Source organism: Haemaphysalis longicornis, unplaced genomic scaffold (assembly GCF_048455015.1).
Source record: "Haemaphysalis longicornis isolate Haplotype H1 unplaced genomic scaffold, Haemaphysalis longicornis Haplotype H1 scaffold_11, whole genome shotgun sequence".
NCBI lineage: Eukaryota > Metazoa > Arthropoda > Arachnida > Ixodida > Ixodidae > Haemaphysalis > Haemaphysalis longicornis.
In genome coordinates, this window is record NW_027526214.1 from 25614981 (window position 1) to 25687069 (window position 72089).

Here is a 72089-nt window from a genome sequence, read left to right on the forward strand (position 1 = left end):
ATCTCGTTTCTGTAATGCATCCTTCAACCGAATTCAAAATATATGCAGACAAACCAAAATGCCTACTTTAGAAGAATGCCCAACCACCACAGCGTACTGAGGCCCCCCATACAATAAAATACCAACGAACAAGCTGTTTTATTTAAAAGTAATTGCATATTTTGATATGTAATGCCAGTGCGACGGTTTGGTTACTTTTAGATAGCGCAGTGCTGAAAGCGCCCTGCCAGCTCTCTAGATAAGAATTTTATAAAAACGTATACAAGTGTTGTTTATCACCTTTTCGAGAAGGTTCGGTAGGTCAGACACTTGCGCGAGACACCCAATCTGTTACTTTCTTAAGGAAAACTAGTTCTCGTGCTTCCTTCCAAGACATAGGAAACATTCCTTGAAGGAATATTTTGTTCAGTTAGAAAATTGGTTTTTTAGGAGTGCACGCGTTTAAGTTTTGTATCATTGAATGTCCAGTGTCTACGATGAGAAATGAGAGATTACATGTTCTTAGAGTAGCCCTGAGTTCATGAAGTTAAAACTAAATTATATTGGGTATTTTACATATTCTAGTCATACAGGCTTCTTTTCACAGGGTATTTTGTCCTGAATAAGTTTTTTCTGTGTTATGTGATGAAATGGGCACTTGTCGGAAATGTTGTGCAAGTGTTTTTGCCTGGTCTTCAAATATGTACCAGGCTGGACTTACTAGTATAGGTTCCTGTGTCTCTTCTCCTTTGAGTTTCTATGTTTGTGTATATTTTGTGAGTGTGCCTGTGCATGGGTTACGGAAAGTCATGAAGGCGCACCTACTCATCATTTTGCCTTACGGTCGACAAGCTTAATCAAGATCCTTCGCCCTATAAAAGATTCAATACTCTCCCATGCGGGGTATTGAGGAAGGTTAACACAAGCTTTACTATAGGTCGGTCGCGCGCACCGGCAGCCTCAATTTTGCCTGGTGCCTTGGGTTTCGCAAAGCACAAGGGGCGTCTGGAAGGGGCTTTCTGGCCACGACCATTACGTGCGCTGAGTTTTTGGGTTGTCTCGTCAAGGATATGACGTGTTACGGCTTAGTGGTGTAGTTTAGTTATTGTTTACGGTTTTTCGTTTGGCTCTAGCTTCGTTGACATTGTAGGAAAGACATTTGTAGGGACTGTTATCTATATATGTGATGTGGTAGAGAAGTAGTAACAGCTATACGGGTTTACCAAAGTTCAACTATAAAATACAGGGACAACAACAGAACCGAATGCGATATCCTGGTGAACGTGTTGTGCAATATTAGGTATGTAGGCTCTTTTACGTCAAACAGATAAGCTTCCAATAATATTTTAACGGCTCAATATACCATCCAGGTATATTTGTTAAATCATTGTAGCCTATACGGGCATTCAGGTCACATCCATAATAAATGTGCCGGGACGCGCATCGACAAGCCCTTGGGAATCGGTTCTTGACACGACGTACTCTGATGGTATGCAATAGCAACATATTGCTTTTACTCTAGTAATTACATTTTTCTTAATACAGCAGCCTGTAAGACAGTCTCGAATGGTGTGCGGTGGAACAAAATTTTCGGCGACAATAGTAACCCTCCCAGTAAAGTTTGTGCAGCATTTCCTGTCATTTCTCTCTAGCAAATACGTATAACAAAATTTGAATGTTTGAGGTTTTAATGTGCTTAAAGCAAGTTCATAACACTTGATTTATTAGAAATCTGGGCCTCTTTTAAGTCTTGTAGATGTTTTATAAGGACACGAAAGTATCATAAACAAACTTTTGTTTCAAGTTGTCTGGTTTTATGGGGGAGTGGAAGGTATGTTGGAATATTGTCTTCCGTTATCCTGCCTTGATTCTTTGGTTTTCCTGTCAGCATAAATGGCGCAGCCCGAAGCTTCAGCTGTGACGAAGGCAGTGACTGTGGGTAATCAATTTTTCGGAGTTCCCAAAGGATTCGACGGCAACTACCTCGCAACCTTTTGTGTATTTTTTGCTCTTTATTCCGCCCACAAGCACGTCACGGGTGCCATGGTTGCAAAATGACGTTGAAAAAAGAAAGAAAGCAAACTTTATTTTGCTATGCACCCTCAGTCCAGGCCGCCGTATTGGGAAGCTGTGGCCATAGCTTTCTCCGCTCTTGACGTCAGCAGGAGCAATTTAAAAGCGCTGTGGTAAACCAGACTTGCCTCCCAGGATGACAGACTTGGATGTTGGATGCGGGTCAACAGTTATTGGTGATCGTAATGAATGAAGGCAATTTTCAGAAGTTCTGTCTTGTTACTGACACCTCGGGCCTTCACGATACCAAGGCAATATTGTTTTGAGTGCTGCTCACCGGCAAATCACGCTTACTTTTCCTGGAATAATTTCTTGAAGAAAGTGTGGGTTGTTTTCTTAAGAATGGTTCAGTGATTGGGCAAATCGTGTCGTCGTAGGTCAGGTTTTGCTTTCCTTGTTTCATTACCAGGATTTTTTTGCCTTTATCACTGTTCCAGTCATATGGTGTTTTATTGATATACAGCTTCTCAAACGCCAAGTTTAATTTCTCCTACTTATTTCGGTTTCATTTGGCTATTGCCCAAAGCTTGTTTCGAATATCTTGGTTAGTATGTCTAAATTTGGACCTGTTTTTTAGTATTCGGGCTTTGTCTCTCCAATTAGCAACTTGAAAACGACAGGCCAAACTTAGCAAATTTTATGTCTGCCTATGCACTTAATACTCTCGATACCGACAGGTCGACATTCCATGAGGTCTTTAAGAATATGTTCAGTGACGGCACTTTCAATTGCTTAACTGTTTTATTATTCTCCTCAGGAAGACCATAGGCCACTAAATGGAAAGCCGTATTTTGGTTTACAGTTGATTGAGGTTAGTTTCCACAAACACTTGTTGTTTCGGCCAAGTCAGGCAGCTGGTGCTCGTGACAGGAGCAGCAGTTTTGGCCATAGGTAAGGCATCTGGCTCCTTCTTCTCAATATGACCGCCACATTTCTTTTTTCTGTAACGTCGACCACTATTTAGAAATATTATGCCAATCTTTACCAGGTTCGGGTGTTTGTCCATATCCATATCGCTACACACTGACAAAATCTTCCTTAATACAGCTTCAGCACGGCACACCAAACGCCCGAATCGTGTGCACGGTAGCACCAGAAAAAGGCAATCATCAGAGCCAACCCATTTTTTCTACTGCTTTCCTACCTGCACAATAAAGAGGAGTGAAATGAAAACAGTCTGCCTACTCATACAACCGCTGTGCAAATTGTCGAGATGATCGCAGGACGGAAACGTACACCCGCGCAGCATAGGGCCGGAGCTTCCGCCTGGCAGTGGCCCATGGCGCATGCTGTCTATGAATGACGACGAAGACCCTCCCAGGGCCCCGATTCTGGCAGTTTAGGCACGTGCTAACTTGAAGAATCGCAGTCACCCGCAGGAGGTGTAGTTCCTGAGCTCCCGGAGCACCCGGCCCAAAGTGCCTGCATTGGGCTGATAATATGTACAAAACAGGGCAGCATCGCCACTCCATCAATGACGGCGAGGGTGCGGAGTACGGGGTCTCAATATGACATCCAATTTGCGCCCCGAGTGACATCCGATTGGCGCCCCGACCACCATTCGATTTGAGCCGGGAGTTCCACCGTGATTATTCCCTATGTGATATTGGAACTCACGGCTCAAATAGAATGTGGCTTTGTTTCCCCTCGATGGTGGTGTGCACATAGATGGACGCGGACGGACCTTGGAAGGTCCTAAGATACTCCGCACGGTTCCAGGAGAGGGAGCAAGCCGTTTCACTCTCGGGTACTAACTCACAGTCATAGCCTAAATCGGACTGTGCTTTTGGTTGCGCCAGCGTTTGGTCACAGAATGTCGAGCTCCGCGCAAAGAGCGGCTTCAGCGGGCCTATCGGCCCGCGGTAAAGAAATTTTTTGCAGATGATTCAAAGACTACCAAGTACTTATGCCCCAGTTTGCTAGAAGGCTGTCGGTTCTAAACAAGGTGTTTCTGCATGCTGACATACAAGCCCATCCCGACCGTGCCGTGGATCTCCGCGACACGTTGACTCGTCCGCACTGCTCCCTGATGATTTGGCATTGGAGTCGTATCAGATGAGTCACGCCTGGGCAGTGACGTTCAAGTCAGCGGAAGGAATGAAGAAACTTTTGGCAGAAAACGACGTCATTGTATAAGGCAGACACTGCCTTGTTATCGACCCGAGCAAACCTTGAAGCGTGTTTGAAGTTAAATTGGCTTCTGCACAATGTGCCGCACGAGGCAGGGCGCGCTGCGCTGACAGCTTACGGGCGTGTGGTTGAGGAACGGAGCTAGCATTCGCGCATTGTCGGAATTCAATATTAAGGTTCGACGCTGTGGTCCGCGACTCTGAAACTGATGGCCAGAATAACCATGAATGACCTGGTGTACGAGCTACACGTGGCGGGTGACAAGGCCATCGTCGTATTCAGCCGGAGTGCCCCGCAGTGTTTGCGCTGCAACACAAATGCCCACGTTTGCCGGGAATTTAAGGTGCCAGGTTGTTCTTCGTGCCGTCGCTACAGGCGTGAAGCAGCAGCCAGCGTCAAGTCCTGCGCTAGTGACACCACGCCTGCAAAAGAGGAGGACCTCCGTGAAAACCTCATGGACGAGGCAAACGCGGATGAGACCGCAGCAGCAGTCACCGGCGTGGCAGCGAAGGAGGAACCGCCTGCGGAACGGCTCGAGGTAGAAGCTGGTCGTAGCGTTCCTAAAAAGAAGCCGCCCGTTCAGCCGAAGACGCCTCCCCAAGTCGCGACACTTAAGGGGCCAGGCTGCCTCGGAGCGGCAAGCTAGGGTAATACATAGGCGTCAGCTACCGTATCCGTCCGCGTGCAAATCGGCCTCAGTGGCGCCGCCGCAAAGCGGCATCACGAGGACAACGACACAGGACAAGGTGACGGACTTCCCGGAAGCAAGAAGCCGCCTACTAAGGCGTTTATAGTGAGACGATCTAGCTTCAAACCGAAGCCCACCATTCCCCGGACCGAAACCAGCCCCCGGGTACGCCCACCTAGTCAACACTATGCTTCGAAAGGTAGTCGTCAACTGTTTGTTCTATGCCAGGGGTTCACGTGCTCTACCGAATCACGGCCGAACTAAACTGAACTATGTAGTCGGGTCCTGGGTGAACTTTCGGAGTGTCTTCGGTTACTTTGTTGCCGGTAAAGTGTCTTTTGAGTTCAATGTTTTTTAGGGTGCGGAAGGGAGGAGGAGTAGGTAGAGCACGGTATTTAGTGCTGCCCATAAAGCTCTTTGCAGTTTAAGGCATGTATGCATTACCATAGGTGTGAGTGTTTTATTTTCGTTTTTGTTGTTGCAGTGGCGTTTTGGAATGCGCTTGAGTTCCTTAGCGTCTGCGGAGTGTTTTTAACTGTGAGTGTATGGACGTAAGTGCTACATGGTAAAGATCATCCCGTTCTTGGAATGGTTTACGTTAGCAATCCTATCCGCATATTCATGCCTAATGTCAGCGGGCTTGCAGATCTGAGACATCTAAGTCATATGTACCTCCTTCTGGCCGGTGAGAATATTGAAACTGTGGCCTTGCAAGAAACCAAGGTTCAGAGGGTGGATCAAACGTACCCTATGGTTGGTATTTCATGTCGCACTTTGACGTCAGTGTTTCTCACACAGTCGGGTTGTCGGAGGGTTCCGCTTTTTTTGTACGGCGCAGTCCATGACCACCCTCAATACCGTTACTACGTCTGATTACGGGAGCTTTTGTGCGATTTGGCATTTCTCTCTAATGAATGGTGTGGTAGTTGCGTGTATGGCCCCACCAAAGCCGCCGAAAGGAAGTTGTTCTTGAGGAAATTAGAAAGTCGTTTGAGACAGACCTGCTGGTAATTTTATTTCATCACTTTAACTGCGTGGGTTCCGCATTCGGCAAACGTAGCCCGTCACCTTTCAAGGATGCTAGTATGGCAGTACTAAGGGTTCTTGTCGCAGACTTCGCGCTAGAGGAAGTAAGTGATAGCGTGGGTAATACTGTCCCTGGAACTACACGCATTTCAAATCAATACCCATGCTGGTCTGGATACGGTGTACTTATTGCTTTATATCCTGCCAGAGGGTGAAGAATACCATGTGATTCCTGTCCCGTTCAGTGATCACTGTTTGGTATCTTTAAGGCTTGGTGGGAACGCGAAGTGGCGAAATGTCTTTTGTTTGGGCTTATGGGAAATCAACAATAGGTAAGTGGAAGATGAAACATTCGTGGGGCAGTAAACACATACGCAAGAAAGATTTTCGGCATTGATGAAGATGCGAACTTCACTTTTAAATGGTAAATCTTCAAACAAAAAGTACCAATAAAAGCCCTGGAAAGATTGGGGAATACAAAACAAAAACAAACGCAAAGAAGCCCTGCTACAAAGTAGCGTTGGTGCTACGTAGAAAAGAACAGCACAAGAAGGCGATACGAAGCGAGTAAAGACAACCTCCGTGCGTATCGCATTTTGGCTCTGTTTTTTTCTAAGTAGCATCATGCCCCAGCTAGCCCGTCTTAGTACATTTGTTTAGCTTTTTTGGGTTGATTAGAAAAGAATGTAAGTCTCCCATTAAGATCAAGGATGACATTCGAACACTGAAGGCACAGCTGGAAGAAACAGATAAGAAATAGTATCACGGCGCACTTCTAGGCGCAACGGCTGAATGGTTCCAGCTTCGTGAAGCGCCTATGAAAACAGCACTTAGGTCGTAGAAAAGATACGTGCGTATAAATACAATAGCGGAAATAGAGTACGATGGAGTAAAGTGTAGTGACCAGGCAAGCATCGAGAGTAGTTCCTGCGACCACTATAAGAAGTTGTTCGCGCGTCAGGCTATCGATGCTGCCCACTTCAAAAAGGAGCTGATGTGTTTCTTGCCGCACCTGAGCGAAGAAACAACAGCAAGTCTCGAACGTGATATCACACTAGATAAAATAAGGTGATTCATTGACGAGCTGAGCCCAGGAACAACCTAGGATTCGAATGGAGTGAGCTCAGGCTTTTACAAAACATTTAGGGATGACATAAGCCCTCTTATGCGTAATGTTTACACCAAATCTTACCAAACAGGAGGCTTACCTCCATCCTTTCTCGTGCCCACATTGTCTCTATACCGAAATTATAGGACGACAATAAACTGAGGAAATTACCTGCCTACAATCAGTTTACCAAAGTTGCTATATGATTCTTTTGAATGTATTAGCTACCCGTTTGCGGAGTGTAATAATAGACATTGTCTAGCAACATAGTACCGAACATTCACAGCACCAGAAGTGTTCTCGAATGTGGAAGAAGTATGCACAGTGCTGTAGCCATGCTTCAGATCGACCTTGTAAAAGCGTTTGACCAGGTATCCTATTACCGTCTTTTAAACATGTTACATGTAGACGAAGGTTCTGTTGTTCGTTAGGGAGTACGTATGGCGCACAATGGGTTTTGCGGTCACGTGGTAAACAAAATGACAAGCAAACCTATTAGGATCAACGAGCCGTGCGTCACGGCTGCCCATTTTCACCGTTGCTTCTTGTGTAGATATTGAATCGTTTTGCCTAAGTATCATAACAAGCGGGCGCTTCAACGGTTTTCAATTGAAGTCAGCTGAAGTTCTTGTCTTCGCCTACGCTAATGACATTGCCCTTTCTTGTTCTGATAAAAGAAGTATCAGCGTTGCTGCAAACGCTCTGAAACAGTATTGCAAATATAGTGCCAGTGGAGTGAACTGGCAAAAGTGTTTAGGATTTTGGCATGGAAACTGGGAAAGTGCGCCAACTGTGTTTGAATATATCAGCTGGAAAACGACGCCGGCTCAGTCAGTGGGAGTTCCCCTAAAAACTATGAACACAGTGACCCTTACTGGGGCAGACAGACCGCTGAAGTTCGCGAATAAGCGGCGAATTGTAAAGGCAGTGGATTTTCTATGTTTGCAAGAGTGCCAGTATGCAACATTTTTTATAAGAAAACTGTGGCACGTGCTTCAAGAACTGCACTGTTGGCGTTCTCATGTTTTAGCCCTGCACCGGGTGTTTGCAGTGCTGATATGAAATCGACATGAGAAGAACCGGTCGCACGAATCTATTTCGGCGCGTGCGTAGCGGGGGCTTGCTTTGTCCGATTTGTTTTTGCGGGAAATGGCCAATTGTTTTATGTTCTTTTTGATGTGAACGATCTTTTCCAGCGCACTGTGTGTCAGCTTAAGTTATCAAAAGGATTACTTGATTTTTTTACGTCCGCATAAGTTTGTGTCGGAGTAATGAAGGGCTACTTCCGTCAACTTGTTCAAGTGACCCAGTTTTGCATGCAAGTTTCAGTACAGAGCACTTATGTAGCGTTATGTTGCAAAAGCTGTAACGTAATTTATTACGTTACAGCTTTTTGGTGGTACTATGAGATTGATGATTTACGTGTGAGGCTCCACCTGACCCTGAAGAGTAGCCGTCCGTGATGGAAACGCTAATAGGCCTCAAGCAATTTTAGATGCCTTCTGCTAGCAAGAGTTTTGGCTAGCAGTGTTTATCCTGATTTTGTTTTTGTTTGGATGGTTCATGGGCTGTGTAAAAATATGGCAATAAAGAAAAAAGCGGTCGTAGCCCAATGTGTAAGACGATTAACACCAGCTCTGTCTGCTCTACGCGACACAAGATCGCATCATGCTGGTGCCTGTGTGATTTTTTGTTTGGCAAATGCTATGCCTGCGGACACGGATACCATTGTGGGGCCCTAAGGTACAGGAACAGGAACGGATTACACATGGTCTCAAGCTGTAACAGCCGTCGTGCCTAATATTGTTACGACTAGTCCCGATTAGTCATAGCTGGTACTGTATGTTTGCTGGAGTGCTGTTCGACATTAACTGAAAACTTCAAATATGGAGGTTGACGGAATAGTAAAAACTAATTTTATCCGGACGTATAAAGTAAATATATTTTTTATTCTTAGCTATTTTTTCTAAATCAGCGCGTCCTAGTGGCAACCTGTCCAAAATGGTAACCTTCTTAACATTACCAATTACCAGTCGGTGAGGTCACTCCTAAAACCGTAGGGGTGGACGGGTAGAAAATCATACTGAGCCAAAAAGAGATCCACCTAAGTGGCTTCCCTAAGAGCCACTCTGTCTACTTTTTCAGACAGTGCTGGTATGGGCGGCATTGGATGTGATCTCGTTCAAACTACAGACCTTGGATCTCTGAATGTTTATCTGGAGTACACTGCCCGATGCCTGGCGTGAGGCGTCAGTCCCATAGCATGAGGTCCGGCGAGTAGCGCCAGTAGGAAACCCACCGGGTTCACGGAGGCCTGAATAAATGTTGGTTCTCTCTCTGTGTCGAATTATTGAGTGTCTTCTTTCAAACTCATGGATTTCGCCCTCTCCGTGTTAGCACAGTTTAAAATACATTTAAACGTCAATCGAGAGTTTTCGTTTTCCCGCAGCATATCACAAAGATTCTTTATGAGTTAAAAATTGCAACTCCCGTATATATGCAAAGAAGGTAACACACATAAAAAAAATGCTGTTTTCTTCTCTCTAACACAATTTCTACGATTTGACTCAACAGTGGGCTTAAAACTTTTGAGCGTTGGGCAAGTTCACGTTTTTGTAACGTTACGGACTGTTTCCGTAACAGCCTACTCTAAGCATACCATTCTCGTGCCCAAAACGTTTCTCCGGATGCGATATTTTGTTGTATATACTTACCATTGAATTCTTAGCAAGCGAAATCGTTTTTTGTTCAGCCTGCATGGCTGCACATCCATCGTTGTGAGACAAATAAACCCGTGTTTGTGTAACGAAAGCTGTATTGCAAAATTGTACACCATGAAGAGAAAGACCAATTTTTTGCGAGACCCGGATGTTCAGGAGTTTATGGTAGTGGTTTATTTCTAGTGTTTGTTTAGATACGATTTCGTTGTATGCAGCGAAATTACTGTTGTAAATGTCTCTGTGGGTTTGAACGCGTGATAAGGAGTCTATTTTTTGCTGGTATTTTAACACAGACGCTATCAGAACATTACATATCCGACACCTTTCTTTATCATATTACCTCAGTGCGCCAAACTTTTCATTGTGTCGGCACATGGTCATGCTCTCGTCATCTCACCGATTGGGTATGCGCCATGGTACTCCATATTCAGGGTAGATGAAAATGAGCTGAATGCATGAGGTCAAAGTTTATCTTAGCTTTCAGGTAGCTGTTTTCAGTCGCCAACAGTAATTTTATGGGATACGGACTCGCTACTGAACTGCAAATATTGCAATTTACAAACCATTCACGTTTTTGGGAAAGAATGTCGGTTTGGTCTTATAGAAAATACACTACAGATGTCGAACATACCAAACTAGGCATGCGACACATTTGGCCTTGTTTATATTACCTGATAGACTGTCTGTATAGTGCAGCCACATTGAACCAATGCATCGAGGAGCACAAGGGGTTCGCAATGTTTACCCCACTCTCGAAGACTGAGCTTCATTATAGTTCTGTCAACACGATTGCTCCCACATAAGCTGGCGGGTGATGGCATGAACGTACAGGACAGCGTGGCCTTTTTGGTGGAATGCTTGTCGCTGTTTTTTGCGTGGGCGGATCACATTACTGAATTTCCGAATGTGCCATACGTCACGCGGTGCGCTAAAGAGCCGTTTTTAGCAAGTATTCTTAAAACCCGATTTACCAACTGTATCCATGTTGTTGGAGGGGAGTCAAAAATAGAGCCTGCACTGGAGAAAAGCGTAAGCAGTGTGGCAGCAAATATTCGGCTGCTGGCAAATTGCTTTTAAACAACTTAACAACCATCCGGGAGCTTGTGCATAGCTTTCTACCGGAAGAAGTGCGCCTAATACGGGAGTGCCCAGTACCCAGGTAGCACGGAAAGTCCGTTTCTTGACCGGCCATCCTATGGCTGTTCTCCGGCATGCTCGGCAAGAGGCAACGAATTGGCTGCCGTTGATAATAAAATGGACGGTACGAATCCGGCTGCCGTCACCTTCGAACGTTTTCGGCAGCCAATGCTCATATGTTGGTCGCCTTTCACTGGTTTGCCGTAACCACGGTTTCTGCCCGGCGCGGGTTGCTTATAAATTCTCTGGTAAGTCACCCGCCGCCGAGGAACGGCGCTTGCTCCCGCAACATTGATCACAAGACGTGCGGCAAGCTTGCGGCTGCCGAGTACTCTTTTTTTCTTTGAAAGCCGCTCATCAAAAGATGAGCAGCACGTACACGTCTTCCGAGCGGTCAACCTCTTTTCGCCTGCCGGAGTATAAAAGATGAACGGCTATGATGCCGTAGCCGAGTACTCGTTTTTCCTATGGCAGTTAATGCTCAAAAGTCGACAAGAAAACGTCTGGCTCCCGATCGCATTAATTCATTCGGAACCAAATCACGCTCCTGCTCTTCGAAAGGTGAACGGCTGATGTCTGTCACAGGTCTAGCACCGCCCCTGCCCAATCACCGGAGTTCCGAAGGTCCTGCGTGGGCTAGCGCATAGCCACCGAAGACAGTGTGCTGTATATACATGTACACTCATGGACGAATGAATGAAAACACGAAAATATTAAACCGAACGCTCTAGAGGAAAGAATATGGATAGTGAATGCAAAACAATGGCTCGCTAGTGGTATATTTGGAAAGACACATTTTCAATCTTTGTTACTGTTATCAGAGTCCTTCAATGTTTTAGACTCTGCTGTTACATAGCGGCGCGATTATTTCACTTGCATGGAAAGAAATCGTGCTATTTGTGTGTTCCGGTTCATAATTTCGTGTTCGCGTTTCATTTGTCCATTATACGTTTTAGGCCATTCTTTAGACTTGAAACCAAAAATAAATGTCACTTTCTTGGACTAAAGAAGAAGTGCGCGTAAAACAACTCGTGCTTTGCGAGCCTGCATAGACACTGACCGCATTGGTACAGACGCTGACCTCATTGGTATTGCAATTTTTGATACAAGTTAAAAACGTAAGCTTTGTGACGAACCGCGACGCCGAGGAGATTAAGGATCAATGCTCCGGGCGCACAACGCATATTACCTAGAGTAAAAAAGACCGCCCTTTTGGCGGTCTCTTGGCTTTCTTTTTTCCTTGGGACGTCAAAATCACTGTACGCAGAACGTTTGTCAGCAAGTTTCCTTGTTCGTACAAGCGACCTAATACTACTATGCGGAAATACGTATTCTATAGAATCTGTATTTCGGAGCATTCATCGCGATAGCAGTAATTACATGCAACTGGCCCATGTCGTGCCATCAAGCAACCCTTTTCATTTGCCGTCTGTGTTGATGGAAAGAAGCAAAAATCGTATGTGCTATTGAACCAGCTCCAGGCTTTAGCACCTAAGTAGCAGTCAAGAAATGCACTAACATGGGCCCGAACAGTGGCGAAAGCTCGCGGCTTCCTGGACTGAGAAAAGGCCAGCAGCTATGTGCAAACAAATGTGCCGCTCTGCGGACGCTAAACATGACAGTAGATCTATGTACCGATAAGATCTCCCACTAAAAAAATTGCCGAAATTCAGGTTAGAGATGACGTTTTTTTTTTTTTTCACGCGTCAAGAAAACGAGGATTTCACCAGCCGAAGCCATGATAGCAGTCTAAATATGAAGGCAACGATTCATTAATTAGACCACGTGGGCATCCTAAATTTTAGTTCCCTCATTGTTTCTGTGGAAGGCGAAGTGGTCCCATTCTTATCTTTACAACCCCTCAGACGTGACCAGTAAGAACGGTGCATAATTTGAGCGTATTTTGTTATAGCCCTGAAAAAAAAAATAAACTGGTACGTAAATTTCTGAGATTGGTTGATTTATTATTATGTGGCTTAACGCGCTGACGCTATAGATACGCAAGCGACGAGGCGCGCTGTAGTGGAGGGCTCCGGATTAATTTCGGTCACCTGGGGATCTTCAACGTGCGCCGAAATCTCGAACACACGGGCGTTTTCGTTTTTGGCCTTCATCAGAAGTGTAGTTGTATGACAGCGTCAGCAATGCAGTTTCAATGTTTCAGAAGAGCTAGCTCTTTATGTTTGATTTCTAATACTTTTGATTGACAGCATATAACTTCGTTTATACAAAACTAGCTTTAACCAAAGGTAATTGTTTAGAGGAACTCGTTCGTTTGGGGGTCTATTACCTAATATACGCAATTACGGGGTGAGTAAGCTGTCACGCACACACAAAAAGCCACAGCTAGCCGCCGCTGCAGCTACAACTGCCAACCGACCACTACAGAAATGACCCCGCCTGGGCTCCCCGAATGCTGCATGGGCCAGTTCCAGTTACTTCAGCATGACCTACGGAAACGTGAGGAAGCTTCAACATCGCTTTCGCCAACGACTACCTGCATGCATAAGACGAGACGAGTATCACCTCTCTGTCACTCTTGTAGTGTTCGTTAGGACATTGAACCTGCACTGTGTGCTGAAACTTAGCGTTAGCATAGGCTCACAGCCCTCGACTGCGTCTGCGACAAGGGCTGCGAAGGCCTTGCCTTTCTCCGTGACCGGCTTTGAGGAAATTCTGTGAACGTTTGCACTGTGTGCGCGTTTGTGCGTCTTTCAGATTTGCGTTTCTAGAGTACTTATAGTGTATGCGTGCGTTTTTCTGTGCTGGTGTATTCATTCCTTGTCGTCATTTTCATTCATCAAGCCATCTTGTTTCCAGGCTGACTTCTCCGTATCATAAAGGTATTCCTCCCTCCCAGTTTTCCTCGCAGAAGTTACGAAGAAAACACCCGACAAAAAAAAAAAAAGAAATGCTAGTGAATAGTCCTGTGCGAGTACAGTAAAGACTCACATAAACGCTGTACCTTTTACGAGAAGTTATAGATTTACCAACCAAGTGGTTGAAAAAGCGTAAGGCTAGCGACACCTGCGACAAAGATTTCCCTCGGTAATGATTACGCACCCTGAAGTCTCAGATCACACCTTCAAATGATTAATGCAACATCACGATCTGCAAACGCGCGCGAGCCGAATGATTCAGGACTCCCGTGCAAGCCTGCGCTGAAGCAGGCCGAACGCCAAATTTTGTCCGAGCTGAAAAGCATTGTAAGGCACACGTGAATTTTTATTTGTCTGGTTATGACCGAGACAAGTCCACGAGACCGCGTACGGCGCAGGGAATCAGAGCCAGAGATAGCGGCAGCTAAGACAAGTCCGAGGTAAAATAAATAGCTAAGACAGGTGAAATGGAACATGCCGTCACTCCGATTCAAAGACTTTTACTCGCCATCATCATCCCCGTTCAAGGTTTTTTCAGGGCGCTGCCATGCGCCAAAAATACAGCCTGATTGGCTTATAGCATCCTCGATTAACCGCACCGGTGCACACCGGGGCACACCGGTGCGCCTTTTCATCCTCGATAAACCGCACCGGTGTGCACCGTCCGTCCTCGATAAACCGGGGTGCACCGTTGCGGGGCAATTTTTGGTTGCACCGCCGCGCACCGAGAGTCGACGGTGCGCCGGCGTGCAGTCCCGAGATGCATCGCGGACGATGCCGGCGAAGGAGCTTCCTCCGCCGTCTGCTGTAGCGACGGCGCATCGCTGCACTCGTGTCAAGGCGGACGGAGCTGTGTATTGTTGCTGACAAGGATGGCGTGCTTGTGAATTCATCGGGCAACGATGCGACAGTCCACCTAACGGGCGGTAACAACGGCCAGTGATTGTAAATGAGGACGCGAACTTTGTGTACTTCAAAGACGGCTGCATGCATTGCCAGAAAGTTGGGGATTGACATTCGTTTCGTTCGATCGAATTATCATGAACTGTTACCGGAGTGCCTAGACGATGAAGACCTACTTGTTTTGCTGTAACGGAAGGGCGGAACAAAACAGGCACTCGCATTATGGCTCAAACGAAGATTAGAAGCAGCTTGTATGTAGCTGTTTAGTGGAAGCGGTGGCGGTACGTTGTTCCGCATGTGTGACGGATTTAAGTTGTGCGTACATATAATCATTGGCCTTCAATAAATACCACTTTCAAATAGCGCTGTGTCTCATTACAGTGCTGTATTGTTACTTGTGAACGTTTTTATGAGTTGATTTGAGTTGAGTTGAGATGGCGCCTGGGTAGAACCGCCCCGTTTGTCCTCGATCAACGCTCCGTGCCGGTACGCACCGTCTTGGGGCACTGTGCACCGCGCCGGTTTTGGGGGCAACACCGGTGCGTGTTTATCGAGGACGCTATTAGATCATGGAGGAAACTTTTATTTCTTCCTCCATGGCTTACCAAAACTGGCAGCCAATCGGAAAAGACCGGGAGCAAGAAGGCAGCGATCGGGAAAGTTGCAATCAGGAGCCCATTAAACCTGAAATACTTGTGAACACAAAAAGCAATAATTATTTTGAATGAATGATTCCTTAAAGATTAACAAATTTCGCAATGTTGTGTGATCACTTTGCATAAAAATACAAAGAGGGAACTCTGCTCTTTTGTTCGGCGCTGCAGTCGCTTCCGATCAGGATTCTATTTAAACTGAAAAACTTGTGAACACCAAAAGCAATGACAATTTTGAATAAATGATTCTTTGAAGATTGAACAATTTCGAAATGTTGTATGATCACTTTGAATTAAAATTTAAAGTCGTAACTCTGCTCATGTATTTGGCCGTTTCGGCGCTGCGGTCGTTTCCGATGTAATTTTTCCATCAAGTGGTGGCGGCGAAATCGGCCGTGGTTGCGCGATGTCCGTGTTGTTATTCATGTTTGTTGTGCGATATACCGTCGTAAAATGTGTTCGCCCTTCGTGGATAAAGCCTGCTTGCCACGTTGGAAACACGTGCGGTTAAGGATAAGCTGAAATACCGCGGCAAACGATCGAAGAACGGCGGCGTTTTCCTGTGCCCGGACAAAGAAGTTCGGTGAGTTCTTTTTTGCTGGACCTTTTCTAGCGCGACTAAGGTTCGGTGCCAGAAACGTGTTATTGGCTTGATTTCTCGTTTCCGCGTCAGTCTCACGCTGTGGTTCGTGCAAGCTAAATGCAATTTGCTGGCGCTGCTCGATATGTCTAGCGTTGCTGACGGACAGGTGGTGGGCGCAGCGGAGGGCCTTAGGAAGCTTGAAATAATTGCCGGTGCTCTTGATAACATCGTGAGGAATCGTCGTGTTTTGTTTCGTATGCGGTTTTTATCGCATTAGGTCTATTTCTATATGCGGCCGTGCGGTTTCACCGTGCTTTTGTTTTATTTCGATAGCTGTGCCACTTTGAACAAAGCAAAATACAATGTGCGACTGCTTAACTTATCGGACGTAAAACTTCCCTTGAGAAAAATGAAAACCTTAAATAGTTTGAGAATCTTAACTTGGAAATAAAAGTGTTTTGATATTTTTTTTATCGTCTTGTTACTGGCTGAAAACTATTTGTTTCAAACGGTTTGTAGTTCAGGAGCACATAGGCGGAGTATATTTCACATTGCTGTAAACGGCTATCTACGCTTACATAGCATTGGTTTTAAGCACCTTTCATCAATTCAGTGGTTACGTCTTTTGACATAACTGTCTTGATAATAAAACAATCATTGAGTGAGTGTTCTTACTTCTCGGAATGTGTAGTGTACTGTGAGCTTTTAACTTTGGCAGGTAACGACGTTTGTGCTTATGTAACTTTTCTTTGCAACCTTTTCATTTAAAAGTGGCTGGAGCTTCAGGACGGGGACTGTCTGGCAAGATGAAAAGCAATAACAGGTACGTACTGCATTTATGTTGCCGATATAGGAACCCAGAAATAGAAACTGGACCTATGAGTATGCGTTTGAGTGATGTGGGGCCTTTGCAGCAGGAATTATGCCCACCTAACTTGTGGGAGTTGTTTATTCTTGCATTACCACAGGAATAATAGTAGTAGGTAGCCCTTTCAGCGGTAGGATGCTCTGCATGTTTAGGGCAGTTGAATTATGTTGAATGTAGCTTTTTATACGTGCAGAAAGTGAATTCCTGTTTTATATTTCTTTTGCACACGATGTAGTGCCTGTGCAAACCAGGTTTTCTGGGTGAAGAGTCCTTCAACATCTGCGTGAGGCTGGGCAGCTGTTATGTCATAATGCTAGTAATGTGAGTAAGCACTAGATCTTGCAGGTGCAGTCCCAGTGCCGCAAGAAGTAATTGGAATGCTGGAGCTGGGGCCAAACTCGGGTCTGTGTAGCTGCACCAGCGGTAACTGACAGCAGCATATCATATACACATGCATATCGGCCACAATATCCCCTCTATACCTATGGACCCTTCTGTATTACCGTGTCACTGAGCATTATGCATTGGATGTTGGATGCCGCGCCAGTGGAGTGATGGTGCTCTCAGCAGACACTTCTGGCAGCATAGCCTGCATGCTTCCAGTGAATGTGAGCTAGTCAAGCTGAATCTCTTGCAGATACAGGAAGGCACTGTTCTTTTCTCTGAATACAGACTCCTGACATCCTTTCGCGCTACCTATGCACTGAATTTACATGGCTTCCTTGTCAGTGGTCAGTTAATCAGCCGGCTGTTTTGCGATGGGTTAAGCAAACTAAAATAAAAGAACAGTGGGGAGGTTATGCTGGGTGTGCGTGCAAGGTCACAAAGTTATTTGTGAACTTGAGTTGTAAATTGATCTGTCAGTTGAATTTCTTTCCCTTTTTTTGCATTCAAGCTTACCCACCCCTTTCTCTGAAATAAGATCATGTCTATGCTACTGAGCTGCACTGTTGGTGGCACCTGGAGTGAGGCATCTTTATGCTTCATTTCTTTATGTCGACCGCATACTGTGACTGCTCAAAATGCTGTAAGCACAGTGCTTACATTATGCGCACAGGCTCAGTTGTGTGAGTTCAAATTCATTTCAACCTGCCGAGGTGGCTCAGTGGCAAGGCGTTGCACTGCTGAGCACGAGGTCGCGGGTTCGATTTTCGGCCGCGGCGGCCGCTTTTCTGATGGAGGCGAAAAGCAGAAATGCCCGTGTGTGCGAGATTTCGGCGCACGTTAAAGATCCCCAGGTGGTCAAAATTAATCCGGAGCCCTCCACTACGGCGCGCCTCATCGCCTGCGTTGCGTCGGCGTGTTAAACCCTACAATCAATCAATCATTTCAACCAAATAGATTTTTGTCGGAGCAAAACGAACCGTTGGGCTTTCTTTGCCATATTTTGTTTATTCTTGCTCATTAATTAAAAATATTTTTTTTTTCATCTATATACAATGGCTTTAGTGCCTCTAAATGTGTGCAGACAAACATTTACATGCTGGGTTCTGTTTTTAAATGAGGCATAGCCACATGCTACTCAAGATCATGAGTTCGCTTTCTCGAATCATAAGAATTGACAATTTAGATTCTTTCGGGCCAGTAAAGTGACTGCACATGTTGATGGGGTGGTAATTCTGGCGAGGCATCAACCGCCTGGTCATCATATTGAACATATATTTGGCTAGATAGTGTGCGAAGGATGTGAAAAAAAAAAACAAATTGTACCAAAACAATATAAATTAAATGCAGTCAAAAGTGTTGTTCTTTGCACTATAGGGTAATGTTAGTACCTAAGCAGCATTTACTGTATTCACAAGCTTGAGACACTGACAGCATAATGCACCCGCAGCTAGGCTCAGTGGCTAAGGTGTGGTGCTGAGCCCATATATGCTGGTTTGATCTTGGCCGCGGTGGCTGCTTTTCTGATGGAGGCGAAAAGCGAAAACACCCTTGTCTCGAGATTCAGCATAAGTTAGTTTCCCAGGTGCTCAAAATTAATCTTGAGCCCTCCACTACTGCACGCCTCATAGCCCATGTGCAGCTTCAGCGTGTTAAACCCTGCAATCAGTCAATCCGACCGCGTAACGTAATCACGTGATTTTTATCAGAGCCTTTTGGTGCGATGAGGGGGCAAACGTCGATAGCCCTGGCAAATAAAATGCATCAATGGTACGGATAGGTAGATGATGATGATGATTGATTGATTGTGGGGTTTAACGCGTTGACGCAACGCCGGCAATAAGGCGATAAGGCGCGCCGCAGTGGAGGGCTCCGGATTAATTTTGGCCACCTGGGGATCTTTAACGTGCGCCGAAATCTCGTACACGCGTGCTATTTTGCTTTTCGCCTCCATCAGAAAAGCGGCCGCAGCAGCCGGGAATCGAACCCGCAACCTCGTGCTCAGCAGCGCAATGCCTTAGCCACTGCGGCAGGTACGGATGGGTAGGTTTACCTAAAGTAGCCCATGCTGGCTTGTGCTCCTGCATGGTCTACTATAGGTAGATGTTGGGGCAGCAAGGCAGTGCTCCCTAATTATTTGGCCGCAACCCCCTGTGTACCAAGCAGGGGTACCTGAAACAGTCCATCATTTTTTAATACCTCAAAAGCTTCTCTCATTGGTGATTGGGCACAAATAAGATTTCATTTCGTTGTTGCTTATATTCTTGCTCTTCTGATCAAGATCGGTCTAAAAAAAGCACAGAGAACATAGTGTATGCTAATTTTGAATTTTGCCCTTCCAATAATAATGCCAAAGGCAACCCCGTACCGTGTTTACTGAATTGTAATGTGACCACGATTGTAGCGTGAGGGGTGACTTCATCACGTAAAAAAGAAAAATTAAAACCACTAAAGTAACTCAAAGGGTAACTTTCTGTTGTGCCAAAAAAAAAAAAAAGAAGAGCCGCCAAAGTACTCACTTGAGGCCAGTGGAATTATGGAAAAGCACATTTATTTTTCAAACACTTGGGCTAGGCGCCCACCTTTGACACTTATAACTTCGCAGGAAGCCCATCTGTCGAACGATATCACTTGTTTTGAGCTGTATCAGCTCAACACTGACCGCCAAAAGGCGGTTACACTGTTTGGTGACGAAATCAGCAACACCCTTTTGTAATTCGACGTGGCAGCTGTAGCAAGGCCCTCGGAAACTTATTGGGCAGGGTTCGCATGTAAAAAGGCGCTCCCGCAGTAGCTGCCATCCACAGACGGTCGATATTGACTCTTCGGGGAGCTGCCGAATCCCCAATTTCTTGAGCCATTAAAATAGCATGGGTCATACTGAGTGCAACACGTTGCCGTAACAAGGGGAGCTGAAGCGGTGTTGAAACACTTGAGGGCAATGAAAGTTACCTATGCCTCAATACTAAAGTACGGCGTGAAAACAAAGGAAAAAAGTTGCGCACGCTGTCAACCACCACAGAAAAAAAGCAAGGAAACGGAAAAAGTCGATCTTAGCTTGTAGTGGACCCGAACAACTCTGACACATCTTGCTGACATAGATTGCGAAATGGTCAGAACTGTAGCCGTTGATGACAGTTGGGTGCATCATTGCAATTTTAGGCAGATTGTAACGTGAGGGTTGACTTCAGGTTGCAAAAAGAAAACGTGTTATAATCGACTAAATACAGTAACATTCGTATTTGTATTTAACTATTTAAATTCAATTTAAGAAATGTATGATATTTGTTCACCTCCTCTATTGTTTTGATTGTTCAGCATACTTGATCATGACAGCATCATGTGACGTTTTGAGACTGCCTAGAGATGAATGAACTCATGTTGCTCATGGCAATTTGCTGAAGCAAAAACTAGGAAAATTTTGACGCATCAGTTTGGTAGGCGCCCTGACTATAGACCACAATTTTACAACCTTCTCAGGGTGGCGCCATTTGCCCGGGATTGGTGTGGAGCTGTGCAGGCATTTCCCGGGGGACAGCGGGAGCAGCCACGGCCCCAGCCACATGCCACCAGCCGCATTGGACTGCGTATCGTGTGGCCGATTCGGACACCTAATCTGATTTGAAAATTGGTAAGTTCATATTCAATCGTTTGCAACCCACAGTTTACAGTGCAGTAGAAAGTGGGTTAAAGGCGAGTGAAAGCTAGTTGCATGCGAGGATTGCGTATGCTGTACACAGGCTGCAAATGGACCATGCTTTGCGTGGTTCTCACCGAAATCGCGGTTTGTGGAGCTATATTTCTCTGTGCCACACTTTTTCCAGTGAATTGCTGCACCCGACTTATACCCTACGAATTAGCTGTGCGTCTCACCGTCCCCGCAGAGCTGAGCTGTAGCATTAGAAAAGGGTTGATTTTTGTTTGTTTCTCGTCTATAAAATGAACACTGCTAACCTGTAGCGAACAGAAATTAGCGATAGATAATGGGATTGGAATCAATAACTGGGCTCTAAAAACAGCGTACGACAGCGCGTATTGTATTCAAATATGTTCAATTTGGCGTGATAATCTATTTGCGGAAGCACTCAGGGACCCCCAAAACCTTAGTTATGGTTTTTAATGCATAACGATCTTGTGTTTGTTATTTTTTTATGTACTCAACAACTGTGCAGTGACGCTCAAACAAGCAGCCTTTGCACATTTTCACCCAAGGCATGCCGACCTGCATGCTGGAGGAAAAAAAAAGTCTGAAAAATGTGGGTACAGCTGTTATATTCAAGAGGACTGCCATGACAAAATATACCACTCAGAGGCCATGAATCTGATAAGACAACATGCAACACGGGGCATTTGCAGCCTGTGCACAGCATGGGCAAACCCGCCGTGCAGTTAGTTCTCGCTCACCATGAGTGCGCTCTCTAGTGCACTGTTAAACTGTAGGGTGCTGACTCGTTGAATAAAATTGTACTTGCCAAAACCTTGGTGCTGAGACAAATCGTCTGGAATGCAATTGAGTAAGCACTGTTTGATGGTAATGGCACTATCTAACCTCATCGGTGCTTTATTTTTAGAAAGTTCATAGCATTATCGAAAACCGTGAAAGATGCAGCTTCTCGCACAAGTTCACGATGTGTGCTCTTAAATCGAGTCTGCGCTTAAAAACTTCCTTACTTGGGGGCAGCTGGATGAAACATAAATTATAATCATACAAAGAACTAAATATTGCCAATGTAAATTCAACAGAAATTCGTCTTTATTGTCTCCTAAGCAGCATTTATTTATGCTTCCTCAGAAACTTCACTGCAGCAACCAAGCACAAGTTCAGAAGTTCTTGTACTGTATAGACAAGGCTTGCTCAGTTTTTTTTAGTATCCTGTGCAAGTTTCTAACCTCTGTTGTTGGCTAGAAGCTTACTGTGTTAATAACCGTGGAAACGAACAAGCTGAAAATGTTCCTGTCAGTGCTGCGGCAGTAGCTCAAGAGGCAGCGGCTTTTTTGCCATTCACTATGCCGATGTGGAAAAAGCCATGTGTGCATTTCTCCTGGCAGGTCCCTGGAGACAGGGGTGCCTGAAGTAATGAATCAGTGCTGAGGTTGATAACGTTAAGCAATTATCACAATGCATTCCTCAATCAAGAGCTTCTAAGATGTCGAGGTTAGGTATCGGTTTGTAAAGGTCCAGTTAAAGATAGTAGGAAATTGTAGTTCATTTTCTTGCATGCAATGAAAAAAGTATTTTTAGATGTGATGACATTTCTCAGAAGATTTTGCTCTAGGAGCTTGTAGGCATTTTGCTTGCACACGGTGGTGCGTGCATGCTTCCCAGCTTTGGGCTAGTGCATGGGCCGCCGCTATCCTGTGAGCACCGCAGCAAAGACGTAAATATTGCCTTTTTTTTTTTTTTCCTATTGCGAACACAGTACACTGCTAACCTTTAAATGAAGGTTGCAAAGCTTCCTTAGAAAGCTAATATAAAAAAAGAAACATTCGAGGAAGCCGTTTCTGCAGTACAAATAAACCGCTGTTTTGAAAGTAGTAAAGATGAGGCTGAGTGAAACACTGCGGCAAATATTTTGTTCTTCACAAAACAGTATTTCTGGTAGAGAAGTTCAGAATGCAGCCTGGCTGTAATTTTAGAGCAGTCGTAGTTATTAAGAAAGAAGCCGTGGCTTTCTACAGTGCTGTGAACCTCTTATAAATAAGTCGTCAGTGAGCTTGGAAAGTGCTGTACGGCTAAACAGTGAGAAGTCAAATGCATTCACGCATTTTTTTTTGGGGGGCAGAAAATAGTTTTTCTACCTTTAGTTGTAAGACAACCGCTGGTGGCTTTAGTGAGCAACTACTGATGCCCCCTCCTCACCCCCCCCCCCCTACACACACATACGCACCTTTTTTTGGCATCTTTCTTTGTCAACTACGACTGCACGCTGCAATTTCTGTGGCTGCAAAGCTTGTGCGAGCGTACTGAGTTTGTCCCCTGCCATATCGTGGTCTCAACAATATTGGGGCAGCAGAGTTTTACAATCTAGGCAACTGACCATTCATAGCCGTAGTGCAAAAAAATTGGGCCTGTTTGTTTCTATTGCGTGTGCTTTTTTTTTTTTTTTTTTTTTTGAGGTTCAACACTGCGAGGACACCTATGCGCAGAATTTTGCGGCGTGTGCTTCTTGCAATATCCTTGCTTTATTACACAAGACTAAAGAGGAAATGCGGTACTATGTCGTAATTGAGACAACTGAAATAAAGCCAACGGTTTGTAGGCTGTAAAAAGTGCAATAATATAAGTACTAGGTCCAGGTTTTGTATTTTCATGATAGAAGCATTCCTTTCCCGTCATTCGCACAAACATTTTACTCAGTGGCTGCTATGAGGCTTTTTGATCTTAGTGATTATTCGAATAAATGCTAATGTACTGCAGCACGGCTGAGATGCACTGCTTTAATTTGATAAAGTTACAGGTGGGGAAATGTAGTATGATGCTTAATAATGACAGAACTGTATCAATAAGTCTTCTCAAAATACACATTTCATGGGCTTTGTTTTTCCAAATGAGAGATTGAAATGGCCTATTTTAACACACACTTCAGTTGGTTATGTAATGAGTAAAACTCGCCTGCTAGTTTCCCACAGTGGACTGGGACCTTTATACCCTAGTTACACGGGCACAGTTACCCCGCTAACCATGGTTAACGCAAACTGAGCTTGGCCACCTCAGTTCGGTTACGCTAACCGCAGTTGCTGCTGCCGCAGTGTTCAAAAATCGCACAGGTCAGTTTGCACACAAGTGGCGGCGCATCAGCGTAGGCGAAAAAAATCACCTGGCGTTCGCAGAAGACGAAGGCCTGAAATAGCGGGAGCCCTCGAAGCTGCCCCCAAGAGGAGCTTGTGCTCTTTGCGTCGCTCTCGCAGTCGGCACGACCGTGCGTGAGCAGCAGCTCGTTTCCCGGTCCACCCAATCAACTATGAGAAAAGCCTAAATTTGTAAATTCTGCTGATCGTTTGCCAAAAAAAATAGGCAAAGCAGGCAATCATGAAGCGTTTTCAGCACTCGGAAACGATCCGTGCGCACGTCGGCCGTTCCTGCAAACATGCCGGCGCGTCTGTCCGCACGGCACTGAAAGCGGCTCGAACCAGCCCAGACCACAATAGCAACAGCTTGTCGCCCCTCTTCGAAATCAATCGCGGAAAAGAAGTTCCACATGCGACAAAGTGGATATTATAAAGGTTAAAAATTGTGCTATGTATTGTAATTTGCAGTTGTAGAGATAGCGCCGGTCAAATATCGACCACGATCCTAAGTTCCCAACACCAAACCGACCCGAGAACAAGCCGCTCGCGAGCTGCTGGGGAAGCCCCTTTTTCGGCGTGCGCGAATGCGTCGCGTTTGGGTCTGAAGCAACTGTCTAACGAAATTTTTTGTCTACACTGCTTCGCCTTTGGTTTTTATCGTGAGGTTAAAAGTTTGTTACTTTATTTTTGTTACGCTCACAACCAAGTGACCGCTGTCGACACACTTGGAATTTCGCATGTAACAGCCAAAACCGCAGTTTGCGATAACCACAGTTAAAATTTAGTAACCACCGTTAAACGTAACTACAGTTACTTCTGCCATGTAACTAGGGTATTAATCTTAATTAAGGTATGGTGTGGGCGGACAACCAAAATATTTGAATATTAAAACAGTTGTGTTGACTTTTTGCCAGAACTTCTAGGGCTCCATGTCAAAATTAACAATATTTTCTAATGATAACATGAAGGACAAACAGCTGCTATGCAGTTGCATAAGGAGAGCGGCATAAAATGAAAGAAAGCTGTTTTGCAAATGGTAGGATGTTGCACCATTCTTTGGATGGCTCTTCAACTGCATGGCAGCTTTTAAAGTTGAAAGAAAAATCATGTAAATCATGCCTGGCATTCCCTTGGAACTCCCTGAGGGTTCAGGTGAGCTTCAGTTGCCTGCTTCTACTCAGAGTCAGCACCTAAAGCAAGAACGAACACCATGGCTATATCATTCTGCACTTAAAACACTGATAAGCTCCGCAAGGTTGTTTGATCAGCGATTCCAAAGATTTGGTTTCATCACAATGGTGTGGAATCTAGTTTGCTGACTGCCCATTTTTTTGCTGCTGCCTTCCAGTTTGTCACAGGGCCCTTGCCACATTATAGTGTGGGGAATAGTGAAAACTTCAATCTGACCCTTAAAGGAGTGCTGGCACAAAATTTCAAAGCACAGATGACTACATAAAAAGCTTTCTTTTTAAATAGAGATACCCCTCAGGAAGGTTAACCTTTAAGTGTTCGGAAGAACATATTTTAAGTCAATTTTAATATGTGCATGCTCGAAAAAGTTAAGGATGGATTTCCTTTCGACATCGACATCAGCGTGATGCCATGTGTGCCTCTCCCCAAACTGCCTATGTCAGGGCTCCCATGACGTATCCAAGGTGGCCTACTCTGCCTGATCCTTCTGAGAAAACGCGGATCCTTCAGTGATGGCGCCAGTGTTTTCTATTGAACACAATTGCCGAGAGACATGAGCTACAGCCCAGTCTTTAAAAAAATGTCTGCTGTCCTCTTGGGTGAAAAGGAAGGAAATGTCCAAAACAGGCAGTACAAACGACAAAGAAATAAGTAGAAACAACAGCACTTGTGTTTTTCCTAATTTCTTTGTCTGATGTATCTCGCCCATTTTGCAGTCTCGTCTTTTTCAACTTGGAATCAACTTGGCCTAGCCTCAACCCTAGCAAGTCTTCATGGGCCCTTCATTGAAATTACGGAGGGTTTAATGGATTTGTATGCTTGCGTGATGCATACAAAGGAGAGATCTTACTTATTTTCATTCACTTCGAATTGAACAAGCAGTGACAGGTTAAAAATTTGCAACTTTTGCTGAATAGCAGGGGTCAGCAAGCATTTCAGGCGGAGAGCCGGGTTTAATGCAATGGACACGGAGGGGGCCGGAGGGCACATTGGTTGGAAGGGGAGGGGGGCTTTGCAGGCAAATAAATTTTGGGGAGGAAATTGAAAGCAGTGTACAAAACTAGAATAGCAATCCTTATCATGTTTATTTCCAACACGAATGTCACGAGCTTTCATGCCAGTTGAGGTCAAAACTGCCATGTCGGCCTTCAGGTAGAAAGTGACAGAGGAGAAGGGGTCTACCATTGTGCCGGGGGCCACATAATACTGCCCCATGGGCTGCGGGTTGCCAACCCCTGATTTATAGCATTTTCGTATATCGTCTGAACATGAAGCACAGGACAACCTAAGGTTGTCAGTTCTAGATGCCTTCATTTGTGACAGGGATGGGTGGCATCTATGGAAACTTTCTGGGTGTTGCGAACAACTCAAGGCAGGTTTTCGTGGGAAGATTGGCAAGCATGCTCTCATTACGTTGCAACACTTGTGAGAGGGAACCCCTGTGTCAGAGGACCTGTTTACAGTCTAGTTTCCTGGTGCTAACAAATTCCAAAATTTTTTGGCTGCTGCAAAGATCTTAAGAAAGAATTGTTTTTACAATTTAACAGTTTGTGACCCTGCCCAAGCAATCAAAATGCTTGCCCGGTTTTCTATTCGGTTTGGTTGCTTGTCCGGTTTTCATTTTCAAAGTACCGCATATTATGTGTGGTCTTGTTTTTTCTTGCAGTGCCTGGCATGAGCTCCTTACTACTGATCCTGCCACAAACGCTATGGATGAGAGTGGGCGAAATCTGTGCATCACTGCTGCTAATCTCACAAGGTTTGTGGGATTTCTGCATCTTAAAATCGAGGAAATTGACATGCAGTTTATTAGGCTTTAGACAAGACCTGCTGTTAATAGTTACTGGTGGGTTCTTTAGCATAGCCATGAAGCACAGTGTGATTGCTTTGTGTTTTAGGTTATTTCATCCTTTCTTTCAAGCTTAGAATGGCGAGTTGGTGCATCTTAACGATACTTGAACTTGGCGCAAAATATTGACAATCACAGAAAGTAGCTGGTGATAACAGGCAATGACTAGCAACTAACTTTTAGGCAGCGTAAGAACACATAATTGCAGGCCAAAGTTACGTGGCTCCACTTGCATGCAAAAAAAAATTGTGATAAGGAAAATTCACAGCCTAATAAATACGCTCTTTCATATGGAGACCCGTTGAAATGTCACTGACAAAATCGCATCCGTTCTTTCCTATGTGGTAAGCTTCCTGTATCTCCCTTTCTCATGTATCACTGCACCTGGACAATTTTCACTTGCTTTTTAAGAGCGTCATGCATGCGCTTGCAGAGCTGTGGATGGGGTTATGCCCACTTGTGCAGTTCTCAACTGAGAGGTTATGTTCATATTCACGCAATCGCACGTTCACACACCTTCCAGTGTGCCCAATGCAGACCTTTCCACATGAAAGAGGTATCTCATAAGCAATGTCCCTACACAGCAACTTGCGTAGGCATTGGTGGGCTTTTTCTCGCACCCTTGCCTATCAAAGGGACCCGTAGCACTTTCCCTCGACTACTCGGAATGTATTTTGGGGTAGTCAATTGTCCCAGCAATCACCTCCCACAAGAATCATGAAAATATGTTCGCTATGATGGAAGGTACGTGCGATGCAAGATGCACATAATCATTCCCTCAACTCATTGCGCAGGGTGCTCTTTAAACCTTTAATTAAAGCAACGCCCCAATTGCCTATATAAGACATTTTGCAGGAAAGTGGAATCTTTCTATCACTCATGATTAAAATTCAATCGCTAGTCCGTCAAATCTCATTTTGTCTGCTTACTTTTTTTGTGTGTGGGTTTGTCCCTCGTGAATTTCTCGAGCACATTTCTTTCAGGTACTTTTTGGCCACTACATCTGTTCTTGGTGTCGTGCAGAGATAGATGCAAAAAAAATTACCAAGATCCTTGTAGAAATAAAAAAGTTGTTTAATTTTAAATTTAAAAATACAAGCAAATAGAGCACTGCCCTCTTCTCGAAAACCGGAAATCTGCTGCTCACTTTCTCACTGACCCCGATGTCATATGGCGGGACAAATGAGGGCGGCAAAAAATACGTCCTGGAAGTTTTAAGCCCAGGGTGGCCTGACCTGGAAAGCTCCTTTCCGCGCTTCGTGACGCTGTCGTTCGGTGGTACTGTGCCGGAAAGTAGGAGAGGACAAGCAGCCATACGAGACTAGCAAAGTGACGTGCCTGCTGCTGCGTCGATGGGTGTTGCTATGTCTCTTTGTCTGAACTCTGTACCATCTTTACCTCTCTTTAATTTAGTGTGAAGCCATGTTCAGCGCTGCCTTGCTATTGAGGTTTCATGTGACCGTCACTTGTGGGTTCAAAGAAAGGTTAAAGAAACAGCTGCATATTCTGGTAAAAAAAACCTTATAGAACGCTCGCAGCAAAAAAACAAAACGCGGGATTAGAACCACTGACTTGCAAACCAGTACTCCAGCTTCTTACCTCTCGACCATATACACAAGCTGTGAGGCTTGCAAAAATTGAGCACAGAACTCTATAGTCAACAAATATTGCCAGGTGTGTCTGTTTCTTGTCATGTTTGTGAAATTCTGGCAGTGAGAATGCTTGTGTCTCACGCACCAATCTTGCAGACAACCCCCATCTTGCTAATACTAGAAGCAATGTAGCTAGAGCTTCCATATTTACCTCATAACAAGCATCACGCGATCGCAATCTCTCCGACGCAAGCAAAGGTAGCGAAGTACAGAATGTGCCACACAGAATTATATCTGTCTCCAAGGGATAATAGCTTGCCAACAAAAACAGTTTGGTTCAATTTGTCTCAAGGCAGCCAATCACCGCTAGAGAAAAAAATGTTGCTGTTTTTCAGTGAACGAAACAGCATTTCCCAGTGCTAAAACATGTCCCCAGACATAGAGACGGACTGATAACCTGGAAGCTGCCGTCCACTTTTGCTATGCTCCCTGACCACGCCTCCTCTACCATCGATGCCAATACCTGCCGTGAATAGACATCAGCATACGGCGTGCGAATAAACGAGTTCGCGTGTATTTTGGCGACGCGCGCTGACGCCAGGCGATATCAACAGTGGTGCATCGTAACACGCCATGGAAAGGCACACGTGCTCGAAGGGGAGCCATAGTGCGGCTCTGTTACTGTCTCTATAGATTTTTGTATTCTTTGAGCCCACGGTTAAGCTTTTATGCTTACTTTAAAGAAAACAAGCAGTAAGGCAACATTTAGGCTCGTTTGGTCAAAATAATGGCATATACACACTTTCAAGCTGAGCCAACTGTAGGGCCACCACTCTTTGTCGTCATATCCGGAGGCCTCAAGTGTGACGTTGCCAGTACTGCATGTGCTTGTATTGTTAGACTAAAAAATAGAATAACTTTCTGATATCTGCGCCGCTTTGATCATTCTTTTTGCGCATGTAGAATTTTTTTCATAGAATGTGGACTTCAAAAACATTATGAACAAAATTGAGGCGTGGCTTTGCTATTGCAAACAGCAGTGACCAGTGGAGCTGAGGGGAAGCCTCAGAAAATGGCACACCTTCCTAGTCTACCTCGACAACGCCGTAGTATTTGCCGGAACTGCGACGAGCAACTTAAACATGAGCGCGGCCCGACAAAGCGCGTTCCGAGAGGGAAACTAATGTCCCGGGGTTTTTCATCCCGGCGGACTCGCCATCGAAGTAGTCCGCTGCGGGAAACAAAGTGCAGACCCGCGAAAACGATCTGGAGGCGAGAAAAGGCGTGGCCTTGCTGTCGCAAACAGCCTCGCGAAAGTTATGCGCGGAATGCTGATGTCATTGCTAACGTCATACCATGTGCGCTCGGCAAGGCTAAACTTTTGCACGAGGACCCTTGTACGTGCACCGGTCCTCGTCTCCACTCTCCTCCCCGTCGCAAACTCGGCTGCCGGACTGTGTGCTGTAGCGCCCTGGTAACATCCCTCCGAGGAGCACAAGCTTGACAGCTCTGCTGTTAAAAAGAAAAGGCCAGAGCTCTGTGCCGTGCCATAACCAAAAGGCAGCAGAACTGATTGTGTTATCTACGACAACAAATTGTTTGCTTTCTCATGTGCTCACGTTAAAGGTATGCTTTTGCGTCATATGTTCAGCCTCGATGCATTCAACTTACAAGTGTATTTCAAATTTCCTTTCTCCTGTTAGGCCCAGTACTTTAGCCACATGGGTAGCTACGACTTCAAGGCGGCTGCCCGCACGGTGTTGGGCATGGTGATTGGGCAGCCAGTGGCATTGTCCTGCAGCTGGGCAGGGTCCAAGAGGGTGAAAGAGGCCTTCTGCGAGCTAGACAAGATTGTCTCTTGTTCTTAGTAAGCTGCCCTGATTTTATTTTATGCACGAGGAATTCATTATAATATTTTCAGGGGCTACTTTATTTCAGTGTATTTGTTTGACCATTAGAGCTTATTTTTAATGTTCTTGTTTACAGGAATGAATATGGATACTGTTTGATAATGCGTAATAAATATTGGCTCTCTGGAATAGTTGTACGTTGTGAAAACTAGAGGCATTGCATTAAGCAAGCTTGTAATACGTTTTTTTTCACCTGCCACGGTGGCTTAGTGGCTAAGGCATTGTGCTGCTGTGCTGAAGGTCACGGGTTCGATCCCAGCAGCGGCTGCCGTTTTTCTGACGGAGGCGAAAAACAGACACCCGTGTGTTGAGATTTCAGCACACGTGAAAGATCCCCAGGTGGTCGAAATTAATCCGGAGCCCTCCGCTACGGCGCACCTCATAACCTGCGTAGTTTTGGCGCGTTAAACCTCATAATCAATCAATCAATTGAATTTTTTTTTCAGGAAGGGCATTGCTAAGCCTGTGGATATTTTTACAGTGTAGTATATTACTTATTTGTCTGTTTTCAATTTTCTTTCAGTGTCGATACAGCCCAGGTACCCCGACGCAAACAAGGTCGCTGTGGCAGCTGTTATTAAGAAATGGCTATACTCCGCCGGTGACCGGGATGGCGGCTGCACGAAGTGGAAGACACTGGACAGTATGAACTGAGCAAAATAACGAACCGGAAGACACTGGACAGCATGAACTGAGCAAAATAAATTAAGTAAAAAAAACCTAATCACCACAGGCTTTGTAAATCACTACATTTGTCCCTGAAAGGGCAAACAGTGCTCTTTAAAAGGGCACAAATGCTTATGCATGCAGTATGAACTTACAGCATGTCCCATTTTTAGGAACCCATGTGCGCAATTCGAACTGAAAGCTGCTGGGGTTGGACAGCCGGGATGTGAATGGCAGAATGTCCACTATGGTTGAACGGCTAGTATATCACCGAAAGTTGAACAGCCAGGCACCAGAGTATGTTCAAGAGCCGCTCACCAGGAAAAGCTGACTGGCCGTACTTCGGCAAAAGCTTATGGGCCACTGATTAGACACATTTCAACGGCCGACCATCGGCATAAGGTCAACAGCTGACCTTCTGCAAAAGTTAAACAGCCGGCCTTGGGCAAAGGTTAATGGCTGATCTGCGGCAAAGCTGTACGGCCGGGGACCGTTGTGGACCCCTCTGCTATGAATTGGTAAAAGGAGAGTGGCCATTGGGTGTACAGCAGTTAACTTTAAACACACGGCAGAGGCCCACCTTTGAGTGCGCGCTTTACACTTTGACTGGAGAAAGGCCGGGCAGAAATTACCCGGCTGAAGTTCTTCGGCTGATTTTAAGCCGTACAGGCTTGTGCTGCTTGGGGTAGAGCCAACTACACCAAACCATGTAAAACGTTCTGCTGGCAGCTGTAGGAATATGCGGCAAACGCTGTCTCTATGCAACTTCGTTAAATCATACACTTATGTTCTGCAGTCTTTCAGTTTGGTGGGGCCTCTCTTACCTAATACTGAATTACCACAACCTTTTGGACGCTCTTTTTCTCCACCCACGGAGTGCAAACGATGGTGGTTGGAAAGAAAAATGGCTCTGTGAAGCAGGTCTGACTACTTGCCCCTCTTCTATATCGGCGGACACCACTGGTCTCATCACAGGTTGAGGATTCGTGGAGGAACCCGGGGAGTGCCACGAGCTCGCAATAGAGCTAAGAGGTGTTCTCCAACCTACAAAATACCCTTTAATCCCCGGATCACGTATCATCCGTTGTCTCAGCGAAACGCACACTAGTTATCATTCAGGCGTCCTCTCTGCTGGAATAAACTGGGAACAAGGTTTCCAGCCCACGTCAGTGCAACTGCATTCACTCACCCCGGGCGGGAGGCTGCCATGGATCGAAATCAGTAGCCTCCATCGACTCGACGACACCTGAAAACGCAGCTGATCCAGCTGACGGGTGCCAAAGAAAGTTAAATCTTTTCTGGGTATTCCTTTGTAGACAATCGCAAAGTAACCCTCACACACTGATAGACTCTGTCGCGGAATACCGTCCGTTTAATAGCTCACTCTCTCCGGAACTTCACAATATGGCAACGCAATGAATTCGCCACCAATTGATACAGTGAAAAATGTATTCGTGATATTCGAAGGCATATAGTCAATGAATACCACTTATGATAGGCATATACAAGTCAGGTTCAAAATCGGTGCGCGAGCTTTCAAGGCTCTCGCGTTTTGATGAGTGAGTGTTCGATGCAACGTGTATATGAATTGTACTTTCCTCAAAAGGTATACAAGGGGGTTATCTTCCGTGAGCTGGTCATCACATTCGTAACCCCCACGCAATGACCGATGACAGCGATCAACGTGGACAAGAACTACAGATTGAAAGAGACAAATGTTGCGCTGCCGCCGTGAGCAATTATGTTGGTGATTGTTTAATTCTCTCTCTTCGTCCAGCTGAGGCTTATAGCGGAGCAAACACTGTCTACTCCAAGCTCCGCAGTTCTCCATTTTCAGCGGGCTGCTTGACCAGAGTAAAAGAGGAAAGTAAATACTCCTCAGAAATTTGAGTTCGGAAGATCAGCAACTTTTGCGCCTTGCTGCAGCTGCCTACTTTGCAGAACTCAGCGATGGCTACAAGTCTACTTTAAATAGTGAGCGATGGCTTCAGTTGTGACTTACAAAGAATTCTGAGAAACTACAAATATTGCTGTTAACCCTAGCCCTGGAATGGTGCAGCCCCTTTAGGCAAACATCAAAGTATATAAACATTGCCTATATAAGACCCAAACTGTCCTCCCTCGCAGGAACGCCAATACTACGTTTCAGAGAAAAAAGGAGATGCTATTGGAAGTCAGTAAAGCAAATGCTCAAACAAACTGTTAGACCCCATCAACAAGCCTGTGGGAATCATTTGTGGCACGCGTCCAAACGAAAGTTGCGACCTCTGTTTTCTGGGTTAATTTCAGGTAGCCCAACAAACTGCAACAAAGATGTCTATCTTGGGCCGCGCATTCAGTACTCGTTAGAACACGTCTGCCATGCTTCGTTTCTCTTCCAGAAAGCAATGTATATGAATGTGATCGAAAAAAGGGCTTTTATTACTCCAGATTAACTCGAATATTTTAAAGTGCTCCGATTTTTAGTATGACCTGCTACCACCACTTTCTAAAAAATGACGAATACAGTGTTAGTTGAGCGGGAATACCCGTTCTTGTTCATTCAAAGACCACATTGAACACCTACACACAGTACTCGAAGGTACCTGGTTATTCCAATGTTCTTTCCAACCGGAGGACTGCCAATTCATCATGAGAAACTGAAATTTTGGAGTCCGTCTTAAGTGCCGAAACCATTTTCTCTGATCGTGAGAACACCGCCGCAATAGCTGAGTCGGCTGTTCTAAGAGATAAAACAACTTCTTAGCTGCTATTGTCAATTCGAAGGCGTTTTGCAGAAAACTTGTGCAGAAGTTGTTTTTTTTAAGTAGGACCGCCATTATCTTTTTTTACAAAAATAATTGTCCATTTCATTTCGATCCCGGAAGAGTGCGCTGTGTTCTAGAAGCTTATAACTCAGTCTCAGAGCTATTCTGTGTCGGGCCACTGTAATGAGAACATTGACATGTATTTGAAAAACAAACATGAGCAATATCTGTCTGGGGCAGTGTTCGTGAATAGGAACATTTTGTAAAACAGACGGTCGCTTAGGCCAGCCGTAAACGTTCCCGCGCTGAAGTAACTAGCGCAGTATGTGGAATGGTTGCTTGTGAAAATACGCAATTTCTTTCACATTTTTGGTGTTCGTAAGCAATGGGGCGATTAAAAATCCCTCCCTCGTGAATAAAAGATTCTTCCCCTTATATCAAAGATTCCTCCCCACCCTTTGTGCTGTAGCCTTCATCTTCGGAATAGGAAATCGCAATAATGTATAAGTCTGCACTTATAGAGGGCGACACTTACGGTCTTTCACGCGCTTCCTTCCCTCAGAACTACGCCGACACTGACAACAACCGGATGTTTCTTGTGTTTCATGAAGTCACGGAATATCCATCGAGAACTGCGATATTACCGTATGTTGTCTGTTTAGGCATTCCCTTAAAAGCCAAGCAGGTATTTCACAAATTTTGCACCATTCCCAGTACCAATTTGTTTTTCCTACAAAGTAGCTGAAAAAAAACATTTGAACTGTCCACAACGATATATATACTTTTGGCTACTCGGACACTAAAACTAAAGATACCCTCCGTGCTTGTCATGGTGAACTGTTTTCCGGGTATGCCATCTATCCTGCGCAAGAACTCCTATACCTCATTACAACTATTGCACGAAAATGAATGAGAGCCTGAAAACGCAGTTTACAACCTGCCTTGACTATCATACCGAGCAGACGAGATATTCTGCTGGTTGGCCAATAAGTATAGGGAACTTTTTAAGAATATTTGGCCACCGGAAACAAAGTGACAACAAGTGAAGATAAAATAGACCGTGCTCATATTGCGAGAATCCTCTCTGCAGGTTTTGGGCAACCGGGGTAAAAACCTGGTCAAGCTTCGCTTCTTTACCATGAACCATGTTCCGCCTCGGTCAAAGGTGCTGAGAAGTCACCTGGCTGTTCCCCCGTAACCCCTTAACGTCACCCTCTGTAGCAAAGTGGATAGAAAAACAGGCGCTGTTTATAACCGGCCACTGCTCGGTGGTGGCTTGGAAGGCGGTCTTAATGTCGCTGGTTGTTGTAGGCTTTACTGCCCAAAGCAAGCGAACCGAAAACAACTCCAGTCAACACGATAGAATTATTGCAGTTTTGTAAATTAAGGTGTTTATTTCAGGTGACTAATTTTGAACATTTTTGGGGAAACAAATGGTGTATAGATACAAACTCATAATTTGTGGTATTGCAGGTGCTGCAACAATTGGACGTCTGTTAACAACTGAAAAACGCCCACTATAGAAAACATTGTGCGGACGGACATGAAACAAAATGGGTTTAGGGTAAATGTCCGTATAGTTCAGAAAATATTTGTGCCCTCCGGTGTCGAGGGCATGACAATCACTTAGTATTTACACAAAAGATAGGCCCACACAACGCCGGATATTCAGGGGTTTGAAAACACGTTGAGGAAGTGCCAGTGTGTCATATACGTGCGGCCTACCCATATCCTTGCTAACGCCATTTCAGTATGTCGATTTTTGTGGGTTTTGTGTCTCTCTAGAAATGATTTTATAGGGTGCACTACGTTGTCTGTTTGTATATCACATGTTTTCTGCTTATATTTTAGGAGAGCCTATTCTACCAAAAGTATCAGAACGAGTAAGCTAATAGACGGGACGTCCACCGTGCTGCGGGGAGCGGCGCCAGTGGTATTCGGGTGGTAAATTTGACTTGCCAGAATGCGGATGCGTCCGAAAACACAGCAAACAAATATTTTTGTATATAAGCAAGAGGAGGATATCAGACCTCTAGAAGAGGAATTGAAGACAAAATTTTTGTTAGTGTATTTTTTTGTCCCCTATTTATTTTCATGCCCCGAGGGCATTACAGACACGAGTGTAATTTAACAAGCACTTACCAAGTGAAAACCATGCATTTAAAATCCTTCTTTATATGTGATAACTTGAGGTTTTTACCGTAATAAAGGCGATTCCGGCGTCAAAGTTATTCAGGTCTCTGACTGTACGGAGAATTGAAGAGTCATGTAAAAGATTGGTTCGACTAGATGTACACCAACTTGTCAACCATGATCCAAACTGTACAAATAAGAGAGAGGGCTTCGAACAGCGGTTATTTTTTTATTTAGTTGTTATGAAAGATTATGTGAAAGAGTGAATGCCGGGAACACTCACATCGCAATGAGCGGTCAGGAAAGTTTATTCACTTCTTCAGGGGAGGTAAGCTGCAATGCCTAAAGTAATAAGAAAATACAATTGCGGAATGTAAGATGGTAGCTACGCCCAAAGAGTCTGGAAAATAATGTTGCTTCGTGTTTGCGTTTGGGTGACACCAAATACTACTGCCCTTAGACAGCCAAATGCCTCTGCTGCGAAAATAGTACAGTTTAGGTTTAATGTCATTATGCTACAATATTAAGGGTGGCGTGCAGCAGAAGACATGTGAGAAGAAGTCTTGGATGCATACAATTGCAATTCGGTTTACGGAACGCTTGTCTTTTGTATTTATCAAATGCGATGTTTGCTTCCCTGCGTGCCCTGCGCCTGTAAATAAATTCAAAAGATATGTAACAAAAATTGTTGGCATGACACAAGGGAGAATAAAGTCAGCCATCAAGAACTTTCTGCTTTCAAAAAATGGAACCGCTTGTTAATGAAATGTCGTTAAAGATACATATTAACGGGTGTTTTCATACAGGTCACCAATTAGAATAGAGCAGTGATGTGTAAGTGAACCGCTGTTAAAGGCATTTCTTTCAATCTCTATTCAAACCTTCTCTCATCTCGCCCGGGAAGCTCGAGATCCAAGATGGAAGACTAACAGCACCTCTGTGTACAGCAATTTGAATGCGGTTTTACAGGCTGAAACCTAAACGGTCTCATTGTCGAACCGCGAACCTATATACTAAGAAAACACGAATGGGAAGTTGCTTCATTTCTCCATAGGAAGAAGGCAAGGTTAATTTTAGTATCCCATTCATTAAGCATATCGGTTTTATGGATTTTGTTTGAAGTAATGTGTTTTATTAAGTAACACACGCAAAATTTGCGTCTTTTTGCGAGCGAAGTTGAAACACCTTTAGGTAAATATTAGAAAAAAAAGGGAATCCGCGGCTCCTGGGGATACAGCACAAATACGCCTGTCGGCATCAATTTTAATACCATTCTGGACTTTCCAGTCGGCATCCTTGTTGACACTAAGCTGGACTTGCCTCCCGCATACGTTCTAATTAGAGTAATTAGGACCATTTTAAGATCTTCTATGTACATAGGACAAGAAATTGTGGCTGCCTTGCGGGTAAATAACTTCCTACTAAAAACAGTGTGCCAAAATATACCTCCCCTTGAGCCACACTGCTTTTTCTGTCTATATCTATGCAAGTGCAGTTTCCAATCTCCCAATAACCAATCCAAGTGCAGTTTCCAATCTCCCAATAAAAACCCCAGCAAAAGGGTTTTTTAAAAGTGCACGCGTTTAAGTTTTGTATCATTGAATGTCCAGTGTCTACGATGAGAAATGAGAGATTACATGTCCTTAGAGTAGCCCTGAGTTCATGAAGTCAAAACTAAATTATATTGGGTATTTTACATATTCTAGTCATACAGGCTTCTTTTCACATGATATTTTGTCCTGAATAAGTTTTTTCTGTGTTATGTGATGAAATGGGCACTTGTCGGAAATGTTGTGCAAGTGTTTTTGCCTGGTCTTCAAATATGTACCAGGCTGGACTTACTAGTATAAGTTCCTGTGTCTCTTCTCCTTTGAGTTTCTATGTTTGTGTATATTTTGTGAGTGTGCCTGTGCATGGGTTACGGAAAGACATGAAGGCGCACCTACTCATCATTTTGCCTTACGGTCGACAAGCTTAATCAAGATCCTTCGCCCTATAAAAGATTCAATACTCTCCCATGCGGGGTATTGAGGAAGGTTAACACAAGCTTTACTATAGGTCGGTCGCGCGCACCGGCAGCCTCAATTTTGCCTGGTGCCTTGGGTTTCGCAAAGCACAAGGGGCGTCTGGAAGGGGCTTTCTGGCCACGACCATTACGTGCGCTGAGTTTTTGGGTTGTCTCGTCAAGGATATGACGTGTTACGGCTCAGTGGTGTAGTTTAGTTATTGTTTACGGTTTTCCATTTGGCTCTAGCTTTGTTGACATTGTAGGAAAGACATTTGTAGGGACTGTTATCTATATATGTTATGTGGTAGAGAAGTAGTAACAGCTATACGGGTTTACCAAAGTTCAACGATAAAATACAGGGAAAACTATAGAACCAAATGCGATATCCTGGTGTAAGTGTTGTGTACAATATTACACATGTAGGCTTTTTCAAGTCAGACAGATAAGCTTCCAACAATATTCTAACGGATCAATATAACATCCAGGAATGTCTGTTAAATCAGTGTAGCCTATACGGGCATTCAGGCCACATCCAGAACAAATGTGTCGGGACGCGCATTGACGAGCCCTTGGGAATTGCTTCTTGACACGACGTACTCTGATGGTATGCAATATCAACATATGGCTTTTACTCTAGTAAATACATTTCTCTTATTACAGCAGCCTGTAAGACAGTCTGTAATGCTGTGCGGTGGAAAGGAATTTTCGGCGACAATATTAACACTCCCAGTAATGTTCGTGCAGCATTTCCTGTCATTTCTCTCTAGCAAATTTGTATAACAAAATTTAAATGTTTGAGGTTTTATGGTGCTTAAAGCAAGTTCATAGCCCTTGATTGTTTAGAAATCCGGGCCTCGTACAAGTCTTGTAGATGTTATAAGGACCCGGAAGTATCATAAAACAATTTTTCTTTCAAATTGTCTGGTTTTATTGGTGAGTGGAAGGTATGTTGGATTATCATCTTCCGGTATCCTTGATTCTTTGGTTTTTCTGTCAGCATACACACCGCAGCCCGAAGCTTCAGCCGCGATGAAGGAAGTGACTGTGTGTAATCAATTTTTCGGATTTCCTGAAGGATTCGACTGCAACTACCGCGCAACCTTTTGTGTTTTATTTGCTTCTAATTCCGCTTACAAGCACGTCATGGGTGCCATGGTTGCAAAATGCCGTTGAAAGAAGATAAAAAGCAAACTGTTTTTTAATATGCTCCCTCAGTCCAGGGCGCCGCTTTGGGAAGCTGTGGCCATGGCTTTCTCCGCTCTTGACGTCAGCAGTAGCGATGTCGCAGCGCTGGGTTAAGCCAGACTTGCCTCCCAAGATGACAGACTTGGGTGAGGGATGCGGGCCAACTTTGGACATTTAAGACAGGCCCATCTTGTATAGAATATGTTTGGTTAACCCCCGCATAACGAGAAATTGGGATCGCCGGATATATTTAGGAATCGATGTGTGAGATGTTGAGCGGGTATTGTTTTACCCTGTATCCGTCCTCCCACCATGTGTGTTACAATGTTTTGAGGGGTGTACATTGAGCTGCGCACAAAAAGCCTTGAGATATTCCCGCGGGCTGAAAGACGGCTGTGCCTCGCTTACGGTGGATGAGAGCTGATCAGATTGCCAGTATATAGTTTGCCTGGCGAGTGTATGTGCCCGCTCATTTCCTCCCAAACCCTCGTGTCTAGGAATCCAAATAATGTGGAACGTGTGCTTACTCTCGTCGACCGCGTCTTTCATGAGGCGGGCTGTGCAGTGGTGCAGGTCATTTGTGATCGCTTGTCTGCAGGCGGCTTCCAATCGGTGACGATGATGATGGGTGTTTGCGCCCAAACTATATAGGTGGTACCGGCGCTCATGGCGTGTGCAGTAGATCGAGTTTCTAGGACGCAGTAGCGTGTACATCCGGTTTCACAGTGACCACTTCGTAGTTCAGGAGTCCGATGACAGCCGTGATGCCTGCCTCATCGTCCTCAGGATGTGCGTCAATGTTGTAAACGTGCTTGACTAGGCCGACGCACTGCAGCGTTTCTGAGAGAAAGTTGGTCCAGATGTTGCGCTGTTCCGCATGCCGGTTGGGAATAATGTTATGTGGCAGGCGAGCGAAGGTGATGCGTGCTCGGTGTTCGAGGGAGAGGCATTTTTCTTCCTGCGATGCTTATGGTGGTGGGTCTGCAGAGTATTTCAGATCACGAAGGATGGCCCTGACTTGGTCGGTGCTACAAAATCAATAAAACTGTCCGAGGCGTTGAGCACTTAAGAGCTCCCCAAGTGTGTTGGTGACTCCGGTTGCCTGGGGTGCTTGTCTAGATGTATATTGCAGCACTCCCTTCGCTTTGCTTTAGGCTCTCCATTCAAACTACATTTACGCGTTCAAATTCTGGCTCGTAAGGTGTTGATATTGGAGTTGATACCTTATACCCGATTCAAAGACCACTGCGCTGAGTCGCACAAGGTCGGCCTCTTGCATTCCTCTGAGCCGACTGGCTATGCGACGTAGCATGGGAAGCACTAATGTCCGTAATCTAACAGCTTCCTTGTGGTCATAGTTGCTTTGCCATTAATCTGGATTGTGAGAACGAGAACCCTGATGTGAGGTAACAAATGCTTGATGTGGGCGAGTTGGTACATACTGCTAAAAATTATTCGGCGCTAAAACAGGGACGAAAAAAAACACGTACCAAAAAACACAGGGCCGAACTTCCAACAAGAATTTATTGAAAAATGATCCTGCTTATATACACAAAACTAAAATACTAAAAGCAATTCACACATCAAAATGACTCAGGTTTCTAAAAAAGCATCTTCTTTACCTTTCAGTAATAAGGACGTAGTACTAACGCAGTTATCCCTTGCATGTCTAACAAAAAGGGCTTTCCTAATTTTGCGCTGAAGCTTTCTTCTTGATTTCCGCAAAATTTCTCCCATCTAGCAAGGGGCAACACACGCATCTTTTGCAGTGCTCAGATAGGTGGCCACCGGCTTTATTTGCAACTGCCCATTTGTGCTTCCTTGCCCTCTCATTTAGGCACCTTCCAGTTTTCCCAATGTACACTTTTTTGAAGCTCAGAGGATTTTCATATCTTTTTTCAATAAATTCTAGTTGGAAGTCGGCACCATGTTGTGTGTATCTTGTTTTTCTTCGTGCCTGTTTTAGCGCCGAATAATTTTTAGCAGCCTGATGTGAGACCGTTGGGAAATTTGCAGTTATGTTTCGGATGCGCCGAATGCCATTAGGAATTGTTAGCGCAACTGAGGATCCCTCCTGATTTATTTTCTGTTTGCACTCAGCTATGCCAGTGTGCGTTAGAGCTGAAACGGTTTGAGCGGCATCACTCCCTGCCGAGGCAGTTTTCAGCTCAAATGCTGTCGACTCGGCAAGGGGAACATTTGGGTTTGGGCTTCAAAAGGCAGGCCAGCTCAGGTGGGGACGGGCCAGGTCATTCTTGATCAACTACGTCGCCGGCGAAACTAAGCGCCGCTCCGATCCAGGTGAGCTGCGTTGTTGTACCTTCCCAGGGTAAACATGCTAACCGCTTTGGCACCTCAAGGTAAGTAATGTGTTTGTGACCTTGATGATCGACATTTTTTTCTGGATGCGACTTATCATAGGCTGTTGAATTTGCGGGATGAGGTCAAATACAGTTGACGCAAGTGAAGATTTCGAAATGACAGTTATCAGTTGGATGGTCATGTTCTTCGGATTTTGCACAAATCATTCTAGCTTGACATGACTTTGTTCTATGCCAGAATATCGAACATTTGATGCAGCGGTCCCTGTGTACGGTCATGATGGGTTACCAATAAAATCTTCGTTGACCGACCCAGATGTTCTATGGCATGTCAATGAAGGAATGGTTGTTTTGGTGTATTCTTCTATGTCGTTTAATATTCTAATTATGCGCCGCATTGCTCCTGCAATTTATGTTTGAAACTTTGGAGCCGATCAACCTTTTTCCTGGTCTGGCTCAAAGTTTCCACCATTGAAGCTTTTAAGAATCCAGGATTGTGTGAACTTGATGACCGAATCAGCCATACGTGACTTGGCATGGTCTATGGTGCCTGCGGCTAGTTACTGAACTCTACGAGGACTTTTCTCGGTGTGAGTTTCTTAATGTAGTATAATTTGCAAAGGTCATCTTCAAGTTGAATGGAATTAAGAACCCCGAACTACTAGGTCAGAGGACGTTATGCTTCAACTCATTCTACCATCAAGAAATGGGTTACATTTCTGGGCCAAGGAGAGAGTTGTGGAGATGGGTGAGAATAAGACATCAGTGTTAATTTTAAAAAGTGCGACCAAGGGTTTTTCGCAGGTTTAATGTTATAATAGGTTGACACATTTTTTAATTATCTCGCTTTAGCCTGATGGTAACTAAGGTCCAAGAGGTATTTTCGTGATAGAATGACCCATAGCATATTGTCTGACGCTTGAACAGTCCCCCAAGGCTACTGTTCTACGCTTCTACTTGTCAACATATCGCCTTCGTTGATTACACCTTATGAACGGGGGGCTCGAAAGAGTAATTTCGCCGAAACCCTATCCTTGGATAGATAGGTACCCAGTGCTCATGAAAGCAGCTTTTAAATTAGGTTGAGTGTGTACTCGTGTATCCAGCGACCCCTTTAGTTCAGATTGCCGAGGAACACAGGAGGTATGAGCGTATCCGGTGTGGTAGGGTACACGTTCTTTGTTAAACTCCCATCTTCAAAGATGGTCGTAAACAGGGACGTTCTCCGGTGCACTTTTGGTTTCACAGGCCCTTCACTTCGAAATGTGAACGGGTGATGTAGTTCACATGTGTTGCACCACGCGTCACCCGTAACTGAACTCTAAAGGTAACTCTTGAGCACGTGCACAGCCAGCCAATATTCTTTATATGCAAGTATGCTTCATTTCATTCTTTGGGTTTGAATTTAAAAAGTAATTGTATTTTTTGGGAAAAGAAGACGTAGCGTAAAAGAACTAACGAGTTGCGAGCCTATATTGACCAAAGTAATTTCTTATACACAACTTATTTCTTATTTTTTCTTTCTTTTTCTTTTTTTTATGTGAAACGTTTCCAATCTTGAAACGCTGTCTGTGCTGCCAGTGTCACTGGGAGCCAGAGGTCAAGTCAGGCGACATTCACGTTGCCTTTAGCCTCGGCACCATGTACGCCATTCTGCCAAATAAACTTCAAATTTCAATAAAAAAAAATCAACATTTTTTGGCGTACATCGCCTGTTATTGGCCGCCAACGTATGAAGAACGTAAGTTTTGCAACCAATTGTGAGACCAAGGAGATAAACAATCAATTCTTCGTGTGCACAGTGCCTACCACACAATGTCATTCATTTTGCACTGCTTTTCCTAGCGACAAAACCGCTGTACACAATATAATTCAAAGAAAGCTTCCTTGCCAGTAACAGTCACCAAATACTAGTAATTGTGCAAAACGTAGTGTGGGTTTGCCGCAAAGAAGTGCTGTAACATTATTCACATTTATTTGGCGAATGTCACCTTGTCAAGAAAATTATGTCCTTTGCCCTCATTATTGAAAAAAAAAGCAGTGGGCACCATTACTGTTGAGGAAGCTTCACCATTAAGTGGTTTCGCCTCTATTGTAAATTTCTTCGCGGGTTATATCGCATTCCTCACTTCAATTGTCCGTCATCACCATCACCACTACCACCACCACCGCCAGCACCACACCCATAATCATCAGCCCATTAGTCCCATTAGTAGACGATGGTAATTTCAATTGACATCTACCGTCTGCTGTCCTGCGCTGCCCAAGTCTATTCTTCGCATCCGGACATTTCTATTTCTTCCCTTCACCTAGATAAAGTGCATCGCCTTCTCCCAGACTCGTTTCCCATTGTCTACTGTGTTATCTTGGTAGTCTACCGGTGGTAACCTCGTAGAAATTCACGGCACGCCAAGGTTCAACGTTACTTTAAAATTAAAAATATATCCCCATGTGAGTTTGCACCTGGCTATTTAGAAATACATACATACATATATACATTCACACAACCATATATACTGGTATGCCTTCATACATACATACATACGTACACACATACATACATACATGCATACATACATACATACCTACATACATATATACATGCATACATACATACATATATGCCTACATACATAAATACATACGTGCATACGGATATGCATGTAAACAAGTCTAGATTTTATTCTTTAACACAAACAGAAACAACTGGCAGCCCGCGCAAGCAACTTCGGCTTTCATGCGGAAGAAGGAGAGCAAACTTTATTATCCAGAGTACCTAGGTTCATGTTCTAATACCAGCCTTCAATTCAGAGTGCCCACGTCCTACTCGAGAAGGATTGTGAGTCCGGCCCACATGCTCATAGAGAGCTATCTGGTCAGCCTAAATGTTCACTGTCGGCTGGGGATAGAGCCACAGCTCCTAGGAAGTGATTGAGGCGAAGGATAGGGCAGGAGCTGGTGGGCTTCATTCCCAATAAAAATTAAAAAAAATGGGCAAGAAGAACAGGTGGGACTGAAAGGTTGGCCATGGCGCATGTGTAATGCGGTAGATATTGTGATGGGAGGCGAGCGAAGAACTTTTTTTCTGCCGTATTAGGTACGCAGATTCATGAGTTAGATGGGAACTGGGGTGGGTGCAGGCTGCTTGCAAGATGTTGGGCGTGAAATTGATAGTGGTTGGAGGCGCATCGGCGAGTGGGAACTGTCGGCGGGCGTTACAAGGCTGGTGAGGACACTTGTGGACTGGGGAAATATACTAAGGTTTGTGCGTTTGCTACGGCGTTTCCGCCGATTCGAGCGAAGCCAGGAAGCCAAACCAGTGTAAAACATATCCGATGATTCGAAGCAAGTATCGAAGTAACAAAGTCAGTGGTATATAGGTGTGTCTGATGGCGAGCGAAATTACGAACTCTTGATAGATAGTCGGAGAACATGTATACGGGTGCTCTGGTAGCGGCAGTGATATTAACGTGCTCTATTTCAAGTGCAATGGCGTGTTCTTCGGGGCAGTGTCAATGGGTTTGGTGTACAAAAGGACACAGTAGCAAGCAGTGTCTCAAGAAGGAAGTTGGAGAAAAAAGTGTTCCTGTTGAGTTTGATGGCATGTGGCTGGCGTGTGTAAAGTAAAAGATGAGAAAGTGAGATGGTAGAACGTTGTCATTTGGAGATGTGCGGAACACGCAGCGCATGACGAGTTATGGTGACGACCATTGCTCATTGTTGCGGGGCGTAGAATCAACACCTACATTAGTGAAAGTGGCCAGAGGACCGTGTTTCGGTGGCATGGACAGACTTCCTGAAGTGGCGTAGCTAAGTGGGACAAGAATAGTGTAATCTTTGTGCAGCAGTATTCAGGCTCTCTAGTTGGTCCTTGCGATGGCAAGCTATGTGTTTTTCAATAGTGTTCTATATCCAGAGTTCCAGAAGGGCGGTGCTTAAGGCATGGGAGGGTTCACGCACATCGGTGTTGTAAAGTGTATGAAGTGAAGCTTTGATTTACGAGAGGGTCAGTAGTAAAGCATTGTACATAATGAAAGGTTGGCCCAGGAGAAAGAAGCTGGTTGTATCCCGGAAGAGAGAAGCTGGTTCCAAAATAAAGAAGGTATTAAAGGCACACCACATTCTGCGATCGAATTAAAATAACGCCGACCTAGGATATACTCAGAAACCCAAACATGTATTGTTCAAAGAAACGACACTATATATATATCAATCACTGTCATTTTGTTTATGCGCCCTGCGCTGTGGCCAAAACGAAAAGTTGCATGAAACATCAGTCATGCCCATACATTGGCAAAGTTGGCGCGGCTCACTCAAACGCACTCACAATTTTTTTTTCGAACCACCGCTCACTCAAACTGAGACTCAATGCTGAGAACATCTGCGCTCACTCCAACTCAAACTCACATTGAGTGCAAAACTCTGAACTCACTTGGATTCCAAACTCAAAATGTACTGAAAACTGAAAATGTACTCAGAACTCAAAATGTACTGAGAACTCAAAATGTACACTAAACTCAAACAGTTCAAAAAGACAATGAACTCAAAACTCAAAATGGAATAAAAACTCAAAATATACTCTACCCAAAATGTACTGAACTTAAAGTGGACTCAAAACTCAAAATGTGCCCGAAATTTAAAATGCAGTCGGAACATAAAATGTACTCAAACTCAAATTGACTGAAAACTCAAAATGTACTCAAAACTCAAATTGAACTGAGAACTTAAAATGGGCTGAGAACTCAAAATGAATTCAGAACTGAAATGGCCTCACAACAACTCTATCGTGCTAGGAATTTACTATGGCTCAGATGGACTCTGAATCCATTACCATTCAGTGTTTTCTAATTCACGCGCGGTAAAAATATTACGGGTGCAAATTCATGAGCTCAAACTCTTGCTTTGGGCAGGACATGACACCCTATCTCCTGTGAGGTCGGAAACAATTTTCGTTGCATATTTATTACAGCTATACCTGCTGCCCATGAAGACTAGCGCAGGTTCCAAGAAAATGTACGTATATATTGGACACCGAACTCTTTATGTAGGCTCCGGGTTCATGTTCATGAGAGAGGTGGTCCCGAATCGATGGTGTGGTTTGTCCCTGGGTTTAAACATGCAAGATTGGGCGAGAAGACGTGGGCTCACTGCTCCGTTCATTTACGTCGAAGCTGTTTACATCCTGAAAAAACGCCTTGTGTCAAAGCGAACTGCCCCCGCGAATCTCTGAAGCGCGAGGCATTCATGGATATGCTTTGCTTTTTAATGCGTAACATTCTTTGTCGAGTACCCCCTCACCTTCCCCCGCCAGGATCGTGTAACGCCGTGCATTTGCACAAAAATGCAGATATGACAGAAGTTCAACCTATAATCATTATAAAAGTGTAAATGTAGAAAATTGATCCAACTAAATGACAAAAAGAATAATAAGAAAAAATATCGAAAATAGGGTACCATATAACACATGAGTTATAGATAGTCTCAGATGGGGTTAAAATTCAGATAGATGTGGCGCTCAAGAATGTGGGCTATCAATCTGAGAGTCTCGAGGAGGGAAATCACGTGGGACAAACAAAAAAAATGCCTCGTTGTTTGCTGAGGCACTTTTATTACTTTTTATTAGCATTTGCTAGGTCGGATCAGCTCTCGTAGCTCGGAATAGCACCACGCTGTCGTTGTAAGCAACTACCGCCACCGTACCCAGCGGTTAACTTCCAGCATGGACGCTTGTGCGTTTGCGAGTACGAGTACGTGAGCGCGTGTGTGTGTGTGTGCGTTTGCGTGTGTGTGTGTGTTGCGTAAGTCATCTGTTCTTCCATTGTGTTTGACTTGTAGTGGTTGTAGAACGTCAGAGCCCGAGTTAAATCTTTACCTTTATATTGTTATCATGTACCTGTTTATATATCTTGCGCTGATTTGTTATTGTAAAAAAATCAGTTCGAGTGAATAAGAAACTGCGCTTGCCTATTTTTTTGTACTTGTAAGTGATTTTTTCTGTTTTGCCTATTTTTCTTGTACATGTATTTGACCAATTCTGGATTCGAGTGCACATTGGTACACTGTGGGAAGGAAATTACGGACACGAAACGCGGCCGCAAGGCTTATTCATATACACATGTGAAATTCGCCTATCTGATAAGCTCTGATGCCTCATGTTACCTATATCGTCCACAATTTCTACGACACCATATGTGTCGAAAGATTTGCTTGTTTGTTGGGACACGGGTAAATGAAGGAAGTAACGTTTTAATGGAAGTTATTAGCAGAGAGTTTTCGAGTCTTGTGATCTATGTTCGAGAGCTTGGCATGGCTTTTTTTACCCCATGCCATCCTGCCTCGGTGATTCAGCAATTTGACGCCAATATTTTTAATACTATACAACGGACTGATTGACATCTCTGTATAAACCTTCGCAGGTATACAGCCCAACTGCCTTACGCGTTGGCTAGAAGTTTCGGTTAAAACCGACCCAGCAATTGAAGAAAGACACTTTTTGCTATATCCTCATAACTATCCCCAGAAAGCATTTTTATAATTATCCCACTTGATCCCCCTCGACGAGACATTTATTTGATAACAACACAACCGATCACGATCATAGGGTATTCATACCAGTTAAAAAAACCTTGACTCTCATGACTGTAACCAGGACGCATTATTTAAATCACCGACGTGATTCCCCTAACTGAAACCTTCATTTTGACACCCCACATGCTTTAGCGGCCTTACCATAAATTTAACCCAATCCATGACTCTTAATGACTTTCTTACAATGAAAAATATACAGCCTTTTTTATAAGACATGATTTCTCTCGTTAAGATCGTAAATTTGGTACCCTACACGCCCTAGCGGCGTTACTTCTAATTTTAACCCAATATAACACTCGCCATGACAATCTCATGGTTATACCCAGGAAGCATTTTTGTATTTCTCCCACGTGACTACACTCATCAAGACCATTTTTTGATACATATCACATCCTAGCGGAATCAGTTCAAATGTTAAACCAATCAATGACTAATTACGACTATCTCATGATATAGCCATAGCGCATTTTTGTGCCACGTGATTTCCCTCATCAGAACCTTCAATTTAATGCCCCGCACACCCAGGGGCGCCATTGTGAATTTTAACCTAATTTATCACCCACCTTTACTATGTCATGATAATAATCAGGAAGCATGTGGTTACCCTGATCGAGACCTTTCATTTGATACGCCACACGCCCTAGCGTCATGAACTTGAATTTTACCCGAGTTTATGATTATCCTTGACTACAACATTAAATAACTATCACGCATTTTTGTCCCGAATGATTCCCCCCATTGATACCTTGATTTTGATTCCCCAGATGCCCCACAGCGTCATTTTAAATTTTACCCCAATCTACGACTTAATATTATTGCCTGGGGACTTCAATGGGAAAGCATTTTTTATTTAGCCCGCGTGTTCCGTTATCGGGACCTTTCATTTGATACCTTACACGGCTTAGCGTCATCAGTTTGACTTTTCACCCAATCTATTGTGGTCAATATTTTTTTAAGTGGCGTTGTCTAGTAAATTCAGCTAATTCATTTGAAACAACAGAAGAGACAGCCCCTGCCCTCTCTTCATCCCGACTCTCACCTCTTCCTTTGTGACCCCTAGTATATCAAGCCATCAACAGTATCAGCCGAAAAACCAGCAATCATGCGGTGCCGTGTGCTTTCCCACCCAGAGGTCGGCAAACTCACTCATGAGTCCACCCAATCAGACTCATTTGAACTCAAACTCTCGCGTGAGTTTGAGTGCGCGTTAGGCTAGTGTGGCATGGTGAGTTTGAGCTTGAGTAAGTTTGAGCCAAGTGACCCCGACTGAGTTTGAGTCCGATTGAGTTTGAGCACGCCTGAGTCCTAGTGAGTTCTGAGTGCATTTTGAGTTCTGAGTCCATTTTGAGTTTGAGGCAATTTGGAGTTTTGAGTACATTTTGAGTTTGAGTTCATTTTGAGTTTTGAGTACAATTTGACTTTGAGTACATTTTGAGTTTTGAGTACATTTTGAGTTTGAGGCCATTTCGAGTACTGAGTACATTTTGAGTTTGCGTCCACTTTGAGTTCTGAGTACATTTTGAGTTTCAGTCCATTTTGAGTTCTGGGTACATTTTCAGTTTTGAGTACATTTTGAGTTCTGTGTACATACGAGTTTTAAATCCATTTTGAGTTTGAGTACATATGAGTAGTCTAGCAGGCAGCTATGGTTGGCTGTTAAGTTTCATGCGTCGCTGTGGGCACGGAATTTATGTTACCTGCGCGTATGGCACCATTCGCGATCCGCAGGATCGGTTGGGGGGAGGTGTGTCTGATTTTTTCTAGTTTCTTGTTGAATTTTTATGACCCCAAGCACTTGTTGTATACCAAATTTTCGCTGCTGGGCGCGTGAGATATAATTGACTGGCGAGGCAGTAAACAGGGTTGTCTTAGCTTTTCCTCCTCATGGATCTGCTAAGAGGGTGGGAAAGGGTGGTGGGAGAGCACATGGCTGCGCTTGCTTGCTTGTTGTTCGCCTGCTACTATTAACGGCTTGATATACTAGGGGTCACAAAGGAAGAGGTGAGTGCCGGGGGAAAAGGGGGGCGGGCGCTGCCCCTTCTGCTGCTTCGAACGAATTTGCTGAATTGACTGGGCAACGCCCCTTTAGATAGAATAATGACCGCATTATATTGGGTAAAAAGTCAAACTGATGACGCGAAGGCGTCTAAGGTATCAAAAGAAAGGTTCGGATTTACGGATTTGTGCAGGGTAAATAAAAAAAATACTTCCTGATTGTAGTCATCAGGCAGTCATAATGAGTCAGAGATTAGGTTAAACTTCAAAATGATGCTGCGAGGGCATGTCGGAAATCAAATTCAAGGTCTCGACGTGGCGAATCATTTGGGGCAAAATTGCGTTATGGTTGTGTCTTGACGTTGTCATGGTTAGTCATAGATTCAGTTAAAATTCAAGTTCTTGAGGCTTCGGCGTGTGGTGTTCAAATTAAAGGTATCGATATGAATAGTCACGTTCTCCCTGATTATTATCGTGACATAGTAAAGGTGGGCCATAAATTAGGTTAACATTCACAATGATGCCACGGGGTGTGCGGGGCATCATATTGAAGGTTCCGGTAAGAAAAATCACGTGGGACAAAAATTTGGTATGGCTATCTCATGAGAAAGTCAGGGTTGGTCATTGATTGGTTTAACATAGAAAGTGATTTGGCTAGGATATTATGGGTATCGAAATAATGGTCTTGAGTGCAATCACGTGAGAGAAATACAAAAATGCTTCCTGGTTATAACTATGAGATTGTCATGGCTAGTATATTATTGGGTGAAAATTCGAAGTGACGCCGCTAGGGCGTGTAGGGTATCAAATTTACGGTTTTGACGAGGGGAATAACATGGTACCAATAAAAAGGCTTCGTGCTTTTAATCATGAGATTGTCAATATGAGTCGTAGATAGGGTTATATTCAAGGTGAAGCCGCTAAAGCATGTGTGGTGTCAAATTGAAGGTTTTAGTTGGGGGAGCACGTCGGGAATTTAAATAATGCGTCCTTGTTACAATCATGAGAGTCATGGTTAGTTTTACTAGTAGGAATTTTATATGATCCTGCTAGGGAATGTGGGGTATCAAATTATAGGTCTTTTCGAGGGGGCTCACATGGGACAAATATAAAAATGCTTTCTGGTTTATAGTTATGAGGATATATCAAAGGATATGGGTATATATTGCTGGGCCGTAGTTTAGCAAAATTCCTTGCCAACCCGTAAGGAAGTTATGTATATACATGCGAAGGTTTGTCGACAGATGTTCATCAATGCGGTATACAGTAATAAAAATATTGGCATCTAATTTCTCAATCATCAAGGTAGGAGGGCATGGGGGAAAACAAAAGCCACACCATGCTCTCGAACCTAAATCAGCACACTCTAAAACTCTCTGCTAATAGCTGCCATTCAAACGTTACTTCCTTCACTTCCCGGTGTACCAACAAACAAGCAAACCCTCCGACACCTAAGGTGTCATGGAAATTGTGGACAACCATAGTTAACAGGGGACAGCAGAGCTTATCAGAAGGGCGACTTTCCCATTTTTTGATGAATAAGCCTTGCGGTCACGTTTCGTGTCCGTTTTTCCTTCCAACAGTGTACCAACGTGCACTCGAATCCAGAATTGGCCATTTACATGTCAGACATTAACTCCTTGCAAGAGTGTAAGAGATATAAAGGACACCGAGGAACCAAGACATGAACAGACATCGCGACAGAAGGAAAACACGTCAGAAAAATAAGTAAGCGAAGTTTTTGTGTGCGCTCGAACGTATTTTGTTGCAATAAGAAATCAGCGCAAGATATCAGAACTAGCACATGATAACCATGTGAAGGAAAAGAGTTAACTCGGTCTGCGCAGTTCTCCAACGACGACGTGTCATACACAATAAAAGAACAGATGACTGAAGCAACACACACACACGCACACGCACATTCACATGCACACACACACGCAAACGCACGCGCACACGCATTCGCACTCGCGCATGTACACGCTCGCATTCTGGAAGTTAAAAGCTGGATACGATCGCTCTAACTGCTTAAAACGATAGCGTAGTGCTTTTCCGAGCTACGAACACCTAATCTCACATAGCAAATGCTATTAAATTAATAGAAAGGCCTCAGAAAACAACGAGGCACTTTTTTCTTTGTCGCACGTGATTTCCCTCCTCGAGACCCTCAATTTGATACCCCCCCCCCTCTTTAGCCGCACATCTATCTCAATTTTAACTCAATCTCAAACTATCCATGACTCCCGTGTTACACGGCTTGCCATTTTGGCTATTTTTTCTTATTACTTCTTTTTTTGTTTTGTTAACATTCCGTTTCAATAATGTTCTACATTTATGCTTTTATAAAGATTACAGGTCGAGCTGTCGTGATATCTGCATTTCTGAGGAAATGCAGGGCGTTACAAGATCCTGGCAGGAGAAGGAGAAGGGGGTGCTCGGCAAAGAATGCTACGCATTAAAAAAGTAAAGGCATATCTATGAACGTTTCGCGCTTCAGAGATTCGCGGGGACAGTTCGCTTTGACACAAATCGTTTTTTCAGCATGCAGAGCGAGAGTGCCGGAACCGTAACCCTAAACAGCTTCGATGTAAATGAAAGGAGCAGTGAGTGCACCTCTCCTCGCCCAATCTTGCTTGTTTTGACATCATCGAGTCTGGACCGCCTCTGTCATCAACACGTACACGGAGCCTACATCAAGAGTTTGGTATCCAATTTATACGTACAATTGCTTGCAACCAGCGCCAGTCATCATGGGCAGCAGGTATGGCTATAATAAATCTGCAACGAAAATTCATTCCGACCTCACAGGACCTGTGGTGTGATGTCGTGCCGAATACAAGAGTTTCAGTTCACGAATTTGCACCCGTAACATTTTTACCACGCGTGAATTTGAAAACACTCAATTGTAATGAATTCAGAGTCTATCAGAGACCGAATAAGTCCTTTAAACGAGAGAGTTGCGAGGCAATTTGATTTCTGAAATCATTTTGCGTTCTCAGCCCATTTTGAGTTCTGATCTCGTTTTGAGTTTTCAGTACATTTTGAGTTTGAGCACATTTTGAGTTCTGCGTACATTTTGAGTTTTGAGTCCATGTTGAGTTTGAGTACATTTTGAGTCTTGAGTACATTTTGAGTTTTGAGTCCATTTTGAGTTTTAGTGCATTTTGAGTTCTGACTACATTTTGAGTTTTTAGTTTGAGTGAGTTCTGAGTTTTGCACTCAATGTGAGTTTGAGTTTGAGTGAGCACAGATGTGCTGCTCAGGATTGAGTTTGAGTTTGAGTGAGTGGTGATTGGAAAAAAAATATTGTGAGTTAGTTTGAGTGAGCGGCGCCAACTTTGCCTACGTATGTTCCCACCACCCTTTCTCACCCTCTTATTGGATTCATCAGAAGGAAAAGTTGAGACAATCCTTTTTTGTCCTCACGAGTCAATTATCCGTCACGCGCCCAGCCGCGAAAACTTCGTATACAGCAAGTGCTTAGGGTCATAAAAATTCAACAAGAAACTAAAAAAAATTAAACACCCCCTCCTTTCAACCGATCATGAGCATCGCGAATGGTGCCATACCAGCAGGTAACCTGAATTCCGAGCCCTCAGCGTCACAAAAAACTTCACAGCCAACCATACCTGCCTTCTAGGCTACTCATATGTACTCAAACTCAAAATAACTCAAAACTCACATGTACTCATAACTCAAAATGTACTCAAAACTCAATATATACTCAAACTGAAAATGTACTCAAACATAAAATGTACTCAGAACTCAAAATGAACTGAGAACGTAAAATGGACTCAAAATAAAAATGTACTCAGAATTCACTTGGTCTCAGGCGTACTCAAATTCAATCCGATTCAAACACAGTCGGGCTCACTCGGCTCACTAACACAAGCTCAAACTCCCCATGTCTCACTAGCCTCACGCTCACTAAACTCAAACTCACGGGTTAGCTTGAATCCAAATGAGTCTGAGTGATTGGACTCATCAGTGACTTAGCCGACCTCTAGTCATGCCCCCTCAATAATATACATACATGGCAAGTAACACAAAGTCACAAAATACGCGAAAAACATATAACACAAGACTAAAATGAACCATATTTAGTAGCATATGAATTCACAGGTTGACAAGCAGCATGTAGGAAACGACACACGTATTTCCACAAAACATACTTAGTACACCAAAATTTCAGATCGGGCGCTATAGGCGTACCTCAGCCTAAATTAGGTATTACTGTAGCTGAGCCTAAAGTTTCTTTTAAAATGTTAGACCACACGAAATAAACCTTTGTTTTTCCAGCGGGCATTTTGTTTACCCTTTACTTTCGGGAATGGAACATGAATTCATGCTTCCGCGTGACCTATACAGTATGATGGATGTTCCTAGGTCAATTTATTGAAGTAAAATGGGCGATAAAACTATCTAGTTTTCTTGGCATATTTGGCGGACCCTTCTGACATTTAGTAAAGTTCACATTTGCCGAGGTTTCGTCAAAGTCATTTAAAAAAACGTTTTTGTGTAAGGGTAGCCTACAAATCGTTGCTGGACGTTCAAGAATGAGGGTGTGGGTGTAAGGTTTGTTGCGTCATCTGGCCATTTCCTTGTGCCATATGGTATATCTGTGGTTGTCGTGTACGATGTTTTGTTCCATCAGCTAGGTTTAGGCGGAGACGCCAAGTTGTTTATTCCAACAATATATCAAGCTATTGATTCACCTAATGCTTTGTTTAGAGCCCTCCACAATTTGTCGTCACGTACACATCTGGTTTTATAAATTTATGAATAAATTTCTCTTAGTCGAGTAGCGAGGTCTTCAATATCATGATGATGATTATGTTAGAGTTCTATGTGTCAAGACCGAATAAGGGCAACGAGGGCCAAACGCAAGCAATTTTATGAGACATCCTAATAACAAGGCAAAAAAGAAGAGGACGAAAGGATCAGACAAAACCAGCGCCGGTCTTCTCATGTTTTCATTTCGTCCTTTTGCCGCTGCTACTAAGATGTGTCCCTACTACTTGCTCAGCTCACCACTTGCTTTCATGAGAAATAATTAGAGCAAATATAAACCATTTATGCAAAAATGAACCAGAATCAAAACAAAAGGCGATGAAGAAGACAGCTCTTACAGAGTTCTGGAGATGCATGATATGAAATGTATGTAAAATTTAACAACGGCGAGACATTCAAAAACGTACTTGACAGACAAGGACTATTCCGCTAAATTTACGATGAGGGTTGTGGAATATGATGTCTGTATAGCTGTTAGATGTGTTTGTTTGGTGTTGTGTCTAGTGACCAACCTTGAATTAGAGCCCGTTCTACGGAAAGAGCAGTTTCTTAACCTGCTGCACAGAGGTCTTGGAGAGCCAGGGAGCATGTGGAAGAGTGTCGCAAGTGGGTCGTCCTATCCGTAGCCTTGGTAATGCAACTTCTCTGAGTCTGTTGTGTGAGTGGATTCTGGATGGTCCAAGATTTGGTTTTACGATGTATAGTTTGCTGTTGAGCTGTTCACTCCAGTGGGTTTGTCGTGTATGGCAAAGTTTTATGGCGTGTGGCCTGATGTGGGTCTACAGAAATGTTGCCATGCATACTGTACTCCTGAATGTAGTAGAAACACGCATTTGATTCTCGGCTTTGCCACAAGGGCCAGGAACCCAACATAGTGATATGTCAATACTTGAGACATATGCGGATATGAAAGCCCTGCAAAGAAGATTGGTTAGCAACACAGATTCTAGGTGGGCGAGTTGGTACATAACTGAGTCACAAACAGCGCAGGAAGGAGACGATAGGAAGATGCATGGCTCGTTCACCATGCATCAACGATCGTTGAAGAGTTTGTGATATAAGCCAAAAACAGTAAACTGGTTTGTGGCTCTCCCTACAATTGCTTCTTTCAGTACTGCTTCTCGCTTCGACCTGAACAGCACCAATTATAGTTGTCTATGCCATATCACCCGCGGCGTGCTCCAAGAGGGTCTAAAACATCTGTTTTCGATGCGTGAAGGACCTGCTTTAGTATCGGGTGTGGAGGATGTCAGAGAAGAGGTGCAGCAGACACTTGCACCCAGAATTCCGGTCAACGTTCGCCCCCAACGTCCCTCTGTGTCGTACGTCGCAGCGGCTTTTTACCACCCTCATCACTGGCCGCTCTACTCAAACCTGGTACCACAGCTGGTGACCGGTGAGTCGCCCAATATTCCATAACCGGGGCCTAGTAGTGTCGCCTGCGAAAACGAATGTCTGGCAAACCAGCCATACCCGACCACTCAGCTTCCACTGTAGGCAGCCAGACCATACCTTTCGCTGCTCCCCTTCCGTGAGCTTGAACTTCCCGTGCTCCGTCCAAGAAGCCAGAGCCCAAGGTTAAGTCAGAGACACCGCGAAATCAAAGAAAACTTTCGATGCTGACCGCCACCACACGCAGACGCTCCTCTTAGCCTGCCGCCGTGTCGCCCACATTCTCCCCTTCGCTCGTGTCACCAAGAAAGCATTTTACCTGTGCCTCACCAGGCATACTAAGTACGGCAACGCATGATGTGGTGTTGCCAATGACGAAAGCCATCAAGTACTTCCACAAACGCCGCGACGCTCCCACTGCGACTCCAGCAACATTTCAAGCGTATTCCGTGCCGTTGAACAACCTCTTGGTCACCACGGGCGGCTACGACGTGACGGCGCTGTTTGTCACTGGCGCTGATTACTCCGTTCTGAGTGGCAGGCTTACCCGTCACATACGTAAAGTGATAACAGCATGTGATGGCCCGGATTTACCTACTGCCAGAGGACACCGGGTGACGCCTGGTGGACAGTGCACACGCCGCGTCGAGATCCATGAAGAGCGACGCCCAGTGAAGTTTGTCGTTCTCGAAAAATGCTCCCGAGACATCATTCTAGGTATAGACTTCTTTTGCGATTATGGTGCCATCATTGACCTGGTCTTGAACAGCCGCACGCTGCGGATGCTGGATGCACCACGGAGCCACATTGCGCCAAGTTTCGCCTCACCCACGTTGATAGAGGAGTACGTGAAGCTGCTTACACGGGCCAGTGTTTTCTAGCTGGTGCCAGTAGACGCGTTCCCTGATGGAGAAGCACTCTTAGATCACTCTTAGTATCCAGCTTCTTCTGAAGAAGGGAATCGCGGTCGTCAGAGGCCTACTGCGGCTTCAAAATCGATGCGCAGAAACTCTGGTGACAAATTTCTGACACTAGTCGCATCACCTGAGCAGGGGCATGGCTTTAATCCACGTGGACGGCATCGCCAAAGTCTTAGCTGCTAACGTAGTTTCCTTCACTGGTACATCGTCACGGCTGGAAACGGCAGCAAGTCGGGAACTTGATGTGAATTCAAAACTTTCGAGTCAATAAAGGAGTGAGTTGCTTTCACTGCTCGACGAATTTTGTCACTGTTTTGCTGCGCCGTCCGGGATGGGTCAAACCAGCATTGCTAAGAAACTGATTTTAACTGATGATGTTACGCATCCAATTCGCCAAACCGCCATACCGAGTTTCGCGCAAAGGACTAGAGGCAATACAAACCCAGTTGAAAGACATGCTGAAGGGCGATGTCTTCCAACCTACTAACAATCCCTGGGCTGCACCAGTGCTTCTTTTAAAGTAGAAGGATGGGACATTGCGGCTTTGTGTAGATTATCGGCGGTAAACAAACTAACTAAGAACGACCTGTACCAGCTTCCACATATTGATGAAACTCTCGATCGGCTCCACCATTGCAGCTTCTTCTGGTCAATTGGCCTGAAGAGTCGGTAATGACAGATTGAGCTTGACGAGAGGGACCGATAAAAGACGGCCTTCATTACCCCATATAGGTTGTATGAGTTGAAAGGGATGCCTTTTGGGCTATCTATAGCACCAGCGACCTTGCAGCGCGCAATGAACAACGTTATCGCCGGCCCTAAATGGCAAAATTGACTTGTTTATCTCGATGACGTCGTGAACTTTGCAAGAACACTCAACGAACAGTCGACTTAGAGAAGTACTGAAGGGCTCTCGAAACCGCCGGCCTTACGCTCAAACCAAAAAAAAATGCCGCATCGCGTACGATCAGCTGAAATTCATAGGCCACATTGTTAGCAGCGCAGGTGTAAGTGCCCACACAGCGAAAGCACCCGCGGTTCGAGCTTTCCCAACACCACCTGACAAGTCGGCAGTAAAAAGGTTCCGGGGTCTCTGCGTTTACTACCGGCGCTTAATGAAGAACTTCTCCCAGATATCTGCCCCACTGACTTACATTGTAAAAGAACGGATCTCGTTCAAGTTGAATGAAGAACAACATTGCGCATTTGGGGAATTGAAATCAGCTCTGCATGCAACGCCCGTCATGGCTCATTTTGACCTGGAGGATGAAACTGAAGTCTATACGGATGTGAATAGCGCGGGACTTGCTGCTGTCCTTATCCAAATGCAGGATGGCGCTGAGCGAGTCAACGCTTACGCGAACTGTACGCTAACCAAAGCGGAAGAAATGTATTCAACTACCGAAAAGGTGTGTTTTCCAGTCATTTGGACCATTACATGGTTTCGTCCCTACCTGTATGGTCATCCAATGCATGTAGTCACAGATAATCATTCACGGTGCTGGCTTGTCAACCTGAGGGACTCATTCAGATGACTTGCTCGGTAGAGGCTACGCGTTCAAGAATTTAACTTTTGCATCATTTACCAGTCGGGCTGTAAACACAGTGATGCGGACTACTTGTCTTGTAGCCTTTTGGAAAACACTCAGCTGGAAGTCGACGATGACGACGCCTTTCTAGGAGCACTACGCGGCTCTGATATGGCAGCGCTGCAACGACAGAACCACTTAGCTGCAAAAACGTATGGCATACCTTCAACGCCAACAGTTGACCTTCTCCAAGTTTTCTCATGCAACGTTTACTCGTTGTGTTTTCGACAGGGCATCATCTACAAAAGGATCTTTGACTGAAATGGCAGGTCTTGGCTTGTCATCATGCCACACAGCCTCCGCAACAAAATCGTCGAAGCTTCTTATGACCACCCCATCACCGGACACCTTGGATATAGCCGCACACTAGCGAGGATACGAGAAAAATACATCTGGCGTCGTCTTCGGAAATCAGCCCGTCCCTATGCACAAACATGCCTAGAAGGCAGAGGAGAAAAAATCCGCCAACTCATCCGTCCAGAATATTACATCCTATTCAGCCCCCATTAACACGTCCCAGCCAGCACAGGACTGTTTGGCCTATCTCAAGCCGGTGTACTTTGGCCGGCGATCTTCTGCCCAGCCGTTTTGCAGCAGCCATGTTCGGCCCGTGTCCAAATGTCGGCCTTTTGGGCGCATACGGCAGTACTTCCATGGCTGTCCAACGGCCAGTATTCGTCGGGCAGTCGACCGGCTTGCGTTCATACGGCCAGATTCGAGCCTTAAGGCTCCGGCCATTCCAAAGCCACCCATGTAGGGCCGAAGTACGGCCACCGGAGGACAGCCGAGATGCGGTCGCCGGACTCCAGCCGGAATAAAGCTGCCCGAAATTCGGCCGTGCTAAGGGAATTGGAGTTTAGCCACAGTGCGATACAGCCTTCAGCGCAGCCTTGCTTCAGCCACAGCGTCAGTTGACACCAAAATTATTTTAGTAAAGAGTCCTTACAAATGGTCATTCCTTTATTTGCTGTCCCTTTATTACTGTCGAATTCAGGAAATATTCAATTCTTTGCAGAGCTGAAGTAGATGTATGGTCCAGGTCTTGATATTGGGCGCCTTACCTGTAATAAACGGGGAAAAGGGGGGAGAAGGCGCATACTTAGGTGGGTTGAATTTCACAAAAATGAAATTGCCGCTTGTAGCCGATTTCTTTTAGGATAATCTTCCTGAACACTGTCATGCTGTGGCTAAATCAATTATTTTTACCACAATTGCTTAACCAGTTTTATTGCAAATAAAACCTGCGCGAATGCCTTTAGGAAGCGTTTTGGTACTCCACAAAACAGTCAGGAGCATTCAATATAATTTTCTTCGCACAAAAAGCACTCCCAGTATTTGCCCATTTTTCTTGCGAAAAAAATTTCTACTCGATCAACTTTTCAGATGATCTTTCAAAGGGTAATTCTCGAAGAGATCGAACAAGTACTTTCATTTTCAGTATATTTTTATGTTGCTTTCATGAGTTACGTGCACACCCCTTAATAGTCCGAAATAATTTAATTTCCCTCTACTGTCGTACTACGTTAAAAACTTCTAGATGCGTTGCGAATGACGCCTTGCTTCAGGTGGCTGCAGTTGTATCCCTCTGTGTTCACGCAAGGAAAGGCACAAGACTAGAGTTTCATAATTAGTTTCAAACCAATAAATAGCAATAGTAGTATTTATACAGCAAACCTTGTGTAGTGCAACGAAAAAAACAATAAATGTTTCATTGGTCCAATTTGAATCCGTAATGTTCTCAAGCCGTTGGAGGCGAACTTGATTGATTGTAGGTTTTAACGTGCCGAGGCAACGCAGGTGATGAGGCACGCCGTAGTGGAGGGCTCCGGATTAATTTTGACCACCTGGGCATCTTTAACGTGCGCCGAAATCTCGTACACACAGGCGTTTTTGCTTTTTGCCTCCATCAGAAAGGGAATCCGTGACCTCGTGCTCAGCAGCGCGACGCCTTACCAACTAAGCCACCGCGGCGGGTCGGAGGCAAACTTTCGGTTCCACAAGTTTGTCCTTTTGTTTGTTTGTTTGTTTGTTTGTTTATTTATTTATGTCATACCTGCTTGCCTTTGCATGCATTGCAGCAGGGAGATATATAAAACTAGCATCAAGTATGATACCAAATAATAAAGTAATTCTACTAAGCGCGGTAAAAATCGTCATCATAAAAAGGCGACACAATCATACGTAGAAGATCATTACATTATCGTATTCATCTAAGATAAAATGAATTGCGCAATGCAACATCTCTAAAGGAAAGTTAATAATTTACTTTATTTTGCGGTCCCACTTTGGGATATGTAGAACGGCGCTTGAATATACTTCTCCCCTTCTATTCCAGTTTTCGAGTGATAGATATTTCGAAAAAAAAATCAACCTGAGGTTTCATCTGTGATCTTTCCCGTCTTGCAATTTAAGTTTACTTCTACTTTCCATCATGCTATGTTGACAGTGCCAATTACCTTATACGAATCGCACTCCCGTATTCTGTATGTTTTCGTGCGTATCAACCAGCTCTTTAATGTAGGGATCCTAGAAAACACATGCGTACTCCAACCTTCAGTGCACATAAGTGAAATACAGTTGTTCTTTTGGGTTTGATGGGTTTGATCTCAGAAAGCCAAAAACACGTGTAGCCGTCACTTTTATGTTGTGGACGTGCCCATTTAACCTCTAACCACTCGTAAATAAACTTTTACTGTTTTATATTCCCTGCCGTTCTTGCAGCAGGGAATTTAGAGTATACGTGTTTAATCGGAATGAAGTTTTTCTTGTAAAGTTGACGTTGACACACTTTTTAAGATTAAACGACTTTTTTGAATCAGCACACCGTGATGTTAATAAATTCGAATCATGCTGCAGGTATTCGGAATCACGTTCAATCGCTATAGTCCTGTGAACTATACAGTCCTTCGCGAACATTTTGAACAAGAATTTGGGAACAATCGTAATAACATTTATACAGGGTGTATAAAATTAAGTCGGCAAGTTTTTTCAAATTGACCGCTTTGCTTTGCGTGAAGACGACCTCTACAGCGAGGTTATGCGCCCAGGGGAGCACAAATTAAGTCGTAATTATTGATGCCGGTGGCTTAATTAACTAAGATTGTATAATTACTTTTTAGTGGCTGCAGTAAGCTGACATGTTTGTAATGAAAAGTTTGACGAAATTGTGTTTCTACGCAGTTTCATTCGGCAGAATTCTTCTAGCGCATCTGTACTCCGAGATATCGAATTGCGAAGTTTAATTGACGCTCGCATGATTACGCATGCTAGACAGCGACGAACGGTGCAAAGCTCCTCCATTTTGTTCTGTGTTTCGATGGCGGTTGCGCCTAGTGCACATTGCGATAAGGCCAGCCAAGACTAAAGTGTGCCAGTTATAACTTTTGCCTATGCCTCCACCCCGTTGTCATTCTATGCACCAAACACAATGAGCATGTCACCAAAGGGAGGAGCTTTGCGCCGGTCTTCAATGTCTAGAATGAGTAATCATGAGAACGGGAATTAAACTTAGCAGTTCTATATCTCTGAGTACCGAAGCGCTAGAAAAATTGCGACAGATGCAACTGCGTAGAAATAAGATTGCGGCTTACTCTACAATACAAACATGCCTGCTTACTGCAGCCGCTAAGAAGTTAATTCAAATATGTTTGTTAATTACGTTACCGACATCAATAGTTACCACCTCATTGTGTGTCCCCGTTGGCGCATAACCTTGCTGTGATGGTGGTCTTCACGTATATTAAGGCGCCTAATTATCAAAAAAATCTGTCGCCTTAAGTTTGATCACCCTGTATATAACACAAACAAAAGAGGGCCCACAACTGAGCGTTGGGGAATTCCTGAGGTCACGGGAACATATCCGGACGAACAACCATTGAAAGCGACCGACTCGTGTCTCATGAGAGATACTGGGTTATCCATGAAATAACCGGTTCATTCAGTTTACAGCCCGCAATGCACTAACAAAAACGTTATAGAGAACAAAGTCACCCGGCGGGGTGGCTCAGTGGCTAAGGCGTTGCGCTGCTGAGCACGAGGACATGGGTTCGCCTCCCGGCGGAGGCAGCCGTTTTTCTGATGGAGGCGAGAAGCAAACACGCCCGTGTGTACGAGATTTCGGTGCACGTTAAAGGTCTCCAGGGAGTCAAAATTAATCTGCAGCCCTCCACTACGGCGCGTCATCCCCTGCGTTGCGTCGGCGTGTTAAAACCTGCAATCAATCAATCGATATGAAACCCCGTCAAACGCTTTTTCGCAGTACAATGGTGCAACATTGTTTTCCGTAGTATTATTGTAAGAAGAATTGGCGCAAACTGGCGCTTTTGCGCACCCTTGCCTTTCTTTGGTGAGGAGTCCTTGACATGGCACCGGTTGATCTCCTGCGTTGTGGCTGCTTGCTCGACGCCCTTTAAGGCCACTCATTTAGCTAAACCACCGCCGTCGTGGGTCGGGCATCTCTGCCGGGTCAGTGTCTCCAATGTCTCCGTTTCTTGAGGGGCCGAATTGCCTCGAGCTGATGCGTCTACGAAGCCGGCGGGCGAGGCGTGGTAGCGGCTTTGACTGGCGAGGCTTAGCTCACCCGTCAGTGTGGCACAAGATTCTTCTGGCAATAAATGGCATTCTTACGGCCTAAAAGGTTTGCTGCTAATGTACAGCGAGTCCTTGCACCTTGCCCTTTCACCAAGAACACACATTAGGGTTTGACAAACGAAGTTCATTCCTTTAAAACGTAGAAACACCGAGCGGATGAAAACCGCGTCTGCCTCATTCGGCTCCCTAACGGCTCTTTCTTCAAGCAGCGAAAAACCGGTTGTACACCGCTGGGTCCCCTTCCAAACACGTCTGTGCGTGCATTTTCGTGCCCAGACGGGTACCGTTGTTCCGCTGTGCGCCGTTTGCCGAACGAATGACGTACAAGACCTTACGTAGTCTGCTCTCCTCTTGAACACCGGCTGCCGAAAATTCTGCGGCCGTTCGCTTGCGATAATTCCGCCGAGGACCGATAACCGAATGAAAAACGTACATTCTGGGGCCATACGTCGGCCGCTCTAATTTGCAACAATGGTTGCCCAAAAAAAACAATATTCTGCCGCCGGACACGCGGTTTACCGTTGAAAGAGCGAACACACGGAAGCCGCGCTCCGGCCGGTCTCCTGTCGAACACCAACTGCCACGAGAATGCAGATATTCTGTGGCCAGTCGGTTGCCGTGCTTCGGCTGAACACCGCTTCCCGGAGGAAAAACGCATGCCCTAAAGCCGTACTTTAGCCCTTTTGTTTCACAACATCGGCAGCCAAAAGGAAACTGAATATCTGAAAGCCAGAAAGTTGCCATTGTGCGTCTGAACACAGGCGGCCGAAGAAATACCGAAGTGCTGGTTGCCGAATGTTAGCCCTTCATCTTATGATCAGTGTCTATCAGAAAGTGGATGCTGCCCGGACGTGTCATAAAGCGGCCATAGACGGGCCGGTCTTGGGACACTTTCTGTGCCGGCTGGGGTTTCGAACAAATCGGTGTGGCTCTTTATGGCCCATTTACATGTCCAACTGAGGCTTTCGATGGATTGTGATAGTGATGGATTATTTAACCCGCTAGGCACAGTCTAAATTGCTGCCGCTCGGAACAAGCGCTGAAATAGCGAAAGTTTTCATTCAGCCAATTGTTTAGCCGCATGGGCTATCAAATTATTAATCACTGACTACGGCTCAGCGTTCACGTCAAAATGAAGCAGGGCATGCTCCACTTGAGTAACAACAGCCACCGTAGAACAACGCCGTACCATTTCCAAAAAGATGGACTTACACAGCGCCTCAAGAAGACAATGGCAGATATGATACCCGTGAACGCCGACGTCGAGCACCGAACATGGGATGAAGTGCTCTCATTCGTGACATTTGCGTGCAACACCGCGATTCTAGAAACAACGGGATTTTCTGCAATCTGTTTGGTGCACGGCCGGACCGTAAATTCCATGCTCCATAGAATGCTGCCCCACTAGTCTAGCGACCATACCCACGAAAGTGCGGAAGTAGTCTCAGAGCACGCCGAGGAAGCACGGCAACTCGCGAGAATCAGGATTCAACATCGACAATCCGCTGAGGCTAACTGCTGCAACCGCCGTGGACGAGACATACATTTCACTCCACCAGTGATCGAGTATGGGTTTGGCCGCCCGTACGGTGCGGAGGTATGAGCGATAAGCCTAAGAAACAGTATTTTGACCTTGTGAAATACTCCGCCGCATTGGTGACCTCAAATATAAACTCCAAAATGACACACCGCTCTCAGCCTCTTGTCGAACGTCAAGATCAGAAGTAGTACAAGTTGTGCGGACCAAACCTTTCTACGAACGTTCAGGCACAGACTACGCACCCTCGTTTCGAACTGGCAGCGTTCCTTCTTGAAGATGTTGATCCGCGTTGAACAATGCTGTTTGGTTGTCCATCGCATCGAGTGTATGGCGTTTTAGGGTGAAGTAATGCCGCATTTATCATGAACAGCAAGTCAGGGAAGGAATACCGCTACTATAACCATCAGCCAGGGAGAAAAGACGACGAGAACGCACGGCAATGCGCTTTTCCTCATGGGCTGTGGGCTGCAGATTTGAGTTTAGACCTATTAAATCTTCTTTAGAACCTTCAGCGTTAATCGTTGGAAGTACGAAGTGCCACTCGTTACAATATAAAGTCTCTATCATTTTTAAAAAAACCCATTCTGGCTCCTGCACGTCCACTTCTGGCTCTCTCATTTGCAGAAAAAGGTGTCCAAGATATGTAGATTAATCCGTTCTGCGAAGTCGACTAGTAGGTCGCCCCTGCTATTTCTACAGCCCTAGCCACTGCTCCCAAGTGTGTTGTCGCCCGCCTGATTCTTGTCTAGTTTAGCATTCAAGTCTCCCAGAACCATGGTGTGCTCTGTGGTTACTTTGGCCATTGCCGATTCCACAACTTCATAGGATCGTTCAACTAGCTTGTGGTCGTAGCTGGGTGTGGGCGCGTAGCACTGTTCCACCTTGAGTTTCCATCTTTTGTTAATCCCGTTTACAACACCGACAACCCTTTCGTTAATGCTATAGTATTCGTCGATGTTGCCAGCTATGCTTTTATTGACTAGTAATCCACCCCTTGTTCTCTTCTGTCCACTCGACGACAGTAAGATAGGGCTTGTTTGTTTTTCAGCACTGTGAGGGCTTCGCGGTCCTTCTAACCGCCTTAAGTAGTATCACATTCTATTTAATGTCTTATAACCCCTCGAACAACAACACGAACAACACCTTAAAATTCCATGGCTGCCTGTCGAGCTTTAGGGATTCTTAGCGCCATCAGCTGCATCACAGGTCTGACATCTGCCGTAGTCAGTTGCTTCGCAGCCATTGGAGACAGGGTAGTGAGTTAATTGGCGTATTCATGGGAGGTTGGGGCCATTACTACACCATAGAGGCCAATCCTGCTCTGGTGAGGGAGTGCATGGTCGGCGATCGCCATCAGAGTCAGGCGGCACCTCAGACCTTATTCTACAATTGGAAGCCGTATACCCCGTTAGATGTTGGAAAATCTGATGTAAAATCACTGGGGTGCCGCACGCTTCAGCCGTAAAAGTGCTGATATAGAAGTTCATACTTTCAGACAAAATAAAGTGTGGCCTGTATACAGTAGAGACACAGCCACAGCAGCCTCTAAATTGTTGTAAACTCCCACACCGATTCTTCTGCATATAATAATTACTGCCACGTAATCGCTACTCTTTTTGCCCTTTTTTGACAAGTTGCTTAAAGAGCAGCTCACAAGGTACAGGCTAGACTTGTCATGGAGAAACAACATCAAGGATTGTTGTCTTTCGGATTCCTGAAAAAAGGACGGTTAGTTTGCAAGCTGGTGTCCACACTCTGAGAGCGAACTGCATAGGGATAGATAGACCAATAAAAAGAATTCCGGTAAGAATCTCAACATTGCTTGAAATAAAATTATGATTCGTCAAACACATACAATATGAGAGACAGAAATCTTGAATATTCATGAATATCGATGAATACCACTTATGTAGGGGCTTTGTAGAGATTTTAAACAGAGATAGTACAGAAAGCTCCACACGCAAGGCAAACACCGGAATGCAAGTTGGAGTACACGATTTTCTTTGCCATTTTTGTTGAAGACCAATACACGACACTGCCGTAGTCCAAAGCAGACCCTACCAATGCGATTTAAAAAGGCAGGAGACACTTTTTTGCTGAATCACACTTGTGCTTCTGAATGTTCATTATTGCTACGTGTTTTTGTGTATGCTGTTTTAAGCGTTAGATGAATGACCATCAGTTATACTGCAATAGGCCTAATTATTTGTGCTCTTTTTTAACAGGAATCGAAACACTGTTTAAATATTGTCTGAGACTGGATTTATGCCACGCCTCCTGGCAAACAGAATGCAACTACTGTTTTCCGGTATGAGGTAAAACTATGCTTTGCTGGCCAGCCGGCAATTTTTTTCGCCAAACTTGTTTTGACTTTCACAGATTGATGAATAACATCATTAAAAGATATCAGCACGTCCTTTACGTACATAGATACAAAGTTCCAGGTGGCAAAACCCTTCCAATAGAGTTCATCCTAATGCTGACAAGAGTACAGAATAAACTTCCAGCTAGCCACACGCCACTCTCTTGTACGGGAACCCCTGACACTGCCCTACTGACTCTTACACAACTTGTTCTCTGAGACATGAACCCAGCAAGGGTGTTTACCATATGGAGCAAAACACGGCTTGTACTCTGGTCAATAAGGGTCCCATACCTACAAACAATGCCATAAACCTTGTCAGCATAAAAAACACCGTTGCACAAAACTGTTTATAGGGTAAAGCATCCTCAATGTACAAATTATGGGCGATGAATGGGTCGCTAGAGGGTTGCCCGGCCTGATTCTAGCCCTGCCTCTCTCGAAGAGGCCATTGAATTAAAAAATTACATTATTAGGTAATCATTTCCTCGAAAAGGTTGCACTGGTTTGTCAGGGCAATCGGTAAATAGCTTTCAGGAGGAGAGGTGTCTGCCCCCTCCTTTAGAACAGCCAAAACTATGGCCTCCCGACTCCGAATTTAAAAGGTGCTCGAAAAGCCATATATTATTGTATAGGTTAAGGATGGTTTCAAGAGTGTTTCCAGGTAGGTTTTGTGTCAAAGTCTACATGGTTTGTGCGCGTAGGGCTGAAAGCCTACAGGTGGTAAGAGCAATTTTCAGCTCATGAAGTGTAAATTAAGAAATGTAAGCTGATTTCGATTGGTTATTGTCTCATAATAGCTCTTTTACTGGAGATGTTTTGTGTTACATATAAGTGTTTGTGTAGAGCGCAAAATTTGACATGTGATCGAAATGTTGTACGAGTGTGTTAGCCTGGTCTGAAAGTTTGTACTTGGTTGTGCTAATCCATGGCAGGCTGTCTGATGCTCTTTAATTTTCTACGTTCGGGGCCATACCCCGTGCTAACAGAGAACGACGCAAGGAAGACTAGTTCCATGTCTGTTCTTAGATGGGATGACAGGTTTAATGACACGGGAATCAGTGTGCATAGCCAGCGCGATATTTATCATCCTCCCGCTCGCAACATTCGTGTCTACCGCTGTACAAACGCTGTACCGCACATGGAACTTTCTTGCTAGTCGCTGGCTTCTCCAGGTGTCCACCGCTCCTACGTATCAACCTAATTCCATCGTGGTTTTCTATGGCGTTTCATTTCGAACGACGCCCAAACTAACTCCCGCTGTCCATTTAAAAGCTTGAGTGCATTTTCGGCTCCTTGAAGGGCCACGACCTGTTGCTCCGACTTCACCACGCTGAATCACCTATCAAAACTATCTGAGCCACCGGTCTAGTCCCCTTACTCATGTTTCTTTTCGCTTGTCGACTTCCAACACACTCCATAGAAAGTCCCGATGGTTGGGGTTCGACGGAAACGGAACTGTTTTATACCCGGTGTTTCGACCCTCCAGGAAACGCATGCATGTTTTGTGTGCGCAAGATGATGCGATCATGATTATGCCCAAGGGTTACGGAATTGTTCGTCTGCTCAAAACTCTTAAGATTATCTCCCCCTCCGCCCGCGAGATAATAGCTGCGATGATGTGCAAGAAGTTCACAATATAAATGATTTCGTTCGTTTCGCGACTTCAATCCGTGTTAAGCTGTCATGAAGTGCTCTCCCCTCTTGCTTTTCCAACGGTGCATCAGCCATCGTACAACGTTCAGCAGAGCTTGGCGTCGCCAAGCCGAATCGGACGTCACCAAAACTACGCATCGAGCTGGCTGAAACGTTTCGCTTACTGTATATAATGTATAATGTCGTCTGTATATAATCGTCTGTATAATGTCGTCTGTATAAGGTCGTCTGTATATAATGTAGTGGGTGGGGTGTGGGGATTGCTGTTGCTGTTGCGCCTGCTGTTGCTGTTGCCCAATTGCTTTTGCGCCTGCTTTGGATTCGCTTTTCAATAGTTTGTGATTCCGTAGAATTTATTTTTGGGCTTGGTGTCATGTCGCAATTCAGCTTTTGGATTTCTTCACGCGGTGCCGAAGCGACGAGTGAGGGCTGTTCCGCTTCTATACCTTCAGGCGGCTGAAACGACTCAGAATCCTGGATGGGTGTGACTGCTGCCGCTGCTGCGGCGTTTGTTGATAGTGGAGTTTGTTAAAGTCCCTGTGAGGATCTGCGCCTTATGAAGTCGGGAACGAAGATGTACTTAAACCCAAACGGAGGAGGCTCTATCTTTTTTTTCGCTTGTCTAATGATTTTTGTCTTGTATTTGCACGGACGCAGCTAAGAAGTCCTTGTCTGTGGCTGACGTACCCTCGCGTTCTCCACAAATGCCTCTTGTTGGGACGCTGGAACCATTATCGGTTCTGGGTCTCACATGCATGTTCTTGTGTTTAGCGCAATCTTCAGCCTTTTGGTATGAGAATACTGTGCTGAAACGACGGCTTGGTCCTGCACAAAGCCTTGCGGAACCCCACCAAGCTAACTGTTCTTGAGTGTCTTAACTTTTTCAGCCCGAGGAAGGCAGCCCTTCTCTACACCGCGCGTAGCATTGGACGGAACGGGTACTTGCACCACCGTCATAGAGCAGCAGTTCTCGAGAAAAGCTTCTGGACTCACGCTAGCTTGAGTCGAGGTGGCCGATGTCATTGTGGGCGTCAAGCGGTCGCATGTCTTTGTTTTCTTGGCTCCCTGTCAGGGACGTGAACTTCTAGACAGCTGTCTGCTGCACCGGCAAGTAGAGCTCCAAACGGTTCGCAGAGTTCAAATTGACAAACATCGGATCTGTTCGGGTTACTGTCGGCCAATGTCTCCGCAGGGACCGAAATCCACAAGCTTCGTCGTGGCTCACCATCAAAATCAGAAACTTGTAGCTCCTTCAAGACAACTGCCGAGGTCGCTGTGCGTGAGCTCCGTTGAGGAGGGTAATCTGGATTGACGAAAGGGATGTCAGTTTTATGTCTCAGGCCGACAGCCTTCGGAGGCGGTGCAGAGGTGGTTTATGGTATGACATATCTTTTCTCGGTACTTCAAGGCTTTGAAATAGTCACATTCAAATTCATCACTCTCAAGAAGACCGATGATTTTCTCATCTACCTTATGAAATTGGGTGTACCTGCTCTTAAGCTGGTCAATGGCCTCTTGCAGGTAATGCACAGACGCCGAGGTGGCATCCAGAAGATTTGTCACTGCCTTCGGCAGTCTCAACACTGCGTCACGAAAGATACGTTGCTGTCGGCGCAGCCAATTCATCTCAGGCAATCGATCGGTCGCGGCTAGTAGGTCAGGGCCAGCCATGCATACCTCCGGCTGAGGGCGGGGCATAGCAGCGTAAACCACAGTCAAAGTTGCGGTGTCCTCCAAGCCTCAAACCAGAGGGGACGTCTGTGGTCTCCTTCGTGGCGTGCGGTGATCTTCCCGGGTATCAAGTCACCAAAATGATGAGGAGGAACGATGCAATGCAGACCTGTTCCATGGCTGCCATTAGCGGGGATGACGCTTTTATGGCACGGCTAACGGACATGACAATTATTACTGCGCATAGCCAGTGGGAGATTTACCACCCTGCCTCCGTGTGTGTATAAATAATTGATGGTAATAAAGAGCGCTAACTATCACGTGATGCCTCATGGCACACCGCTTCCCAGGTGCTTTGCACGTTTAAGAGATATAATATTCTGTGAATTGGGTTACCAGCAAACGAAACCCCAATCCTTGCTCTGGGCTTCTCCTGCTCACCAACAGTCCTCATTCTATCAGGGCGGCCGTGAATTTTGCGGAGCACGGGAGACCTGAGGAATTAATTTTTAGACGGCATGAAGAATGTGCACCTTGACTAGTTTGTTTGCCTCGTCCACATGTTTGTGTATTATTATTTGTGTGGTATAGATGAGACGTCTCACTGAAGATGTTCCAATGAGCCCTTGTGCTATTCAACCTCGTTTTGAAAAGCAAAATGTTTGGTTACATATATGCAAGTGAGGTGAGGAAGTGGCAACTATCACACGGGTTTATCCACACACCCCCTTTCAGAGGAGGAGGGAGAACGGCAGATCCAGAAATTATGTCGGTGTTCGGGGAAGGGTTGAAATGTGGTTTGCAGGCTTTTTAAATGCAGAGCATTTCTTTACCTCACAACGCCACACGTCCGTTGGCGATCGGCGTCTGCAGCCAGCCAGCACGTGCGCCCCTCCCCCGCTCCTCCTCGCTCTCAACAACAGGTGCGGGCGCGCATGCGCGTGCTCCGGCGTTGAAAGAGGCGTTGCAGCAGCAGCTGCTACCTCCTCTCCCTCTACTGCGCGCGCTACGATTATAAAGCGGGTATCGGCGCGGGTCACTTCATTCTACTACTGCGCTCTGTTCTGCTTACTCTCGAGTTTGGTCGTCGTCGAAGTTCATAAGCGATGGAAGTAACACCTTCAACCAGTACCGCGACACGAGCCAACGTCAGCGTTGCAGTACCAGTTCAAGACATCGTGCCATCCTCTTCATCGACGGCGGCAGAAGACAAGCGGCGAGACGGCGCGCTGCCGACGCCGAACATTGTGCACGAGAAGCCGCGGCCAAACGTCAAAATAAAGATCCAACCGATTGCCCCGCAGCGAGGGTGGGGTGCAAACGACGGCAATAAATAACACGTTACGTACTTACGTCTCTCGTCTCTCTCTCTCTCTCTCTCTCTCTCTCTCTCTCTCTCTCGTCTCGCAACCCAACTACCCAACCCCTACGACAACCACTACAACTACCACCGCCAACTACCAGAACCTGCGC

At 44.9% G+C, this 72089-nt stretch overlaps 1 long non-coding RNA gene across 1 annotated transcript; it reads left to right on the forward strand.

Moving 5' to 3' along the window:
- The first annotated feature begins 15795 nt into the window (after positions 1-15795).
- Positions 15796-31186, forward strand: LOC144160936 (uncharacterized). Its single transcript, XR_013320450.1, has 5 exons — positions 15796-15879; positions 16651-16702; positions 20612-20762; positions 26778-26870; positions 30986-31186. It is a non-coding gene; the product is annotated as an uncharacterized LOC144160936 (long non-coding RNA).
- Positions 31187-72089: the final 40903 nt, after the last annotated feature.